The following is a 72,089-nucleotide window of genomic DNA, read 5'->3' as shown; positions in this document are numbered from 1 at the left end:
GAATAACTAAACCTTATGTAATTACTTATCGAATATGATGATGGAGTTTTACTTCTCATGATCACTGGATTACTATAAGATTATTAAATGCTTCTCTTTCAAAGTTGGTATCATGAATACTGGAACTGTTGGATGTAATGTTTTTATATGATTTTAAAACTGGAAAAAACTTAAATGAAGTTCTTTAGATGCTTTTTAGTTCTGTTTTCTAATCAAAATTGGAGTTTCACACTGGTAACTCGCACAACAGAAGTGGACATTTAAAGTTGGCATTGAATAATGAGTTGGGCTCCTATTTTGATTAGAGAACAACGCTAAAAACATCTGAAAAACTCCTCCTAAGTTTTGTCCTTTAAAATTTTCGTTTTGCTAGTTTTAGCAGACGCAACTATAAGCGTGCTGTATGAGACTTAAACATGCATCAAAGGCTTGCTATGGGGGAATGCATGATGAAGAGATTTTCCTTCTGATAAACTATGTTATTCATATAATTTCTGCTGAACAGACTTAAGCTTTTTGTTAAGGATGTAATTTTTTATTAAGTCCCATCCCACAACATACACGCACGCAAAAGAAATGGATAAGGACTGTAGCTTTCTCTGTCTAATGTTTGCTGGTTACCTTATGTGCCGCAGAAAAAAAGAAGCAGAAACTTTCTGACATAAAAGCTGGATTAGATGATGCTGAAACATTGGTATAATCGAACTTATCTTCTCTTTCTCCTCCTGATGTTTTGCTCAATTATAATTCTTGCTTGAATATTTTCAGATTCGGAAAATGGACCTTGAGGCTAGGAGTTTACAGCCTAGTATGAAGGCAACTCTTCTTGCCAAGTTAAGGGAATACAAAACTGATTTAACCAATTTGAAGACCGAAGTTAAGAGAGTTACTACATCTAATGTCAGTTTCGCTGCTAGAGATGACTTGTTGGAATCAGGAAGTTCTGATACACTGGCGGTATCTCTCTTATACATCCCTTCCTTAGATATTAATAGGTGTCAATGTAACTAATTTTGAACTGGGAGATTTGAGACTAGATTTGGCTGGTAATTTTCGTTGTTAGAAATGGCTTTTTGGAAGTTAAAAGTCGTGAATTGCCTTCAAGCCAAAGTTGGCCAAGTATTGAAGTATGTATGGGCCTCCAAGCCGTAATACCCACATTTATATAGCACTAAATTACTGAAGTCTTGTGTGTATTCTAGGGTTGGAGAGAGCCAGAAACATTGCATGATGTGTAGATATTTTGAATCTCAACTTCCGGATTCTTTGACATCTGGCAATTTCTTTCACCTCCATCTCAGTGCTACGTTTCTTATGCACTACAGTGCAACGATAGATGATACATTACCTTCTTTTCATTTATTTTGCATTCTAATAGCTACTTATGGATGCTAGGACAGGTATCAAATGATCAAAAGGGAAGACTTCTAATGTCTACTGAAAGACTTAATCAATCCTCTGATAGAATAAAGGATAGCAGAAAAACAATGCTGGAGACAGAGGAGCTTGGTGTCTCTATCCTCCAAGATTTGCATCTACAACGACAATCCCTACTCCATGCCCATAAGACAGTAAGTTCCACCACTGGGAGTTTTTAATTGCCCCCTTTCATCTAGATGATTTAGCATTTGATGCTCAAGCTCAACTAGCAGATGCACTTATAAGTTATAAGCACTTCACTGGTTAAAATGGTTTCCCAAAACCTTACTCCTGATAAGTTGTCACGAGTAGAATAGTAATCGTTTCTGGTTTCAGCTCCATGGGGTGGATGATAACATCAGCAAGAGCAAGAAGATTTTGTCAGCCATGTCAAGAAGGATGAACAGGAACAAATGGATTGTAGGCTCCTTATTGACAGCTATGGTCGTTGCAGTTATAATCATTTTATATTTCAAGCTGACTCGTTAGCCTGCTATCTTAGCTTCTCATATGGCTAACTATAAGTTGCCTAACAATGTCAGTTTTTTCAAGAGCTGTTTGAGCAACGGTTCTTAAAATTTCTTATTACATGAAAAATTCTTTCATTTGAGAAAATGACAATGGTACCATTACACTTTCCTGTGATGCATCATTATTGATACTTCAGATTGGCGTATACAAAGAAAATAGAAGTATCGTCACTATACCAAAGATAAAAACAACAGAAATGGCACATGTCCTTTATAGCCAAATCCTTTTCCTGTTTATTATATCTCAATTCCATCCTACCAAACATTTTCATTACATGCTACCTATTCAAGATAAGGATGAATGACTCAAATTTTTAGGAGGAATCAATATTCTCTAATAAAGCTCTGGTTAAATATTTAGTTATAAATAAGTATTTGACATTTTCTTAATTTAAAAATGAAGGTTTTTTTTTTCTATGACAATGGCTTCATGTACCATTCTATTTTTCAAATGTAATCACAAAATTGACTTTTTAAAAGTTGCTATACCTTTCGGAAGATACAATTATTCATTGAATGATGGATTATAGAATCCCAAAATAATTTGGAAAAATATATCTCTGGATAGTATCTAAAACTAACTTTTAACTAGTTCAATTTAATTATTCTGTAACATTCTATAGAACAAATTTTAATTACGAAATAAAATTCTGAAATCATTTAAAATATATGTCTACAAGTTAGAACTTACTAAAATATTTTATTCATAATGCTTTTTAAAACCTTTCATAAGGCTTGTTTGGGTAAGTCATTCATATTATCCAAGAGAAAGTGATGGGTGTGCTTACAGATGAGCTTGTCTGCTCAATTTTTCCTTTTCCTGGTTCAGTGGTCTTATTGTCTTAGAGTTGTCATGTTCAAGCTCATTAATTAATATTTGTGATAATTAATTACTAATTGGCCTCGGAGAAAAGAGTGGTAGGATTTGAAGCCATGTGCTACAACAATCACAAACACATATTCCTTCACTCGTTCTCACGTTTTTTGATTTGGTAGTGAGCACTGCAAACTGTGTAGTGGCTCGGCGTAGCTGTGTTGCACTCATCCCATCATAAGCTTTCAGCAGGTTTGAAAAAACTTTTCGAATAAAATATTTTAAATGATTGAATGATTAATACGAATATAACTTAAAATTCTTATTTTGAAGTATATTGTTTTAAATGATTTTGGAACGTGTATTTAACAATGATTGAATGATATGTTTTTTAATTTATTTTGTAGATAAGAATTTCAAAGCACATTTTCATCGTTATAAGATATGTGAATGTAAAAGAATTTAATGGTATGTACCTGTAATGTAAAATTATTTTACACCGTTGCCTAATCTCAAATTACTGTTCATATGAATTTTAGGATACAAAGGTTGGTCTCTAACAACATGCAAATATGGTTCAAATCTCTCTTTCACAACAGGTTCACATTAAATATCTGACAACCTCAAATATGATTAACTTCAAAGAATGATACAAGTGAAAAAGAAAAAATAAAAAATAAAAGTTCAAATATATTAATAATTTAAAAAATTAATTAAAGTATTTACTGCATATATTATTATACAATTATAAATTACTAATTTGATATCTGCAAATAATTTATAATATATTCTAACAACTATATTCAAATTAATATATAAAGTTTGATTTTATATAAAATCATGCGAAAGAATTACTGTTATTTAATTTATAAGGCATCGTAACCTTTAGAAATTAAAATTAAAAGTGGATACAAATTTATTTATTTTAAAAATGGGTTCATTTTAAAATGTGTACTTAATAGAAACCATATAATATAAATACATAACACACAAACATAAAGAATTTTACATATAAATGCAATAAAAATACGATTATACGATAATTAATTATATTCTTTTCTCATGTCACTTACTATCTAACTCAATTGAGTGTCCCTTTAACTATCGGTTGTCCAAAGAATTTCTAAAAATGACATAATAAAAAATAACTATATTACATGTAATAAACATTTGTCAATATATATATATATATATATATATATATATATATATATATAATTTGTTATTTATATATAAATAATGGTAATTTCAACATTGGATCGATATAATCCTTCACTAATGCTTTTAAAAATCCCCACAAAATATAAAATATTGCCGATGTTATTTTACGTTGAAAAAATCACTCAAATTTTAAAAGTTAAAGTTGAATGACTCAAATAGCTTCTTTAAAAGATAGAAAATCTGGATAAAATTTAAAAATAGGATAAAAGACCAAAAGTAACTAAAATTTTGCCATGGCGGAAAATTGATTTATCATCCCCCGAGAACAAAAAAATGTACAACAAAGTTTAGGAGGTGAAGTGTTTTGTATGCTCGTGAATTATAAAAGTAAAATGTTAAACAAATAACTCATTTCTGAGGTCAACCTTTTAAAATGTCATGACATTTCTCCATAAAATAAGCAGAAACAAGCTGCTTGTAACTGTTTGAATAAAAAGTAAGCATGATACTCTCAGCCGCAGTGGACATAACCTTCAGAAATAGCTCAGAAGGATGGATCATTCATTGAGCTTGTTTCAACTGTAAAAGATGAGGGTACATATTGGAAGAGCACCCCAGATACATGAGAACACATGCACATGCACATGCTCATGCTAATAATTTGATGCTTTGGTCAGAACTTTCCAAAAGAAGTAAGGAATCCTTTTGACAGGACAATATCAGTGAAGGAAGAAATAGATTGACCCTTCATTTTGTGAAGTAAAAGTAGCAATTTTGACATGCTCAAGCATCCTCAGGAGAAGAATCTCTAGCTCCCTGCTCATCTTCATCCTCTTCATCGTCTTCATCATAGTCAATTGATGCAGGCTGTCCATTGAGATCAACATTGGAATTGTTTAATTTTCTGACAAACTGTCCCCTCACCCGAGGCCGTCTTTCGGCGAGTCGTTTCCGGTTAACATACCTAATTTTCTTATCAAAGCAGCGCTCTTTCCTTTTCTGTCTGAACTTCATCAGTGCTGCTTCTCTCCTGTCAACTTTACTTAATTTTGCTTCTGATGAACTTGAGCTGCCAAATGATGGCCATGAATGGGGTTGAGGAACCTGACCAGGTTGTAAGCATATACTCATTGGGTAGTATGGGAAAGATGTCATCCCTGGTCCGTGAGGACCACCTTGGGGAAGATGACTGTACTGGGCAATCATAGCTGCACTAGGATGATTCTGTAGGTCCTGCATATTCTTCTGGTGATACATTTGTGCAGATGAAGGCATCATGACATGATTAACAACTCCTGAAATATAATATGGATAAGTATGTTGGGAAGCCATGCCAGACACTTCATGCTCAGAACAATGAGTTCCATTTCTTGGATGCATCACACCCTGATGGAAATTTTCTTCCTTGTGCTTTTGCGGGGAAACTTCCATTGATGCAGGTGGAGTACAAGACCTTTCCATAGAGAGAGAATCAGGTATACTACTGCTGCTGGGTAAGTCATCTTGCGATTGACTTTCACAGGTCTCTCCATTTTCACGTGTTTGAAGGTCATTAACCCCTTGTTGACCACATGCTTGATGCATAACTTCCATCCTCACATGTGCAGCACCATTGTTGTCTACGTTAACAACCCCTTCAAAGTTGCTCTTCAGTATAGATGCTTTGACATACGTGAAAAAGGCTGATGACTCACCTATCCTTAGTTCACTCTTCTTCGGACCAGATGAAAAATGTGCTACAAAATTACAAAATATCAGAGAAAACAGTAAACTGAAATGGGTAGGTGCTACAAAAAATTCCAACCACAGGAACTCAAATTTCAATTCAGATTAAACCGTTCAGATATTAAAAAGTACGGAGCTATAAAAGGCAGGTAAAGAACAAGTGATTTTAAAACAAGTTCCTACAATCATACTTAGAAGTAGTTGGTGCTACACTACGTAACTTTTTATAGCAAAAAATCAATAAATAATTTATGGCTATTGAAAAAAGATCAAACGAAGAAAAGAAGCACACCTGTTCGATGATCATTAAATCCATTGACTTCAGGCCCGTGTTCTGATGCATGAGCATCTAGAGGTTTCTCGGCAGCAGCCGCAATTGCAATAGTAGACTGAAAAAGTAAATTATATGCATAAATGACCACATACTACAATACTTGTGATTTGAAGTTATTAGTAGCTACATAATAATGTCTAATCATGGCTTAAACACCCATATAATGATGTCAGCTTATACCTGACCGATAAAAGGTAATAGAGAATGCTACATCTAAACCCATTTACACTTGCAGATAACTAGTATCCTTTTCTGCACTACAGGAGTAACTTTCGATCTGTGTGGAGGAGACACGCAAACACAAATACTAAATGTCAAGGAATAACCACTGAAAAAAAATTAGATAGTTTGGTAAAGACTGGATTTTAAATTACATCTCTCGCATGACCCCCCTCAATACAAGATGGCAACAGTGGTTCAGGCTTGAGGCGTGAATAATAAACAATCCACCTACAACTTTCTTTTAGAAAAATGAGTCTGGTATATCAAGATGCAAAGGCTAAAATAGTCAGAAAGGTATGGTCAACCCAAAGGTTAATAAAGGTAAAAAAGGCCCAAAAGCTCTCAGGTCCATTATAACCTATATAAACAGTTATAATACTGAGGTAAATCGCACTGTTCGTTTTCTAGCATACCTTTTGCAGGTAGCCACCCCCCTTTTCACTTGAGTCCTGACATTACACTGAGCGGAGAGAGGAGGAAGGCATCAAATGTCAGGAGAGGGAATTTGTACTTATTTGCAAGTACAGATGACACGGATCCAAGTCTACCCCACTTTACATATTATGAACTATCCAAAAGATTAAAGTTAAACTATTAAGACACAAGAATGATTTCACATCAACTCTAAACAAATTCCACATGTAATAATGGCTATAAAGATAGTTGTGACTTTTTATATCTTCAATTCCTATGAAAATAATACTTTTCAAAGTATCACTTCACAAACTTCCAGGCTTTGTTTATGATTTCCAATGGCGATGCTACTTAAAATTGGTTTTAGGGAATTAATTTATTTATAACTTGAATCTGATTCATTGTTTGAGTTCCTATGAACACAGTCATTGCCTTTGCTCCACAATCAATAATTTATTTTACCTATGCTTTCCGGTTTATAATTCAATCTCTATAGTGGCATCAGACTTGATGTTACCCCTTCATGGATAAACTTAATTTCAAAGTTTACAATTTATTGATTGGTGACCATGTTGGTTGAGTTGTTGCATTATTTAAATACTTCTCACCTCTTGCTCTTGTTGGACTGACAATCCCACCTCTGGATTGTTGCTTCTCTTGGACTTGTCATCTGTGTCATCAGAGAACAAGGTGGTACTGTTTGTATTGGCATCACTGGGGTCTGATGCTACAAGATCAAACTCATAACTCAAGATGTTCTTCTCTACAAGTCCAAGCTGCAAGCAAAGATATAAAACTTCAATTTCAAATTGGGTAGGTCTAAGCATGAATTGGAAAATCAAGAGAAAAGTTCCAGCATGCAAAGAGCAGAATCAGGCTAGGTAAAGTGGAGGCACAGGCCTAACGTTCTATATCCCATGCATATTGTATAGTTAATTCAACATCTATGTAAATTGTTTCTATATGAAGCCTCCTATTAACTCAAGGTCCGTTAATTCTTTCCAAAATCTAATTTATCTGACAAATTCAACGTATATAACATAATGCAATGCAAAAACGAAATTATCAATTATAATTGATATCTGTGTGATGGTAGTAGACATAAAGTTGTTTGGCTTTGCCCATAAACTGTTGCACAGATGAGGTAGCCCAATAATTGGTATGCAATGTGGCTTCTACAAAGCTTAAGCATATCCTCTAATAGTTCCATATAAAATTAGACAAATCGTTTTGTCATAAAAAGTAATGCAAACTGACTGACTAAAACTTAGAAAACTTTTGGTAGAACTTAGATTGGCAAGATCAGCCTCAAAACTTAAAAAAAAAAAAATAAAAAGTCAAAACTTCTAATATATCTTACTCATCTAATATGTCAAAAAAGTATGTATTATATCGTATCATTCAAACCATGGTTCATCTGCGGCTTAAATCTTGACAACCTAATTTTCTAAAACTAGTGACTATAATATGATGGTAAAAGTTGACAGCACAAAACAGTGGTGAGTCAAATCTGCATCAATTTTACAGACAACAGGTTGAAAACTAATAAAACGAAAAATAAAAAATGGGGAGCATCCATAAATATGAAGTTGACCAATACGAACCATGCGCCTCCGTCTCCACATGTGCGTCCACAAATTTAATAGTTCATTAGTACGTAAGGGCTTTACTAGATAGTCAGCTGCTCCAAGTCTCAAGCATTTAACAACAACGGATACCTCATCTTGTGCGGACATCACTTATCAAAACAAGATATTCAAAATATTGATGAGCATAACATAATTTGCTTAAATTCAAGAGTTTGACTAATTTCTTAGCAATATAAAGAACCAGAGCTTACTTATAACTGGGATTCTGCGAAACTCTTTATCCCGTGCTATGTACTTCAACATCTTCATGCCCTTCTTTGTTGGAAGGTCAAGTTCAGCCAGTATGATATCTATATGTTGCCCCTCTGCATTCAGCGCGTCAATTACCTGTCTCGGCGACTTTACTAAAGTCACTGTGTAGCACAGAGAATCAAGAGGTTTATATATATAAAATCTCAGGGTGAAATTGCACTTATCTTTGACATATATACATCTTCAACAAATGAGTATCAAAACAGAAATAGCAAAACTGATTATTCCAAATACTCATTGAAATCCAACACTAGCACAAAGAACACCAGCCGAGTTTCAAAAGGAACTATAGTCAAACTTGGCTTAATGAAATTCAAGTTTGACTAACACGTCCTTTCAAAGTGCTGCAGACTGGCCAACAAAATCCGATTCCAAAGTACTCTTTTTTCTAGAAACATATTCAAATTAATACTTTTCATAAGACACCGCAAAAAAAAAAACATTTTTTTCCTTTGGAATTTGAAAGATGACATAAACAAAACCACAGCAAGCAAATATAGCACACAAGAAGAAAAAACAACTAAGTAGAAAAAAGGGAGCAAAGAAAAAAACAAAGCAATTATAAAAGGGGTTGAGTTGAGTCTCCGTACATACCTTGATAAGAACACCTCAAAAGAAGCGTGAAAACCTCTTGAGAATTCTTGGAATCGTTATCGCACAACAAAATCCGCACCTTACTCCTATCAATGAACCCATCACCACTCTTCCCATTATTTCCACCACCACTTTCTATATTCAAATTAATCTCCTCACCAGACTCCATCTCCAACTCAAAAAATCAATTTTTTCAAAAAACAAAAATCACACACTCACCTACCCATTACCCCTGACATAAAAACGACGACGCTAAAGAACTCTCACAACAAGACCCCCCATTTCCACAACGTAACCCGCCAACCAAAACCATCGTCAAATCAAAAGCTCCCTCACTCACCCAGCGAATCCGGAACTCCCTCAATCCAATAAAGCTGAGGAAGATCAAGGAGCACCGTTCAGACGGCGCACGTTAGCAAAGGGGGCAAAAGAGTGGGTGAGAGGAGTCGGCGAAACGAAGCATGGTAACCTGAGTTTTCTTTATTTGGAGAAAAGCGATTAGAAAAGGGTGTGACTAATATGCGCCGGATTGGGTTAAGGTAGAGGGGCAGTGCGCACGGGGCGTGGCGTAGCGGAGAAAGGGACGTGGAAAGGGACGAAGAAAAGCGCAAGAGCATGGAAGAGAGAGAGAGTGGATAGTTGGGTAGAGATAGAGAGAAGGCCACGTCACCCTCAGATCTTTCTCATTCAACTAAATTCAACAATGGCCAGTGCCTGTCCCCAAAATATCCCATCACAACTATCAACCAAATCTATACACACTCAAATTTCATATTTTCATGTGCTAATATATTTCTAAATATTTTATTCTAATAATAGTTATATGTTAAATATTGAGTAGAAAATAGAAAATATAATTATAAATAAAAGTCACAATTATAAATTAAGAATTTTTTTTTTAATTTACTTGTATATAAAAGATTCACCTTGTTCATATTTTTCAATTTTATTCTTTAATAAATAATTATTTTTTTTAATTAAAATACTTAGCTTATCAATTTTATTTTTTAAGTAACATTTTTTCAATTTAATTATTATCACTAATATCATAAATTCTACCTTTCATTTTTTTTTATTAACTTATAAGATACTTTAATCTCTCTATCCCATATTTTTCAATCATAACATTTTCATATAATTTTTACATCAAATCAAAATTTTAACAATATAATGAAATATTTCACTTTGTTAAACACATATTCACCATTTTATTTTAGGAAATTTATTGTATAAGAAATCAGAAATTTATGCCCTTCTTCCACTAATATATTTGAAGATTCATACAATAATATGTAACTCAAGAAATATAACTTAACTTAAATACATCACTTAAATTCTTAAATATAAGCGTGACATCAGATATAGTCCTGTTAGCATTGAAATCTATTCTAATATAGTAATACAATGTATAAGAAAAATTACTTTACTAACCCCATTTAAGTGTTCAAATTTTCATTGTTTGCCCATAGCTTAGTGATCAACACGTGGTAGTGCTCTTATTTGGTTTAATGCACTGATAGAGTGAAGATGCAGATGGCGCCAACACTGTAGCTCAGTGTGATGGTTTCTTTCAAATCTTCTATGCATATTGTCATTTAAAATTAGTTTTCTGCTTTTCCTTTTTTTCATCAGTTGCTCCATCTCAGTTTTCATTTCTGCTTCTACTTCTTCTTTTTCTCCTTCTTCCATGTACTACATTTTTTTGTCCAAGGTGAGTGATTTTGGTCGTGGGATTTTGTATGTTTTATAGTTGATTTCTTAGACGGTGGTTGTGTTTCAGTGCTTTTGTGAAATTTGTTTCCATTTGGTTGTGGGTTTGCAAGAATTTGTGGTTATGCTTTTGGTGATGTTTGTGATTTCGTGTTTGGATTGAGGGATGTGGGTTGTGGATTCTATTTTTTGTTGTTGCTTATTTTTTGTTTTGCATTTGTTTATTTACACTCTTTATTTACACTTGATTCGCAGTTGCTTCAAATGTTCTACTATAAGTTTGCTTTTTATTCTCTTTCATTTTCGTAGTGTATATTCAAACGGGTATGGTTTTTTGGTTTGGATTTCTGTTTGGTTGGAATGTGTACTGTCTTTCCAATTTTATTTGTTTTGGTAAAGTTTTTTTATTTTGGTTCTCGATCTCGACTTTCCTATGGAAAAAAATTTGTCTTTGTGAATGGGTATTTTATTTTTTTACTTTTGGTTTTGGAGTGTTGTTTGGTTAGAAGAAATTTTAGTATTCGTAAATGGGTATGGTTGGAATGTGTGTTTTAACGTTTGGATTGTGAATCTGCGTTGTGTTAGGGTTTTAGCGTTTAGCATTCAATTTTTGTGGTTTGATGTTTTAGCATTTACCATATGGTTTATGGGGGTTTTAGATGGTTTGGTGTTGCTTTTTTTTCTTTAAGCGCATAACCGCATTTGGGAGGGTTGTTATGTTCCATTTTACTTTAGTTGATTTTTTTGGTATTCAAACCCTTTGTATTTGTTTTCATCTAGCAAAATGGTTAAATTTTGGGATTCTTTTGTGTAGTTATGTTCATCTTGGAATTGAGTATGTGGTTATCTTTCATTTTATGATTGTGTTAATGTTTGTGTGCAGTTATGTTTTATCATTGTAATGACTTTGGTGATTTAATTAGGAGTTAGTGTGTCTAATTATTGAATGTGATTTTGTAATTTGTAACTATTATTTCAGAAATGTGATTGCTCGAGAAGTTGCATAATTTGTTCATTTGTTTGGATTTGAAAAAATTTCATTTGAAACCACTTGAGTTTTATATAAGCTAATGATTTGGCTCTAATGTTTTAATTGAATTTAAGGCTTCATTTGGTTTAATTAAAACTTGGTTGGATGGCAAATTCAGAGGGTTTTTCAAGATTAGTTGTACAGTTCTAAGTAGAAACTGATATTGGAGGAAGCACGGGATGTGTTCGAATAAAGTAAGAACCGAGCTTAACAAGAAATAAGTAGTTTTGTTGGTTTCGTATGAATAAGTTGTGGCGCATTTTCTCACTGACTTTGTATAGTAGTATATCAGTCATATGAATATGACATTTTAGAAATGGTTCCTTATACATCTCAATATCTTTGCTATGGTATTGATCTTTCTTTTTCTAATTAGGTGGGTGAATCTAAGTATATATTTGAAGCCAAAACAATTCAGAGAATGAAGCTTTTTGTTCTGAACACATTGAAATGGAGAATGCATGTAAGTACAGCAATTCAAAGATTGCTTGGTAGTTAATTTAAGGAATGGGAATCCAATGCATGAATTAACTTCATAGAGTTCAGACCCTCATAGATTGCAGCAGTGGCAATATCACATTTTAGTAATGGTTCCTTATACATCTCAATATCTTTGCGATATCTAATGGTTCCTTATATATCTTTTTATACATCTCAATTGCTCTCCAGTTTGTTAATAATAGGGCTATGATGGTGCAACATCAAATGCATGGTCATGTGGTGTTTAGAAACTCTACTAAAATCCCAATGGAAGAACTAGTTGAAAGTTGGCAATTCTGCATCATTTGTTAGCAAGTTTCAGAGGAAATGATGATATTATACTTCAATTCCATGTGTTAGTTTAATGCAAGGGTATTAGTGGGCATGAACTTACTTTAAATATTGACCTTTTCACTATAACAACATCATTATATTTTAATATTGAAATGTTGTTGGCTTTGTGTGTTGGTTGTACTACTACTTCGTTTAGTGCTTTTAATGTAGTGTATTCCTACGAAAGTGATCATTTGAGATATCTAAAATACTACAAGCATTTGGTACTACTCATGGACTATAATTTGGCTTATTGTTAGTTTTACAAGCCAAAAGCTATGCATAGGTTTTATGCATTTGGTACTACTTCTGTTGTGTTTATGTTTCTAATCAGTTGTAACTAATTATTACAATTTCAACTTATTCTAGAAGTATATATAAACTCTTGACAAGCTCTCAGTGGTTAGATATCAAAATGCCAAAGATTCCTCAATACTCTCAACTTTCTATCACTTTCTCATGAAATTTAACATTTAGTATTAGTTTGAATATTTTGGAAAGTCTTTTGTACTTAAAATTGGCCTTATGATTCATTAGAGACATTGATTCAAAATCTTCTCTCTTCAATGCCATTTATTTCTATAGTTGTTGGAATGCTTGGCTATTATCACTTTTGTTGAATGATCAAGAGGAAACAGAGAAATCAATGGCATATTGTGGGAGTGATTCATCCCAAATTAGGTTCCAATGTAGGCATATTTTTCAAATATACTGTTAGTTTTATTTCTATTTTGCTTATTAATCCAAAGTTTTATGCACCTCTATTACTGATTGTTTTATTTTCAATTGTTATCGCACTTTTTTCTATATTTGCGCTCCTAACATTTCTACCTTAAATTTAGTCTTACTGTGCGTTAATTCGGGCTTTTCTACCTCTGGTAATGATTAGTGTTTTTCAGTTTGTGCATTATGTGGGGGTTAAAGTAAACCAATTTGTTCATTATTTTTGTGGTGCATCATAGTTTCTGTCAAATGAGTTCTTCTCATAATGACTAAAGGTTGGTTATTTCTAATATAGTTTCTATCAAAAGAGTTTTTCTTATCATGACTAAAGGTTGGTCATTTCTATAGTGCAGATTGTAGTGCGAGGAAAGGATGATGGTGTTGTGCATCTTCATCTGGCAGTCATACAACCTCTATTGCAACTGGAAAAAATGGAATTCCAATGAAGATATATAGACATGAATTCAGGAAAGCAAGTTGGATGCCTCCATGTTCTAGGTGAGGAATGACGTCTCCCCAATTGATCACTTTTTAATTAAAACCGAGAACTAACTTGATGCTTTTTCTCTTCATGATTGTTGTGAATAAAGCACTTTATAGACTTTTTGAAGGCTTTAATTCTCTTGCCTTTTTCCTTTTCACCCTTTTATGTGTTTAAGTTACAATTGTTCTATTTTGTGATTCTTGCTTCATAGAAGTAATGTAAAACTCTAAATTATAGAGTACTCAAATTTTAGCTTATGTTTTTTGGTGCAAGAAATATTGGAAGGGGTAGCTGACATTGACTTGGCAATCAATCTGAAGCTCCAAGAAGATGTTCAACATGATAAATGCCTTGATAGGAGAATTTGGAATAAGTGTGGATGGTAATTGAATGAAGTCAATTAAGGGTATGTTTCTCAAACAACCTCTGTAGGGCCTATTGTTATTGAATGGCATGACTTTTGTCACCTTTTTTTAATGTATTTTGGTTGGTGTACTTTCAAATGACATGGATTAAAATTTGTTAATTATGTTTAAGAATAAAGACACAAGCTACCTTATGTTTGTAATTATATATTAGTCAGAAGTACATATCAAATTTGTTTGTGGTCAATAAAAACCCTAATCTAAAGCACTTTTAACAATGTTAGTCATTCTCACATCTCATGATGCATGTGAGAGAACATTTGTTTATTAATGGCATTCTTTTTAAATGCTAACTAGGGATGGCAAAACGGGCCAACCCGACCAGTTTAGGCCCAATTTGTCTCTGGTTCGTTAAAATCAAGTTGGGTCGGGCTAACCTGTGTAAGACCCGGGAAAATTAAATAATTAAATAAATAATTATTTAATAAATGCGGGTAGTAGAAGTCTTTATGGTATTTAATGTTAATTGTTGTGATGTGGAAAAGTAGTAGCTCAAATGGTTGAGAGTATTTTGATTGTGTGAAAGGACTTGGGTTTGAGTCCTATGTATGTCATGTATGTGTTATTTGATTTATTATTAATTTTAATAATATGCATGATTATGTTGGTTGATAACGTAATTATAGAATTAGAGGAATTAACACAAACGTGACTTGGTTGAATTGGTTGTGCCTTGACATTGGAATTGCAAGGGTGTGTGTTCAATTCCTGTTCAGAATGAAATTGATTTCTTTATTTTTGCTAATATAATAGTGGTCTGAATGTAAAAGGGTGGGAAAACCCTAGAGGCCTTGGCAGCCAAGGGAGTTGGGAAAAATAACCCATAATGGTCCTACTTAAAATCAAAGGGCAAAACCAAGCAATTAGGAGGTTTTTTGGAGTCGAAAACCTAAAGGGTGGTAAGGAGCACGAGTTTGGGAGTGAAGGGTGTGTAAGAGGGAATCAAGAGAGCTGGAATTAGAGGGCACCAAAAGAAGTTAATTTTTGGGCAAGAAGAACCATCATCTTTCCTTGTTTTTAAGCATAAGAAACCAAGTAAGGGGAGCTATTTTCGTTTATGTAGTTTTGCGCATGTGTGACAGCCATAATCTCATAAATTGATGCTATATTGACATGGAATTTTCGTGCATGTATGATTTTATGTGTGAATTGAAGTTTTGACATTGTTGAGAAAGCCTCTTGTACATTTGGGTATGAATATGATTGGGGTAATTGTATTATAGGGTTGTTGTGGTTCAATCTCGAATTGTGGTGGTTCAATTAGGTCTAAGCATATCCATGAGAATTATTGTTGCTTAAGGAATGCGTGATAATGTTTGTTTGGGGTTTTGGTTTGGAAATTATGCGTTGTGCGTGCGTGAACAGGGATACCATTTGCTAATCTCGCTCAGGCGAGCCTAGGCGAGAGTTGCAGAGTCTTGATCTTATTTCTGCTCGAGCTACTCGCTTAGGCGAAGTGCTCAGGTTTTTGGGCTACCTGTTATCTTGCTCAAGTGAGTACCTCTCGCCTAAGCGAGAAATCGAGGGGTGTGAGACTTTGTTTTGGGCACCTCGCATAGTCGAGGAGGTCAATTTTTGGGCGACAAGGCTTTTCGCCCAGGCGAGAGGTTCTCGCTTAAGCGAGACCTCGTGCTTAACTTTGTGTTTTGCTTAACTCGCCGCCTAGGCGAGAGTTTTTGGTGTTAGGCGAAGGGTGATCTCGCCCAGGCGAGGAGAGACTTGCTTAAGCGAGACTTCGCAGATAAACCAGGTTAGCACGCTCTCTTAGGCAAGAAAGCTTAGCCTAAGCGAGACAGGCCTGGTCGCTTAAGCTAAGGCTTCTAGCCCAAGTGAGTTTAGTGCAGTTTGTACGCATTGATACGAACGTGGATCAGGAGATGATGTGCCATGAGCGGGTAGGTTCATGGATGGTGGTTGACATGTGATGGTATGAGCGGGGAGGTTCATACTCAATTACTCTCCTGTGGGGATACGAGCGAGGTAGGTTCGTATGTTCTGTGCTCACAGTTGAGAGATGTTGCGTGCGAGGAGGTACGTAGCTAGAGAATCACATGTGTTGGATTACGAGCGGGGAGGTTCGTAGAGGCAGGACCACGAGCGGGCAGGTTCGTGTGAGCATCATGAATCCTAAGTCCATGGCTAACTTTGTTGTTAAATTGGAGGTTTAACTATGAGAATATAATTGGGTGTATTTAGATTATTTAATTGATATGTTTCTTATATTCTTTTGAGCTCACCCTTTATGTTGTGATTGGCGATGATCGTGTAATTCGTTACACGGGAGCAGATGTTGATACAGGTGATGCTGAAGGTGCTCAGGCGACGGAGTGAGGGCTAGCTGGGATTAGAGCTAGGGATATTTCTACTATGTTTTCATTATGTTTTGAAATTTTGGAATTGTATCGACATTATGATTTGATTTCATATAAATTTTGGCGCGTATTTACACATTTTAAATTTTCCCGCTTTGGAAATAATAAAATTATGACTTTTGAATTTCATTTATATATTGGTGTATTTTAATTAAGTAATATTCTTTAGGGATATTACAATTTGAAGTCTAAAAACGGGTTGAGATGTTCAACTCGTCCCGCCAATAAGTAGGCTGGCGGGCCGGCCCGCCCCTCCCTTCTTTGCTTTCATAGTTCTGGAAATATGAAGAATGTTTGCTCAAAATTTATGCACACTCAAATCTCTTTCAATGTAGGAGCAAAAGTCCCTCCATTTTTGGGCTTTACTGCACGTCACAGAACCAAACCAATATCACCCTCAAGTTCCAATTTTTACCAATTCTTGTAACCACAAAATTCAAACCAAAATCCCTTATTCAAACTACAAAATCCCAATCCCCAAATCGAACCACTAAATCACAATCCCTAATTTGAACCAGAAAATCCCAATCTCCAAATCCAACCACTAAATCACAATCCCTAATTTGAACCAGAAAATCCCAATCTCCAAATCCAACCACAAAATCACAATCCCTAATTTGCCCAAATTCGAACAACAAAAAGAAGAGAATAGAAGAAGAAAAATGAAATTGAAAAACATAAATGAATTTGTTTCCCGTCGCTTCTGTGGGTGAGTTTCACAGGGCTAGCTCGTCGACAAGGTGGAGTGGTTGGTTGTGCTGGTAGGAGTGAGTGTTTGAGAGAAGAAAGAAACGAAACAAATGTGAAGGGAATGAGAGATGATGGATGAAGTGCAGGAGTCTAGGAGAGGAGACGAGAGAAGCGAAGGAGAGGAGACGAGAGAAATGAGTGTCTGAGAGTGAGAAATGAGAAAGTGTCTCAACTTGCACTGAACATGTTCCAAATTTTTTTAGTGACGTTGGGTCACGGGTTGGCTCGGTTTGAACTTTGGGCTAGCTCGACGGGTTCCCAGACTTGGCGGGCTGGGTTGCATCGAGTCTAATGGTTAAACACTTTGTCCCGACCCAATTCTTTTTTACGGGTTGGCGGGCTGGCCCGTCGGTCCTGACCCATTTTGCCAACCCTAATGCTAACTGAGATACACTAAAGTAATTATTGAAAGCTTTTCTCTGCATTTTTTTCCAAATTTCCTTACATTGTATGAGTAGGTGTCAATTGCACTCAAGGATGAAGTTGTGCTTGAGGGCATGTGTAGCGTTGTATATGTGTTCCTCTTGAAACTTATAGAAATAAAGAAAAGTGTGTCAAATGATACATGGATACGTTGACTCATGGCAACAAATATAAGTGTCCATAGAACCCTCTACCTATTTAGTAGCATTTAAGTTTTTCTTTTTCTTTCAAGTTATCAAATTTGAATGCACGAGTATATGGTTTGATATTGTTGAACTTAATAATCAAGTGATGATTAATTATCCAAGCAATATTCCTTTATATCTAAATATTATTTTAATAATAATAATATTTTTGATTTTATATGTTAATAATTTTTAATATTTTTTTCTTTTTATATTTACGTATGTTTTTATTTACCATATTTAACATCAATTTCAAATTTCGTGTTATTTTTATTTTTCACGGATCATGTGTTAATATACTTATATTTTATGATGACTACTGAGAAGTAATAATGTTTTAGAGTCATACTCAAATTGTAAGTTATCATGATTACCATGGGTAAAATCAAATGACTCATAATTAACAAAAACACCAATTCTTGCACAATAATTAACTTCATAACGAGATTATCCTAATAGTGAGTATTTTGAAAACAGTTCCTGAGATACAATAGTTTACTTGCAATCATGAAATCCAACAATACAATAGGTTATATATATTCGTCACACCATCAATACACCAAATTACCTTTTGATAGGTTATATATATTCATCATATATGGTTATGATTATAGTCATCGGGAGATTGTAGTTTCATATGGTTATATGACATTAGTTTTACACATATAAGATCTTAGACACCACTTTAACCCCAAAACCTTAAGGCAATGTTGTTATGGGTCTTTATTCTTATATAGTGTTTAACTTTGTCTTTTCTATCCAATGTGGGACTTTTTGACTCACATTGGGACTATTCCCAACATGTCCCTTCAAGGGTGAGTCCCTTATTTTTTTTTTCTTTTTTCATATGGTATATTTCCCTTTAGGTGTATGAGTGACCCCTTTGGTTGTGGTTATGCGGTCAGTCACTTCGGTGACCCCTTTTTGTTATGGTTATGGTTATGCGGTCAGTCACTCCGAACCATCGGCTCTGATACCACTTTTAGGTTATATATATTTTTCACATATATGGGTTATGGTTATAGTCATGGTTATAGTCATTGGGAGATTGTGGTTTCATATGGTTATATGACATTAGTCTTACACATATAAGACCTTAGACACCACTTTAACCCCAAAACCTTAAGGCAATGTTGTTATGGATCTTTATTCGTATATAGTGTTTAACTTTGTCTTTTCTATCCAATGTGAAACTTTTTGACTCACACTTGAACTATTCCCAACACCTTTTAATATATAACTAAAATAATATATAAAACCTAACAAAATAAGATGTTGTTTATTATTGTTATATCATAAAAAGTAAAATATAGCATAAACTAATATTATATGTTATGTCAGCTCCTGTTATTACGAAAACTAATATATTCTTATGTATATATTGCATTCGAATGAATAACTATAAATTATTTCACTTAATAAAAAAAACAAACACCCGTGCATATGCACGGGGTATAATATCTATATACTTTTTCCATAATGATTCGGAGTTATTTTTCTTTTGTTAGTTATACATTTTAATCATCCTTATACTATTATCAACAAATTTGGAAAATTTTGAATATACTTCCTCTTCTACCTTTATATTCTTTTTACTTTTTATGAATTAGTTTATAAAACTTTTCAGAATTTATATATATGTATTGATTTGAGTTTTATGTTCAATACGTGTGAGGAGAAATATCAAGCAGGATTCACTCTTCAGGATCAGCTTTAGGATGATGTATGATTACTTTAGTTAGGTTTTGTCATAGTCTTGAATGGGTTATTCCTTAAAATTATTAAAAGACTCAACTCAATAACTTAATTTTTTCTTTATTGTGTCTTTAAATCTATTGACATGTTTACATGATAAAATCGTTAATTACTTTTTTTTCAAATCTTGATTAGGTAGTTGCCACCATTGACAACATTGAAGAAAGTTGTCCAACCTTGCAAATCATGCCTTAGGATTGACAGCTTCCTTTGATGACTACTCATCAAATTGATAAGTGCACTAAAGGATGGTACTGTATTTATGTTGATAGTAATTACAACTCTTTATCATTATATATGTGCCAAAAGATAAAGAGTACCGAGTGCTTTGTATATTTAAACACAACCCTCTAATTATATTTCTACTAATTTATATTTACACACAACCTCTATAATTATACTGTATCTACACTCTCAGATTTTCAACTGAAATTGCAAAATGCAAATCCTTTTACATTCTAACCAATTCGAAAGTTCGTTATTTTGATTATATTCCACTTTTGCATACATGTAGAATTGTTTGGTTTTTCTCAGCTTTTTTTCTTGGTTGAACTTTGTTGGATTTTATGTAAATTAGTTTCAATTTTAATTGCTCTAATTCTTTATAGTAGTAGTTAGCAGTGAGTTTACAAAATTTTAAGCAAATAAATCGACTTTAACATCAACGTGATGAAGGCTAAGATTATACTGAGTTCTTGCGGCCAGAATGGATCCTTTTCCGCCATTGGAGTTAAGCCCTGGATATGAAAACTATCATGTGATTCATATGGAAGTTGCAGAAATTGATGAAACCCCGAGAATGATACGTTAACCTCATCATTTTGAATCTATATATATATATATATATATATATATATATATATATATATATATATATATATATATATATATATATATATATATATTAATTATATGTTTGTTTAATTAGATCATAAATAATTATTTAATTATAAAAAAAAATGTGTGTTTTACCATTTAAATTCTGGAATAAATAAAAAATATGTGAATGAGAAAAGGTTAAAGAAACTGTAATGTAAGTAGGCAACCAAAAGCCAAATTATCAATGAAGAGATAGGTTAATGTTTAGTTTGATTAGATGATAAATAATTATTTCATTTAAAAGCAAGCAAGAGTTCCAATATTTTTAACCAATTTATTTTTAATTATTTTCCTTTATTGATAACAATGTGTAAACTAATTAAATATTAGGTGAAATATAAGGGTATAAATGAAAAAGAAAAGATTAATTACGTTGTGTTGAACTTTGTGGAATTTTGAACTTGATAGTTTATAAAAAATAAACTTTTTTAAGAAATGAAATATTTGAAAGTAAACGGAGGAAGTTGTTGTTATAAAAAAAAAAATTACTTTGACATCACTATTTACAAATAACTCTCACTTGAGACCAGCTTTTCTTAATAAAATATTATTATCTAAATAAAATATTAATTTATTTGAATGTCAAGTGGAAGTAACAGTTGTCAAAATACCACCGTCAGACAAACATTACATGACTCTTGATTAAATAGAAGTTGTGAAGAGAACATGGTTAAGACGGTAAATTTGAATTCAACTACCATTGAGTTGGCTTAAAATGGTGAATTTGAACACATTCATTTATTTGTTATTAAAAGAAAACGAAATTTGACAGAAGCTATATATTAATTATTGTAAGATTTATAGTTTATTAAGTAGTGGATGGTTGTATTTTCTAGAAAAGATATCATTGGTTTTTATTTATAGTTTATTCTTATAAATTTACAACTTATTTTTATATAATGTAGATAAAGACGTATGCACTTGAATTTAGAAAGCTAAGTTTAGTTACTTTACAACAATAGAGATCTCAAATGTCACTTGGAATAATTGTACGATATTATATGTCAAGCAGAATCTATAGAAATTTTTATGTACATAAATGCTTAATGTTTAAATTGGAAAGTATTCAACAGGAGAGCAATTGTTCCGCCAAAGTATTACATAGGTTTCTATTTGAAAATATTAACATCAATTTTATGTTATATTTATTTTGTACGGGACAATACTACATAATATTTTATATTTTACTTAATAAGGGTCCGTACATATATATATTTCATCCTAATATAACATTCAAATGTTTATATGTACATGAGTTTTTATTTAAAAATTTTAACATCAATCTCATGTTATATTTAATTTATACGGGACCATATTATGTTTATATTTTACTTTAACAACAACCCGTTGATACGTATTTTATTTTAATATGTGTTTATATCTACATGTGTTTGTATTTAAAAATTTTAATATCAATTTCAGTTTGTATAATATTTTGTACAGGACCATATTACACCATATATACCTACATTTTACTTATTTGATAAGGACTCTGCATACGCATCTCATCTTAATATAATATGTGTTTATATCTACGTTGTTTCTATTTAAACATTTCAGGTCATATAATATTTTGTAAAGCACCATATTATATAATACACCTATATTTTAATATATCAATGAGATGCGCATACCAGTTATACTTAATTAAATCAATAATATATTTAAATATTAAAATTAATCATTATATATAATTAAATCAATAATAATAATCATTCAAATAATTGATTTATATATAATAACAATAAAAATTGTTTTAAAAATTACAAAGTATAAAACAAAAAGAACACGATCGGGTCTCCTACGAATTTTTCTTTACATCCCCATTGTATAAAATTAAACTTCATATTCTTAACTATCTTAACTGTTTAATATATCCAATAATTCCATGTAACAATGTTCAAATTTTATTATGATTTCATATAACTATGTTTAGAAAAATTACAAAATATAAAACAAAAAGAACATGATCGGGTCTCGTACTAATTTCTCTTTACATCCTTACTATATCAAATTAAACTTCATATTCTTAACTATCTTAACTGTTTAATATATCCAATAATTTTATGTAACAATGTTTAAATTTTATTATGATTTCATATAACTATGCTTAAAAATATTAATACATTATAATTACTGTATTAAATTAATATATCAAATGATATTTATTATATTTTGTTCTTATCATCTAAATTCATCATACAAATTAAATTTGTAAATATAATAATTCCAATTACTATATATTACAACATCAATTACAAGAAATAAATATAATAAGAATCCCTTTATTTCATATTTTCTTAATACTCACATTTCAATATTTTAATACATATAAAAAAACAAGTTTGTTAATTATTTAACTTCATTTTTATATTATCAATTTTTTCATTTAAATATTATTATATAAATAAAAAATTTATAATAATATAATAATAATTAAATTAACTATCATGAAAAAAAAACAAATTTTGTAATCACAATTAAATGGGATGTAAGAATTTTAACTTCTAACCAGTTTTTTAATGATTTGCATATTCCTTACTAGTAGTGTATGTTTTGATGCCAATAAGGAGAAAATAATAAGAAGAAGAACTATGGTTGTATATTGTGATTGATAAATTACTAGTACATATCAAGTGTTTTTTTTCATATAAATTTGTTATACTAACTACAATATATGTCAAGTTTTTAAATCTAAGACCGATTTACGTTGTTGTACTAGCTCGGATACATTATATTTTATCTTTCATTCATTATTTTTTAAATTTCGCAATATCTGAGGGATTATTGTTGAAATAGAAAACTGTAAAAGGTACATTCTTCTATGTGTGTTGCTATAGAAGCCATGATGAATCTATGCAGTGAATCCTCCGCTCAAGGTGTGAGAGTGAGATCCTCTCCTAAAGTTGTTAATCTACTTCGCAATGTGCTCTACAAATCCATTGTAAGGATCACACTAGACGTTGGCTTCTTCTTCCACAAGTTTTGGTACGGATTTCACTCTTCATGGGTTCTTGTGAATCTTTCTCCATGGATAAGGGGACGTTGTGGCTTGTGACTATGCAAAACAAGCTTTCCCTCAAAAAACATAGATTCATTCACTCTTCTTCTTCTCTCGAGGTCTCTTTTCTCTTCTCTTATTCTTCTAATATATTCAGTTTATTACTCTGAGTTTTCTTGCTAAATTCTGATTTATTGGAAATATTTGATAAATTCTTGTTATGTCTTGAAGGACTTGCGCAATAGAGTAATCCTTAAAAGTAATGAATTGGTATCTGAGAAACTAAAGTTGAAAGAGTGCTTAAAGAAAAAATTTATGTACAATTGATTCGGTTCAGATATTAGTATTTAAAAGTTAAAAATCAATATTTGTATGTGTGTGAAAAATGAAAAAGAACATAAATTCATATGAACGGAATTCATAAAAATTGTCATTTTTACATATAAAAATGATAATTTTCTATCTTTAGTGGAATAAAGGATGATCTTTTATAGTTAGAAATCATGATTGCTAACCATCACGAGTCCATGTTCTAAAAAATAACAAATTTTGAAATATATTATTCTTTTATACAATTGTGTTTAGAAGATAAGAGCTAATGTGTTGTTCTTTTGTAAATTTTTTAATTTGGTACTGAAGTAAATGATTTAAATAATGACTTTTTCGGTAAAAAATTTACTTTTAATGTCAGTTCTCATCTCTCTTATTTTTTTTATAAATTAGTTAAATATCACATTGAAAACTTTGATTTCTACTAATTTATTTTTAAAATTTCAAATTTTGAAAAGGTTAAATTTTACTACTTTATGAAAACATACTTTTATATAAATTTTGAGAAAGTTAATTTTTTCTTCCATTAAGCATGTCCGCGTATGTATGTTTGTTTTTCATTCCGTTGAACTGAATCTCACCAATTTCTTATTTTCTTCTTAGTTTCTATAATGTAAAGTGGAAACAAAAAATTGAAGGTATATCTCACTCCTTGTTTCTTTCTTCTATGTTTGTGCATTGGAAGTTAAAAGGATTCATTTCACGAAATTTGAACAAAAGTTCATTAATATGAAATGAGTGGAGTGTTATAAGGATAATGAATTATACACATAAGTGCATAACATGGCAGAACTGAACCTGTGATATTGATGTCACACTTGAAATGGTTCAACTCTTTGCTTGGAAGCAGTGCGAACCGGTTGGTTCGTGTTTCCATGTCCACCTACAGTCACAAAGTTGAGTTCCCCATTAGCCTCAAACCACCAAAACCCAACCAAACCCTTAGGAAGCACCTTGAATGCAATAGGCACACCAAAGTGTTTCTACTCTTCAGATCCTTGTTAAGAAAAAGACCAACTTTCAACGCCATTGACAGCTTTTCTCTGCTTTATGCCCTCAAAGCCTGCAACAGCAAACACTCCTCCACCCAAGGAAAACAACTGCATACCCTCATCGTAAAATTTGGGTACCAAGCCATAGTTCAACTCCAGACATCCCTTTTAAAAGTCTATGCCCAGTGTGGCAACCTCCGTGATGCACACCAAGTGTTCGTTCAAATACCCTCAAAGAATATCATATGCTGGACCTCTTTGATTTCTGCCTATGTTGACAACCACAAGCCTGGGAGGGCTTTGCAACTGTTCAGAGAGATGCAGAGGAACAATGTGGAACCTGATCAAGTCACTGTGACCGTTGCCCTCTCTGCCTGTGCTGAGACCGGGGCACTGGAAATGGGTGAATGGATCCATGCTTTCGTGAGGTGTAAAACAGGGCTGAACAGAGATTTGTGTTTGGATAATGCTCTTATAAACATGTATGCAAAATGTGGGGATGTTGTCACGGCTAGGAAGGTGTTTGATGGCATGAGAAAGAAAGATGTCACAACTTGGACTTCCATGATCGTGGGGCATGCAGTCCATGGGCAAGCAAGTGAGGCTCTTCAACTTTTTTCAGAAATGAGCTCAAGTAGAGACAAGGGAGATTGTGTCATGACCCCAAATGACGTAACGTTCATTGGGGTTTTAATGGCTTGCAGCCATGCAGGGTTGGTTGAGGAAGGGAAATGGCATTTCAGAAGCATGAGTGAAGTTTATGGTATAGAGCCCAGAGAGGCTCACTTTGGCTGTATGGTGGATCTCTTATGCAGAAGTGGGCATCTGAGAGAAGCCCGTGACTTCATTATGCAGATAACAATGCCGCCAAATGTGATTTTCTGGCGAACTTTGTTGGGAGCTTGCAGTGTTCATGGTGAATTAGAGCTAGCTGTCGAAGTTAGGCACAAACTACTCCAGTTGGATCCTGGCTATGTTGGTGACAGTGTTGCTATGTCTAATATTTATGCAAATAAAGGCTTGTGGAACAACAAGATACTAGTGAGGAATCAGATAAAAAAGTCTAGAGCTCCTGGTTGTAGCTCAATTGAGGTGGAAAGTGGGGTTGGTGAATTTCTGATCGTTGATGGCGATCATGCTTTATGACAGATAAGGGGTGATGTTCCATGGAAGCTTATGGTTGATCATGTGACTTTGGAAGCTTCATGATATACACTATTGAAATCTCTTCCCAAACTTTCTCTAGGACTGGAATATGCTGTAGGAGTGCAGCTGGGAACAATGTTTGTTATGTGTGCCACTGAAGTATGTCACACTTAAAAAGAAATCCGTAACACTTTTCTTCATTCCCTTCCAATAAAAGTTTCCAGCCAACCTCTTGTATGTTTATGTGAACCCATAACTCTTGTAATAATAGAGGAATCAACAATGAACTTTTAGATAATAACTTCCCTTCATTGAAAAGTATTCCATCCTTCGACTTGGAAAAATCCAACCAGCATGGACTCATACACATGGTTCCTAATTCAATAGTATAATATCTTATTGACAAACATTTGCAACTTTGTTTTCACAACTAAGTTTATACAAAACATCAAATTAGTACTCCGAAACTTATGTAACTAATATTGTTGAAAGTAGTGGTAATTCTGTGATTGAGTAATTGCTTCGAGCTCTTATGATAGGTAAAAAGCATAGAAACTTCTTCCCTGAGGCAATACATACAACACAAGTGTCGTAATTTTTTTTATACATAGATTTAGATAGAGATCAAGTATGTTCTTAATTTCTTACACGTAAAATTAGAATTTGTCTCTTTCAAAAAGTTTGTATAAAACTATTTTCATACTTTAGTAATACATGAAATACATTTTTTTCATTGAACAACATTAAGTTTTTTTTTAAATGCGTAACGACAATGTTGAGGAGATTAAAAAGTCTAGACATATGGTTGATACATGATTGATATAATTTTAAAAAAAGAAGTCTGGGCATGTGGTTGACACATGATTGATATAATTTAAAAAAAAAAATATCTATTTTATTTTATCAAAGATGGTAGGATAGTAATAAACTTTGAGGTCCAAGGTTGTTTGTTCTTCTTATGAGAGATAATGATGAAATTTAGTTGGACTTGTGCATGAATGGTTAAAGATCGATTCTAATTTTTATTCATAATTATGACTTTTTTAGTAACCATTAATATTTTATTTTATAATTTGATGTTTAAATTGGTCATTAAAGTAACTAACAACTTTTAATCACTAAAATTAATTGTTAATTAAACATTTTCGTGCAATGTAACCACCTTTACAAATCTTAAAATAATAACTAACTTTTATCCATTTCTCAAATCAAAATAAAAAGTTAGGATCAAATAAAAAGATAGGATTATTCTGCTTATGCTCTACTATAATACTTTGACATTTATAATTATATACTCTTAACTTTTAAAAAAATAAAAATAACATAAAAAACCACATGATATAAACATAAATGGATGATGTGACAATAACGTGTTGATGTGTTATAATATTAACACAGAAAATTTAGGATCAAATGTATAATAGTATGAAAATACAGTAAACAAAAGTGTAATAGTATGAAAATATGAGACAAACGTATAGCATTATAAAACTAAGAGGATAAAATGTGAGAAATATTAATATTAAAAAAAAATAAACTATTGTTTATTATCTTTGAGTCTTCCTTCCACAATATACACACTAACTTGTACTAATTATTAGGGTGAAATAGATCCTCATTATTAGTGTGATAATGAGTACATTTTCAATAGAACTTACATTATTTTTTAAAAGTATATTATGAAATGCCAATAACATCAATATTTATGACAAATTGTAATTATATTGAAATATACAAAATCTTTCGCAAATGAAAGAGAGAAACAATTAAGAATTATAACATGTAACAAAATAGAAGATGGTTGAGTGGATATGTGACCAATCAAACTCATAATAAGAATGAATATGTATAAACAAACAAAAATAGTTTAGAGAAGTGAAAACTTACTAACATTTCTAAAATAAAAATTCTTTATCATTTTTTTATTCCTATTTGTATTTTGTCCTCATATTTTCTCAATAATGCACATTTGCCTTCATATTTTTATAATGATGTAGATTTGTTCTTATATATTTACAATGCTGCACATCTGTACTTATCTTTTTTTAGTGTTGTACATTTTTTTTAGTAACATTTTATTAGTATCATGAGTTAACCATGTCAAATAATGAAGTGTTGTGTTAGGTATCAACATTGTTATGTAATAGTTGACCAAATAAGATTGATAGTTGTGAACAAAATACTAAAATCCTTATATTTTTTTAGGAAGAAAAAAAAAATGTGTCAAAATTAAGTATAAGAAAAAATTCACCAGAAAAAGTAATAAATTGGAGAAAAAATACATTTATTATAATTATGACTATATAAGTTTTTTATTTAACTGGTTGGTTGTCATGTAGAGTAAAACATATATATATATATATATATATATATATATATATATATATATAATAGTTAAGAAGAGTTTTTATTGTAGTATTTATTTACACAAATATTTTTTTTTTATTTTACCTCTAATTATAATTTTAAGTAACTAACCTTTATAATATATTTTGCTATTCCAATTATAAGTAAAAACAATTCAACCTGAATATCTCTATCAATACACAAATAAAAAAAGATAAATAAATGAACCGAAAATAAGGCATATTATTAAGTATATGTGTGTGAAAAAGACAAACAACCACACATTCTCTATAAAGTAATTCACTATTTTACTATATATCTTATAATAGTAAGTATACTTCATTTTAAAAATATATAAAATTAAATTAATATAATGTTTGAGTAGAGTCTCCTCCATAAATATACAATTCAGTTTTGGGTAAATAAATAATTAAGTTTTTATAAAATAAGAGTAAAACTGGTTTAGTCAAAACTTGAGTTGTGGCATGATGAGTGGTGTTTATGGCTATGGAAGGGATCTCCAACTCCAAAGCGGTGTAAGAGTAACTAACACATGACAGTGCCGTGTTTGGGTGTGAGTGAAGAAGCAGAGCATAACTGATAACTGAGGTCGAATCCAACCCATACTGCACATGAAGAGGCATTGGCGCAACACCGGCCACGACGAAGAAAGCCTCCCAGGTTCCGATTCAGACACGCGCTCCACCCGGAAATTCCCTCTCACGCGCCTCATGGCGCTCTCTCTCTTTTGTCTCTTCATCTTCTCCCTCACGTTCCTTCTCCCGCGCCCTCCCGTCCAATCATCTCCAACTATAAAAGCTCTGCTCCAACTCAAACAAACCCAAACTCAACAAGGTTTTTCTTCTTCTTCTTCTCTTCTTCTTTAGTTTATGATTTGGTCTTCGTTTCTATTTCAACTTGGTAGACACGTGAGAAATTTGGATCTTACAGTTATGCGGCATTTGTTTTCGTTTTGTGTAATGTGCTGCTGTATTGGATTTATAACCTTATTTATAAGTCTTTTTCTAGTTTTCTCTACATTTTTGCTTGGTCAAATGTATGCTGTGCAAAAGCTAATGATTGTTGGAGATCCAACATTCACTGTTGATAACGCTAGAATACTGTATGTGAATGTCGACTTGTGACTTAACTTTTGGAATTGAGTTAGGTACAAATTCAAAATTTTGAGATGGCATCTAAGCCTGTTGGATCATCTTTAAATATTTAGTCTTAGCGAATTTCGTGTTATTGAATTTCTGTTCTTGACATTGACATGAAGTAGTATTATTGCTGATGGAACAACCGTTACACGAAAAAACTTATTGGATTGAGTTAGAATCAAACTCAATTTTAAGGAAGCAGTCATGAATATGATTAGAGAGAGAATTTGATGTTTTGCATATATTTTTGTTTTGCATATATTTTAGGTATGCTCAAAAGCACTTTGTGATACATGTACCTGATTTAACCTAGAGGAATATGACTTTTGTTGTTGTTGCTATTATTGTAGTGACCTGATTTTCCCATTTCCAGTTTTTTTAGATATTTGATTTACTTCTTATGTACATGAATGAACATTCTGGTTTAATAATGGAATTCTTCTTTTTTGACTTGTAGGTGACGTCTCTGATTTTGTCATGTTGAAAAAGGATAAACTACTTGGTGGCCTTTTAGCAGGTGGTTTCGATGAGAGATCCTGCTTCAGCAGGTACCATTCTGCCTGGTATGGGAAAGGACTATCAGGAAATCCTTCACCTTACCTTATTTCTAGATTGAGAACATATGAAACCCTTCACAAGGAATGTGGACCTTACACTGAATCCTATAATAAAACGGTGAAGGATCTCAGGTCTGGTCATGTGAGTGATTCCCCCGCGTGTAAATATGTGGTATGGATTTCATATAGTGGGCTAGGGAATAGGATATTGACCTTAGCTTCTGCATTTCTATACGCCCTCCTCACGAATCGTGTTCTATTGGTTGATCCTGGAGTTGATATGGTTGATCTTTTTTGTGAACCGTTTCCACATGTTTCCTGGTTTCTCCCTCCTGATTTCCCTCTCAACAGTCATTTTTCCAAATTTGATCAGAAATCTGATCAATGTTACGGGAAAATGCTGAAAAATAAAGCAACTACAAAATCCACGGTGCCTTCTTTTGTCTATCTTCATCTTGCACATGACTATGATGATCAAGACAAACTTTTCTTTTGTGATGAAGACCAAACTTTTCTCCAGAAAGTACCATGGTTAGTGGTGAGAACAAATAATTACTTTGTCCCATCTCTATTCTTAATGCCATCGTTTGAGCAGCAACTGAGTGATCTCTTTCCGAACAAGGAAACAATTTTTCATTTCTTGGGTAGATATCTTTTCCACCCCACCAACAAAGTATGGGGACTTGTGAGTAGATACTATCAAGCTTATTTAGCTAATGCTGATGAAAAATTAGGCATCCAGATAAGAGTGTTTGACACAGGAACTGGCCCATTTCAACATGTGTTGGATCAGATATTAGCTTGCACCTTGAAGGAGAATCTTTTGCCTGATGTTAATCGAAAGGGTGATTTTGTTAAGTCACCAGGAAAGCCGAAATCAAAAGCTGTACTGATGACATCGTTGAGCTCTGGTTATTTTGAGAAAGTGAGAGACATGTATTGGGAACATCCTACTGCGACAGGAGAAATTATTGGCATTTACCAGCCAAGCCATGAAGGTTTTCAACAAACAGAGAAGAAGATGCACAATCAAAAAGCTTGGGCAGAAATGTACTTGTTGAGCTTGAGCGACGCGTTGGTCACGAGCTCGTGGTCTACTTTTGGCTATGTGGCACAGGGGCTTGGAGGTTTGAAACCATGGATACTGTACAAGCCAGAGAATGGAACAGCCCCTGATCCTGGTTGTCAACGTGCCATGTCAATGGAGCCATGCTTCCATGCTCCTCCCTTCTATGATTGTAAGGCTAAGAGAGGAACTGATACTGGTGCACTTGTTCCACATGTACGCCACTGTGAGGATATGAGCTGGGGTCTTAAGGTTGTAGACAGCTCTAGTTCGCAATAAGTTGCTATGTCATGAATGCCTTCATGACTGTCATAACTCATAAGTTTTGCAAATTTTGTTGTACTATAGAATTGGTTATTGGTTCAAAAATTTTATCATTTCCTATAGAAATCATGAAATAGAAAATTTTCTCCGTCATTACTATGTTTCGGTTGAGTGTATAATGTATTAGCATCATTTGGAATGGCTTCAATAACAGGAGCATGTGACTTGCGTATATTTGGATGCACTTGCGTAGAGTATTGATGAGTGTATAATGTATTAGCATCAATATTTAAGACAAATTGTAATTATATTGAAATATACAAAATCTTTTGCAAATGAAAGAGAGAAACAATTAAGAATTATAACATGTAACAAAATAGAAGATGGTTGAGTGGAAATGTGACCAATCAAACTCATAATAAGAATGAATATCTATAAACAAATAAAAATAGTTTAGAGAAGTGAAAACTTACTAACATTTCTAAAATTAAAAATTCTTTATCATTTTTTTATTCCTATTTGTATTTTGTCCTCATATTTTCTCAATAATGCACATTTGCCTTCATATTTTTATAATGATGTAGATTTGTTCTTATATATTTACAATGCTACACATCTGTACTTATGTTTTTTTAGTGTTGTACATTTTTTTTAGTAACATTTTATTAGCACATCAATCCATGTTAGTATCATGAGTTAACCATGTCAAATAATGAAGTGTTGTGTTAGGTATCAACATTGTTATGTAATAGTTGACCAAATAAGATTGATAGTTGTGAACAAAATAATAAAATCCTTATATTTTTTTAAGAAGCAAAAACAAAATGTGTCAAAATTAAGTATAAGAAAAAATTCACCAGAAAAAGTAATAAATTGGAGAAAAAATACATTTATTATAATTATGACTATATAAGTTTTTTATTTAACTGGTTGGTTGTCATGTACAGTAAAACATATATATATATATATATATATATATATATATATATATAATAGTTAAGAAGAGTTTTTATTGTAGTATTTATTTACACAAATATATTTTTTTTATTTTACCTCTAATTATAATTTTAAGTAACTAACCTTTATAATATATTTTGCTATTCCAATTATACGTAAAAACAATTCAACCTTAATATCTTTGTCAATACACAAATGAAAAAAGATAAATAAATGAACCGAAAATAAGGCATATTATTAAATATATGTGTGTGAAAAAGACAAATAACCACACATTCTCTATAAAATAATTCACTATTTTACAACCTATCCTGACATCGGATCTAGGTTGGCTTGTTTCAACCTTTGATCCAAGCCAGTCACTCACGATTTCATCCTAGGCAAGCCCATCACGACATTGGGCCAAATTGAATTATCTCGAATTTTGAATTGAGTCGACCCGTCTCACCTTTCGTCTTGGTCGACACATCTCAACCTTTTGCCCAAGTCGATCCGTCTTGAATTTCGACACAGGTCGGCATGTCTCGAACATAGACCCGAGCCGACTCAACTCAACTTTCAGCTCAACTCGACCTATCTCTCCTTTCGGTCCATCGGCCCGTCTTGACGTTTCGTCTAAATAAGTTGTCTTCAGTCAAACTGGCCAAGGTTTACCTTCAACCCAAGCCAACCAAGGTCGTCTCGTAAAAATTTGGCCAAACTTTTATTAAGGCTAATTTGACTGACCATCAACCTGGAATGACCCTTTTCGACCTTCGACCCGCACCAGCCTATGTCAACCTTCAAAATATAATAATTTAATATCATTGTCATGAATCTTCTTTATCATCATCCAACATATATTGAAGTTTAGAAAATGGAAAATCTATATTAAATTTCATTTATTATTGGATTAATTTTAGTTTTTTGTGTCATTTTATTAAAATGGTGTATTATCTTTCTTTATTAGTGTATAAAAAAATAGTTTTCATTAGAATTTAAATGGGAGTGGAGAGAAGTTTAAAATATTTTTAAATTTGAATATCAATTTTTTCTTTTGTAATCTTTCTAAAATATTTTTAAATTTTATTAATTTTGTTTCATTAATGTTTACAAATTTAATAAATATTTTAATTTTCATGAAATTTTATTCGGTATTCTAATTTGAAATATTTAAAATTATAATTTCTTCTTAACTATTTCATATCGAAGAAATGAGAATACGTTTTTTTTATACTAAATATTTAATGATATTATGTTTCATTTTGATTTTTTTTTATAATTTTCGAAATCCTAATTAATTAATATTAAAATCTTAAGAAAACAAATATGGGTACGGACACGTACAAGGCTATACCCATTATATAATGGAGATGTGGATGAGACAAAAGTTTTATACCCGTTGAGTTTGGGTATGAGAATGTGATGAATTATTTTCTTTGGAGATGGGTATGTAATAGGAAAACTTGTTCCCGTCTCAGTTGGCATCCCTAGATGTGTTTTTCTTTTTCTTCATGTTAATTCCTTTAAAGAGTCTGGAAAGATTTTTCTATCTCATTATTGTTGTATTCTTTTAAGTATTTATTATGTGGTAAGTAGGTCTCTGCAGAGTTATTTTTATTTGGGTCATGCTAACCTAAGTGCACTAGTTAAGAAAAATAAATAAACATTGAATCGTATAAAAGTTCATGTTTATTTGTGACATTAAATTAATTTTGACCTAAACAATTTTACTTTATATAAAAGACAAAAGTGTACATAATTGTTATTTAGTTCTAATTGATAATTTATTTGATGCACACCAAAATTATCATTCATGCATAGAGATGGCAAAAATAACCGTACTCGTGGATATCTACGGATAAAATCGGTAACGGATAGTTATTACCTGCAGGTATTTATTACCCGCGGGTATTAAAATATTTGTTACTCGCTACCCGCTTATAAATAGGTCAGGTACGAGTATCATACTATCTGTACCCGCAGGTATATGTTACCCTTAAAAAGTAAAAATAAAAATTTAATTTATATTTTATTAAGTTAAATTTAATTAAAATTAAAATTAATAGTATATTTTATTATGTCAAATTTAATTTAATTTATATTTTATTTTTATAATTTTATATTAAAAAATTATAATATATATATATATATATATTTTAAATATTTGTGGGTATCGGGTATCCACGGGTACCCGCGGGTTTTAAAAATATCCGCGAATATTTTTTAAGCGGATATCCAACCGGTAAATGGACAGATAGCAGGCAGATTTTATTTTGCGGGTCAAGTTGCGAATAGGCATTATCCGTGCCCAACCCAACCTGTTGCCATCCCTATTCATGCATAGTCAAAACAAATAGGGAAATTAATTTGAAAGAGTGACAAAAAGCAATTGAAAGAAAGAGAAAATTTGTCCATGAAAAAATGCAATCTATCCGTAACAAAGGAATTTGGAAAAGACTACAATTTTCAAAAAGATTTTGTTTTTTTCAAAAATTAAAGATTGTATCTTTCAAACATTTCAAACCTTTACCTTTCAAATTTTTACTGATAGACGATCCTCAAGTATCAAAAATATTTTTTCTTATTTTTTGGTTAAGACATTAGAAATTTCAAAATATTTATTTTATGTTTTCAAAACAATTGTAGAAATAAAAGACGAAAACAATAATTTTTCTTTAGAAAATCTATTTCAATCTATAGAGTTATACCTTAAAGAGTATTCTATTTTAGTCAGTGGTTAATTATTTCATATTTCAACATAAATGTAGTGAAATCAATAATTATTAATTATACCTCATAGTGTCCTTAAAAAACTCGTTAAGATTTCCTTTTTTTATTTTAACATTTCTTCTATTCGTTAAATCTTTACAATGCATTTTCTATAGAAATAAAATCGATTATAATTGTACGTTACAGTAAAAACTAATACTTATAACAACAAATGTATAGTTGATGTATATTTATAAAAAAGGTTATTATAAATTTCCTTTTTAATTTTCAATTTTTTATTTGTCTTCAATCAAATATATATATATATATATATATATATATATATATATATATATATATATATATATTTCTCTTCTTACTTTTTTTTTCTTTTCTCACCTACTACTTTCCTCTCATCTTTCTCGTTCCACTAAACCGTGAGCGAACGATTTTCTAGAATTTTTGGTTTGATTCTTGTATAATATTTTTTCAGGTGAACAAAATCAACTTGTTGTAAATTTTTTGTTAGGAGGATAAGCAAATAATTGTTTTATCTAAATTAATATTTTAATTCAGATTCCACAATTAACACAAAATTGATATGTAATATGTTTGTATTGTGGATTAATTTCAAAAATGGTGAGAATAGAGATGAAATGTAGAGAACAAAAATAAAGAAGATGAAAATGTATTGAAGTGAAAGTATTTGAGAAACCGTAAATGTAAAGTGCTAGAAATGTAAATATAGGAAAACAAATTATCAAGGATACAACATGAACTTGTAAAATAAATCTGAGTGCACTAATCCAAATTGCAACAAACATTATCACTGAATTAGTCATTATTCTCTTTGCAGCCTTATCAGAATATTTGTGTTGTAAATATAATGTCACCTCATTTTTTTCATATGAACAACCTATTTATATTTTCGCTTTTTTCTGGCACTTAAGTCAAAATAAAATAAATGAAAATTATATAATTTGCAATAACCATAAAACAAAAATCCTCCACATTGTGTTAGTTATGTTTACTACGCCCATGTTTTGCACCAGTTATCATATGCCTCAACTTTCTTTTTTATCTTGCGTAGTCCATCTTTCAATTCTGGCAATTGAACATCTTTCTCGATACACTTCTTATTTCTCTATCATTCTTCAATTTTCACTCCTATGTTGGCCTTATTTTGATTTCCTATGTAACCATTATTTTCTTAATCTTGTCCTTAACATCTTTTTTTTTTTTTATGTGTTTACCTTATTCTTTTCGATGCATTTGCCTCAGTATATTCTTCAATCTCTCGATTTTGGTACCCTCAATGGTGCGATTACCATGTTTTTGTTCCATTTTAACTAATTAACTTTTATAAGACTCATGAGTCTTAATCCACCTTTTCCCTTTCCTTCTTTTCTTTTTCTTTATTCTTTATTTCTTCCTTTTTCATCATTTCTCTAACCTTACTCTCTCAGTTTTAACCTAAATGTGCGTGGGAAGCTTGCATGAAAAGTTGTTGACAAAGTGACCTGAAGCTTGTTGTACTAGTGGAAACAACCTGCTATCAGCTGGAAGGAACTTCAATGGACAGATTCTCAAGCTCGCACTAACCTCATACACGTTCCATACACTCATACATGATTTTCATGCATTAGAATTCAATTTAGGAAATCAAACCATTGCATTCATAGTTGTAGAAAATGCATTCTATACAGTTTTGGTCATTACTTTAGATATAGTTCATTCATTATTTGTATAGCATTTTAGGACCATTTTTTGTGTAGTTTAAAGTATTGGATTGTATCCCCCACTGTTACAAACACAATTCAAATTCCACATGCCTAAATCACTCATAACTTTGTCTCTATTTGGATTGATACCTTAGTTGATCCTTACACTACTTTAGGGGCAAAATTAAGATTTTTGTAAATCTCTGAGACTAGGAACTTAACAAATAGTGATATCCAATCTTCTCTGCTGGCCTATGTCGCATTCCCTCGTTCATTTCACCCTTGCCCTGTATCATGCCCGTAGATGCCCCAAACAGCGGTCATATAAGTCTTTCACAAAGATGAAATTGGGGTCTACATGAATGGTATTAAAGCAGTAATACGTCACAAAAGAGGTAAAAGCATCCACATTCACATATATTCTCTGAATTATCAAAAGTATTAGAAAGCAAAATCAATACACATACTAGAATCTGTCGATTTCTATTCTCAACCACAATCACAAAAGGAGAGGAAGCAGATAATTATATCAGAAAATTAAGTACTCTGATGCCCTTGAAGTTCAGCTTCGTTCTTAATCAGGGATCAGTTCTTTCTTCCTTCACTTAAGATAATATGGTAGCCATGCCTGCAACATCATCCAAGTAAACATTAGCAAGTCTGGCTAAATAGTAAAGAGAAGGTGCACAGTTGCTAATCAGAATAATTAAAGTTAGAGTGCAAGAGAATACGTTGATTTGAAAGGAGCACTAGTTGCGCCAACAGGTGTGCTGAAGGCAACATCCTGAAATGGCCCAGCCATCTTTCCTCTGGGAAACCATCCAAGGTCTCCACCCTTCTTTCCCGAAGGACATTCAGAATACTCTTGAGCTATCTGTGAAATAAGTGAAATATTTTTTATAATAATTGACCAAAATATTTGCTCTAATTAAATTTCAAATGAACAGATTCATATTTCTACTTTTCAATTTACAGACATTCATCAAACTTCACATTACTAACAACAGATAGTGGAAGCAGAAAACAATTTTGTTATTAAGGTAAGCTCCCTTATAAACAGAAAACCAAAATAAGGATTTGAAAAATGAAACAAGAATGAAATTCATTGTATGACCTCTAAAAGAAAAATACCTTTGCAAACTCAGCTGGCGGGACCTTATCTCCGTTGCTGAGCCAACCATCCTGCAGCTTCTTGTAGGCTTCATTGATCTTACCTTGTTTCTCACATAAGATATGCCTAGCTGAACGGAATAAAAGGCCAAAAATGAAATCATAGTAAAACAAACTATGAAAAGAACTAATGATGGATACAATTGTATCTTGGAATTTTGTCTACCTTTCACGTAAGTGCAAGTACCGAGCCCATCTCCACCTTTCCCACCTTTTCCTTTTCCCTTAGAAGCATTCTCATCACTTCCACTTGCAGCCTGCTTCCCCTTGCCCTTCCCTCCAGACTCCTTTGGCTTAGAGTCTTTTCCCATGTTTATCACAACTTAAATAATTTCCACTGAATAAGCAGATCAAGCATTTGACGATTGCAAATGTAAATCAGTAAGAGTGAAGTAACAAAGGGATACTAACTATAAACAGATTAACGGTAATACAAGCAAATAAAATGCAATAATGCATATAACTCTAACAACTTCAACAGAAATACAGAATGTACCATATGCTTAATGGATTTCCCTGTTGGATATAAAAGTAATAAACATATCAAGAGGAGGGCACAGAAAATTTAAACCATCCACAAAAGAAGAAATGATAGAAGAGAAAAATGGGTGGCGAAAAAACAGGCAACCGCCCTCAATCTCCCAATTGAAAAGAAAAAAAGAAAAAAGAGAATTCATCTACTCCACCCAACACTGAACTCCTAGGAAACAACTCCAATCTATTTGACAGAGATACTCGGGGTGGATTATTCTGAACAAAATCACTGGAATTGACCTTCGTCGGTCCAAGAAAACTATAACTAAACCCAATAAAATGAGCTCATTAGCCACAAATTTTCAGCCTTTTTTTCTAACCCAAGACAAACCCATTGTTCCCAACAACAGGCTTAACAAAATTGAATCTATGCTTCTATATCTATCAAAATAACGAACACAGGCAATCAATCTATCTAAACTCTAAACTTCAAACCTTCTTAGTTCCAGTTAAAATCGTTCAACAAAGGTTCGGTAAAGGCTCTCAAAACTTCTGGTACAAGGAAAAAGAAAGGCACAGACACAATTAAAGTTAAAAAAGAAAACATAAGGGTTGAGGTGTATGAAACAATTAATGCATACAAAAACACAATCCGAACCAAACCATGAGCATAAGCCATGTGATTAAATCAGGGGCAATATGGAAATGGATATGGAAATTGATGTCGGGTTTCGTGAAAGTGTTACGGCACGGATGTGTCGAAGCGCATAGCATAAGCAATAGAAACCTTATGCACAATCAAAGAGAAAGTGGAGAATTGAACAAACAAGTATATAAATATCTGGAACATTTTCAGCTAAAAGAACAAATGAAAAAGAAAAATACCCAAGTCGGAGACTGAGAAATTATGAAGGGCGATGAAGATGATGGTAACGAGTCACCACACTGGTACTGGAGAAATAAGAATCTCTTTCCATTTCGCTTTTTTCGTTTTTACGCATTCAATTGCACCAATTGGGCCAGGCCCAAGTTAAAAACTAGACCTCTTCTTCCGCACCCCTAAAATCGTATATTCCAATTTTATCCTCGTAAATTTATAATAAAATATATAAAAAGTTAACTTTCTCATGTTTTTCGTTGAACCTAGGAATGTCAAAAACAATTGTATCTGTGGGTATCTATTACAAATTAAGAAAAAAAGATACCACCAAAATTATTATATTATTCATTTTCTTTTTTTATTGACAAGTGTCATAAAATTTAGTTTTTTCGTCATTTTAAAAATGTGTAACAAAAGGATTCGGGTTCAAATCCAACAAAAACCTATTTGTTTTTATTTTTTCATTTATTTATGATTTCAACTATAATATTAATTATAAGTAATCTTATTATTATTTGTAATATTTTTATAAGTATTATTATTTGTAATTATTAATAATATTATTATTTGTAATGTTTTGATAAGTATTATTATTATTTATAATTATTAATAATATTATTATTATAAATATTATTTGTAGTGATAGTAATAAAATTATAACCAATATTAATATAATAATAATAATTATTATTATTATTATATGTTATTATTATATATTATTATTATTATTAGTAAATAAGTAATTAGAAAAATTATTAACTATAATATGCCAAAATTAATACTTAAATTAGTAGTGAAATTATTAGTATTATTATTAGTATTATTACTATTATATTTTGTTATTATAAAAATTATTAACATTATTGGTAATAGTAAAATTATTGTTGTTGTTATTATTATTATTATTAGTATTATTAATAATATTAACACATAATATATTAATATTATGATTATATATGATTGTTGTTATTATTAAATTTATTGATAATATTAGTAGTAGTAAAAATATTAGGATAGTATTACTTATAATATCAATATAATAATAATAATAATAATTCAACCCTAACCGCCAAACATGCACCGAAAATAATAATAATAATATACTCCACGTTTACCATATACCGAATTATAAAACAACGACTAGAAGTACCAAACCGCCAAAATTATCCTCATTATATAAATGAAGCAAATTAACCAATATTAGTTCCAATGTATATAAAAAAAAAGAACTCTGCATATAGTCATCCATGAAAAATGCATTTAGCCCAAGGCAACAATAACCACCGGACCTTAAATACTTTAATTTACTTTCCCATCATCAAACACAACAATTTCAATCTGTAAAAGTTTCCAGAGTCTTACAAATTATAACTATAAATTTATTAAACTACCCAAACATAATAATTTAACAAAATACCAAACCTCCAACTCCGATCACCAAAAGCCTTTTTATCTTTATCTCAATGCACTAATTCCTAAATAAAAAAATATTGGACCTGTAATTAACAAGAACATCACGTAATGATTATTTCCACACCGCAAAACTCTTAATCTAACTTTTTATACCTTATAAAATTACCAACGCAATGAAAATGTCGTAATGCTTATAATGTATCTTAAACCTTATATAATATTAAAAAAATACCGTAGCCATATATACGTATAACAAGACCAAACAATCACCTTGGCAACTTTTTATGGAAACTATAAAGATATATAAACCCCTATTGCCATTTTTTTCTTAACATAATATATGAATCCTTCACTAAAAATGATTGCCTTTAATAAAATAAAGAAACCCAAATATCAGTGAAATCAGTTTGAATTATAACAAATAAAAGGGACTTAGCTCCCAGTACACAAAAAACGTAATCCAAAATGGTATTTCACAATTTCACCATGGATTCATCCCTGAAGAACTTAGAGATCATATTAAAATCATCCATAAAACTCACTTTATCCTTCTATAATTCAACTTACAATTATTGTTCTGCACATAATCAAACAATACTAAGGAAAAGAAGAAAAAAGGTTAGCTCCCCTTACCTGGTGTTTTAGCTTCAAACAATTCTAAATGAATTCTTTCTTGTTTTCCAAAGCTCCCCTTCTTGCCTCCACTCCAATTCTCGCTCTGGATTGCAATTCTCAGCCCGACACACACTATGACACTTTGTTTTCCCCACTCACTCTTCTCTCTCTCCCCAAATTCAGCCCAAAATAAATAATACAAATAATAAAAACGAAATTAATTTAAATTCAAGATTTTATGACCATTATTTTTTATTACTGCACCCTCTCAAACACATGCACACCAACAAACTATCACATTATTCCTATCAATTCACACATTCATACAAGGTTAAACCATGTTTCCGCATTCATAATATTTTGGTAATATAAAACACAATTAAAATCACACTAATGCCACACACTAGACTTGAATCCAAGTACTCTCAATATAATCAAGTACTCTCAATATAATCAAGTACTCTTAACCACTTAACTAAAATTATTCCTTACCTAAGATTTGTCAATAAATTCTCTTAGAATACTTTCAACCCACATTTGTTTCTAATTTATTTATTATTCTTTATTCCAATTTCCCGGGTCTTACATTATTAATATTAATATAATAATAATAATAATTATTATTATTATTATTTGTATTTTATTTTAAATAATATTAGTGTTATTATTATCATATTAATATCAATCTTAGTGTTATTATTTGAATTATAGTATTTAGATACACATTTTACTTTTATCTATTACGGATTATATATTAATTACTCGTATTTTTATTTGTTTTGTTGTTGATTTATCTTTACATCTGAGTAATTAGCTGAATTAAAAAAAGTAGTTACTAAAATTATTAAAATAATAGAACTAAAGACTAATTTTTTATTTATCAATAATAATTTAAATTTAAAAAATAATAATTAAGAGAATATAATTGTAAAAACAAAATAGGAGACCATGTATCTCTATATATGTAGTTGTGTATTATTATTTTTATTTTTATCAATACGGGATATTATTATTATAGTTAGACATCCATTTTATTTATATTTACAACATGATCATGTTCCAATTAATTGCACTTTTTTATTTCTTTTTTTGTTAATTTATCATTACATCAAAATAATTAATTAAAAAAATCGTTACTACTACTATTATTATTATTATGAGTAAAGAAATAATTAGAAAAATTATTAACTATAATATACGAAAATTAATATTTAAATTAGTAGTTAAATTATTAGTATTATTATTATTATATTTTGTTATTGTAAAAATTACTAACATTATTAGTAATAGTAAAATTATTACTATATTATTATTGTTATTATTATTAGTATTATTAACAATATTAATATATAATATATTAATATTATGATTATATATGATTGTTGTTATTATTAAATTTATTGATAATATTAGTAGTAGTAAAAATATTAATATAGTATTACTTTTAAATATTTATTTAATCAAAATTGATAATATTTATTTTTATTTTATTTAAATATTTATATCATAATGACTATAAACTATAAATATTATATTAAATTTATAAAACTATAATATCATATTTTTATGAGATAATTTTATATTATATTTAAATAAAAAAGGTTTGTATAAGTTACTATTAAAAAATGTATATTTTTTATTTGTTTTCTCTTACAAAAATTTATTCAAAATTTAATTACACATTTTATATGAATAATAAATATAATATTAATTATATTATTTAAAAAAAACAAAAACAAAAAAAAAAACTCGTGCATATGCACGGGTCAAGAACTAGTTTACGGATAAAATCCATAACGGATAGAAATGGAAATTCGTGGATAATGGGTAAGGGTATTTTTTTATATTTGCATGTTAACGAGGTGGGTACGGGTATCATAGTATCCACACTCGTAAATATCTGTATCCGCTATACTCTAATTTAAATTAAAAAAATTAAAAGAATAATTAAAATATTAACATATTGATTTTGAATGAGTTATTTTTTATCAATTGGTTTTAAAAAATCTTCATTTCTTTGTAAATCATCATTAAACACTATTTAAATAGGTTATTTGGACTTTGTTTGAAATTTATGTATGTTATATATTGTATTTTATTTGAATGTATAGCTAAAGTATGTTGTTAAATATTGTAAACTTTTTTTGTAAATACCCGCGGGTACCCATAGATATCCGTGGATATTAAAAAAATATGTGAGTAAGATACGGGGAGCTATTACACGTGCCCTATCCGTCCCGTTGATACCCCTAGTTGAACACCTGACCCAAACCTCTTTTCTTCACCTTCGTTCATTTTATTCTAACAAACATTCCTTATGAGAAATTGAGAATCCAACATCAATAAGTGAAGATATTAGAATTTGTTTCTTGCAAAGTCCATATGGTCATGTAAACAATCTAGCTTCCAATATTTTTCTTCTTCGTATAACTTAACACCTTTTATAAGAAGAATGTATTGTAGGTAGCATGAACTCCTTCATTGGTTCAAAGATTCTTTGTGATATGATACGAAAATGATATTCAGACATTGATTTTGAACTCAAATTTGACATGGATGACGTGGCACGATAGTTTTAATTTTTACATTAATTTTCATTTAATGAAAAAAACCGATGCCCGTGCGAGAGTTAGAGAAGATGTAAAGGTAGAGAGAGAAAACTGTTGGTGTTAGAGAAGCAAAGAAGCACTATGTTTTAGTTACAGGAGACACCGACGACGATACTCGACGGTAACGATTCCACCGGAAGCCACTTGCATTGTTCCTTACGAGCATTCATCCACACAATTTTATTGTAAGTTTGTTGTGATTCTGTCATACCTCTTTCCCCCACCGTCTTCGTTCACCATTAATGTTTTTTTTGTGTAAAGTTTTGAGCTTTAGGGGAAAAACTTGTTTTTCTTTTCATTTTTGATGGAAGTTTGTTTAACTGATTTGGTCGTCTTGTCCCCAATGTTGTGTGCATTTGTAGTGGCCATAGTTGTAGTTTGCTATTGTGGTGTTGTATGCTTGTAGGGCTTTGGGCAACAAAATTTTTTTCAACCGAACACATTTGAGGATTTTCGAATTTTGGTGCTTCTGTGTTGTTGTTTTTATTCAAAATTTTTGGTCATTTAGTTGATGGTTGATGAATTTGGGGGGTTTAGGAGAAGGACAAGTGCAATTTATGGTGTTTCACGAGAAGGGTGTTGGTGTTTGATTGGTTACAATTTGGTGGTGTTATTGTGTGTTTTGTTAAAAATTTTCTTTGCTTTGTGTTAGTATTTTGTACAATGATATTGAAGGCTAATTTTTTGCAGTTGTCTCATACGAAAACATTATGGCTGGTAAATTACGATGTAATGAGAAAGCATTTGCATGGTGTTATTTGAATATTGTTTTGGGAATATTTGTGTTAAAAGCTAAATGAAGTATTAATTTTTGTCATTTCATTGATTGTTAGTCTCGGTTGCATACATTTTGTTACACAAAGTGCATTGCCGAAATGAATGGATTGATCTTGGACAACCATTGTGCAAGGATTGAGGATACACCATTTAAAATGTGTTTGCACATAGCAAAACCATTACAGATATGTAACCCCATTTTGCTGGAGATGTTGAAGCATTGGTTACCTGCTTACGAATCGTTTCGTGTGATGCAATGGTCTATTCCATTCAGTTGTGCTGACATTTGCATGTGCTTAGCATTGAGTATTATTGATGTAGATGTCGAATTTGATAAAAATGTTTGTGAGGTGGTGGATTCACTTATGAAAGACAAATTAATAACAATTGAAAATGTTATTGATATGATTAAGAGTGTGGTACATAGTGACTTTGATGACGTTGATAATGTATGTCGTTTGTATATTTTTGTTTGTTTTATGGTCCTTTACTTTCTTAGGAATTCAAAAATTGTTAGTAATATTCATTGTAATGTTTTAGACCATATATACAGGTTGTCAAGGTACAATTGGGGTAAAACAGTTCATAGTTATTTGGTTAAGAGTTTAAGTTGTGCGTTTTTGGCACTCGGGCTGACGGAGATTTGCCTAAGCGGGTCAACATCAGTTTTGCAGGTACATAGTACTTTATGTAATGATTATTTGTTATTTGTGCTATATTTTAAATGATGTAATTTACAATGTTGTTTGGTGTAGTTATGGGTTATAGAAAGACTTTGTTTATATGGGTCAGATATAAAGTTAATGTTTCCAAGAATATTGGCATGACCGAATGTTCACTTAAAGTCAAGACGTATTGAGAAGTTGTTCCAAGAGAGCCAAATATAAGTCGCTACAATTTATGCTTTATAAAAATGTTAACTATTTTTTAACAATAAGTTGTTATGTGTTGTGTTCATTTAGATATTTTGGGAATGGAGGTTGAGAGAAAAAGATAATGAAAATGAAATGATTCGAGAAGCGTTGCAAGTTGGAGAGGAACCAAAATCCAAAAAAACGCATGTCGATGTAAAGTTTGCATCGACGCAAGATTTGTTAAAGAAGTTGAGAAATCATGGAAGATGCCTATGGAAGATGAAAAAGCACATGACGGTATTGCGTGAGAAAATATTGTCTTAATGTCATGTTGGGGATGAAGAAGGTGGGGAAGATGTACATGAAGAAGGAGGTGTTGAGGTTGAAGTTGAAATTGGTGACCATGACGATGAAATTCGTCACGAGCCTCCAATTGTTGTTGAAAGAATGAATCGAGACGAGGTTGAGAAAGCTTTTGATTTGAACTCAAAATTCTATGTTGGTCATTGTGGGGACGTTTCAACGCTTCAACTCCTAGTTCCATATGTTCCAAAACAGCCATCAATTGATGCATTAGAAGTTGACTTCATGAAGTTGTATAAGACTGTTACTTATTTCGATGTACCTTACATGTATTACTAATGTTCTATTTATTAATGTTATGAAATGATTAAATAAACAACTATATTTGTAACTAACATACTTAAATTGTAGGGTGATGGCCAATATAAATGGGCAGATTTTGGGTACCTCTGAATGTTGGGGTTGGTCCTGGAAAGAAGGTTAACAATATGGTAAGAAGTCTTTTAAGATATATTTAATGTTTAAAGTTTTTGTTAGCATTATTTGTAAATCATTTTTTGTAGACTGTTCTGTTTGGTGGAAGCACAATGATATACTTTGAATGACGAAAATATGGTCATGTGAAGAGAATAGCTTTCAATCCGTTATATACGTTATAAAGAATATTTGCTTATGAATGACTTAGCTTTAGCTTACTTACAAATAACTAATGTCCGTTATGAATGTAGACTCATGTTTTGCACGACTTAGCTTTAGCTTTAACTTATTTACAAATTTGTATCATCAAATTAATATTGTTATCTACAACTCCACATACAAAAATACATTGGAATGCTATGCCAAAATAACAATGACCATACCATAAATTCTATCCATAAATTTCATTCATAAAAAACAGAACAAAAAATAAGAATTATTTCCTAGATGTACTTATCACTTCCTAACAACATCAACCCATTGTTAGTAATTTCAACTTCTTCTTTCCATAAACAGAAAATGGTGTTCTTATGGCACAACTCTTGTATCGCCTTTGAGGTTGGGCCTTCATACGGTCATACATATTGTTATGTTCTCCATCATCATCATTTTCAACATTCGTTACATCATCAACCGACTCAATGCTTGGCTCATTCACCATTTCGTCATCAACAAAACCGTCATCACCAACATCATCTGGGACCTCATCCTTTTGTCGTTCACCCTTCCGTTTTGCAACCAATTCTTCCAATTCAGAGATAGAATGTTCCAGATCAACTATCTCGCCTTCATGATCATGTAGCAAATGCTCAACCTCTTCCTTCTCCTTCACATATTAGTTTTTGTAGGCAATGCCAAATTCTTCAAATGCTTCTTTTACAATAGCATGATCAAGTTCTTCCTTTGACACGACCACATCAACAATAGCCTATACAAAAAAACACATAATTACAAAGGCAAAGTCGTTACAAACTTCAAACATAACTAATATTATTAAGCATGTTTGCACCATGTCATTATCAAACGAACTCTTTATCACAGTGTCACCCACGCTCACATTCATCCAATGCAACAATTGCGGGAAGTTGTTCATCCGACACTTGAACTTTGAGTTGCAAACAAGCACATGATCAAATGACCATAACTGCAAAAATAAATAAATGTTAAAATCAATTTATGCAAAATGAAAACCATCACTTAAGAACATTAAGAAACATTAATCAATTTACCTGAAGCAAATACGCACATCCTACCACATGGAAATCAAATCGACTTGGTTCATTCTTCAATGCCAACGAAGCACTACATAGGCTACACACCAAATACTCGTACACTAATGTACCTCAATTATATTTTCTAATACTTTCCACATCATCTACTATCTTAAAAATCATGGGAAAAACACTACCCTTTTAATTTGACAGTAAGAACTCTGATATTCCTAACAAAATATATAGCTTGCAAAATAATTCTACATCACCAACATCATCATCAAATTTCACCAATAAATCATAAATCAACTTAACATTAACTCTTTCACGCCCAAAAATATTCCAAGTGTCACTCTCCACGCCTTTCTCATTTAAAGCAATTTTTTCTCCCACCACCCTCAACCCTAACCCTAAACAAACGTCTAATAAATTAAATTCCACCACTAGACCACCAACATCAAAACCACTCATTCTTTCAACTCATTTAAAACATAATTGAGATAAAACATTCCTACTTATCTTCACTGATTCCTTTAACATGGGTAAACACCAAAACGGGGTGCCTGTAGTATACTTCTTTTGTTGTACACTTAATTTATCATTCAAAACACCAATGTACTTCGCTTTACAGGAGTGACGGAAATACATTTGTGTAACAAATTATACTTTTAGGAATTTAAGAAAAATTTAAAATATAAAATCAACACAACGGTGGAAAATAACACACCTATTCTCCTCACCGCAATAAACAAATTCAACACCAAAATTGCCCTCTTTGTACTCCTTAACCAAAAAACATACCCTAAAAACTCCCACATCATCCATACCGAAATGGAAAATAAACTTTAGTGAAGCAACCATTTAATACAAAATTACCTGATTCTACAACCCTCGCAATCATTCAAACCACCCAAAAATCTAACCTTTTTCTGCTAAACAATGGGTTATCAAAACCATGAAGGATGAACAAACATAATATGTGTAATACAATAAGAGGATACTTACAACATAATAGTTTGTTCCCGTCGTCGTCCTTGTGTGGAGGTGTTCCCGTTGAGGATTTCTGCAAGCCCTTGTCTCCAAAACCCACGTCTCAATGCTTCTTTGATTCTCTTTGCAAACACTTCCAAACACACCTTTCCCTTGCAACCCAAAATTGATGGAATTGTCATCGTCGATGACTTCTCCTCGCCGTAGTGTCCTCTAACCCACCGTCAAGTGCTTCCTTGGCTTCTCTCCGTCAAGCACTACTTCTTTCTCTGTCTCTGTCTCGTTTGCTTTTGCCAAAAAAGTTATCTAACTCCCGCACGTGCAACGGTTTCTTTCATTAAACGAAAATTCATTTAAAAATTAAAACAACTATGACATGTCATCTATTTCAAATTTGAGTTCAAAAACAATGTCTGAATATCATTTTCAGATGTTATATTTTTCTCATTTTAATTATCATAATGATTCTGTTTTGTGATCTAGTACTGGTTACTTTTTATACATAGGTTTGTAGAATCCCACATGATAAATACAAATGTTTTATATGACAATTATTCTCATAAATAATAATAAAGTTAATTGAGCGTCTTTATAAAAGATCTAATAAAATATTTATATATAATATATAAATATACCTTATTGCTTTCTTATTCCCCTATTATTATAGTATATTATCACAATATTATATAAATGATAAACAAAACAACACGTGGCGTTCAATTTGCTTAGTCAATTTGATGAATTCTTTGTATTTTACTTAGAAGTTATATATTTTAATAAACCATTAATACTTTCTTGATAAGTATAAAAGCATAATTTTGAGCAAGAATGTCTAATATGTTTACAATTAAACTGTGTCCATACATTGTTGATAAATTTTGATCAATGGACCATGATAATTTGAGTCTAAGGTTTTTTTTCCTTTACTTGTTGACAATTCACAAGTAAGTCAAACTTAAGTGAATTCACAACTCATAACTATTTGTTTGCTTGTTGAAAGAATAACATTGAATCGTGATTTATTATGCATGACAAATGCTTCATAGCTATTTCACATCAAAAGGCATAAATTAAGATGAAATGATATTGATCTAGGGTTAATTTCAGGAGCAACTTTTGCGTCATTTCAAAAATTGGCCAAAGAAACTCACTTAGACATTGTTGAGCCAAGTGATGATTTCAATGTTTTGAGAAATTTTGAGCCTTTTTTTAATTAACTCTTAATCACAAAAAAAAAAATCAAATCGATACAATGAGTTTACAATTGAAAGAAGTGTTAAAGCAATATGATATCAATTGATAAGTATTATGGGAGTACCACACCATAAAAGTCTCAACGGTTTGTGCAAATTTTGGTACAAGGCTTGTTCTAATCATGCTTAGGGATATGAATTATGATTAGTATCATTCATGATTATAGTCTCAATCAAAAGTGCAAGGGTGGTTTTATTTCTAACCAAAATTTTTGGGACAAATTAAATTAGAGCTTGAATACAAACGAATCAACCACACTTGGCTTATAGAAGAATGCCCTATAACTAGGTTGATGGGATATTTCCTTTAAGCTTATGTTTAATGTATTGAATAATTGGTTGTTTAAATATCCTACGTACGAAGTTGATAATTAAATGCTTGTGAAATTGAGCAATAACATTCCTGTAATAACGTTTTTATAGTTATTTTGTTTCTTCGTTACATTTGTTTAGGTAGATCTTAATCATAGAAAAAATTGTCAAATTGATGCAATGAGTTTACAATTAAAATACATGTTGAAGAAATCTTAGATTCAATGATAAGAAGTTTGATATCAATTAATAACAAGTATGGGCGTGCCACACCATAAAAGCAAGCATGTTTAGCCAGGGAGTCCAAGGCTTTGTAAACCTCACATTTGAATCTTATACTTCCAATATGGGACTCAAGTCCCATACCTTAAAATTGGATATCATCACTTTGTTAACTTTTCAATTTTGATATTTTTGTTCTTTATATCTTTGCATCTTGACCGATAAGTTATCTTTGTAAACAAATTGTCTTAGGTACTAAGAGGTTCCAATATTAAAGTTCTATTTTAGGAGGCAAAAGAACCAATGTGATGTAGTGGGTAGTTAGGAGGGCCTCTTTGTTGGTTAGGGGAATTAAGAGAAGGATTTATAAATATCATTGTATGTTGTATAAGGGTAACAATTTTGTAATTAATCTTAACTGTTTTCATGGGAGTTTCTCTTGGTAGAGCAAAATTATAAACATTATCTTTGCTAACTAGTGCACCCACCACCTTTAAATGATACTAAATGTTCACAAATTTGTAGGAAGGCAAAAAGACCTTACCTAATAGACTTGTTATTTCTCCTTAGGGATTCTTTATTAGAAGGTGAAACTCTTTTAATGTGAAAACAATTACTAAGGAATGGGTATCCCTTATTTAATATTTTTTGTTATTCGCTCATTTAAGACTTTTTATGTGATCCTGTATTGAGATTACCGTGACAACCTAGAAAATTATGTTTTAAGAGCGCAATGTTTTGAAATAGTGAGACCCTATTATTTTAATATTAAAAAGCTTAAGTGTAAATAGAAATTTCATAAAAGATTTCATTACTTAAAAACACTTTATCTCTTTAAAAATTTCTTTCTAAGAATTCTCTTCATTCTCTCTAAGTCTTCTCACCATCTACTAGTCTTTTTGAAGATCAGAGACCGTAGGAGTGCTCCTTGCGATGATTGATCAAGATCAACTGATCAATTTCTTCATTTGGGGTAAGTTAGATTTTCGCCTATTCTTGTTTTTGTTTGATGTGGCTTGCATGTGACTATCTCATGTTTGCATGTGAGGTTTTAGTCTTCTTCTTAATTCTTTGTTGATCAATGATCATAATGTTATGTTTGATCATGTTTGTGATGTTTTTATGTATAGATAGACTATCATGTGAGTTGAAGGGTGTTTGTTGTTCTAGAACTTTGGGGATGATCTGTCAAAGTAAGGGAAGCCAGTGGTTTTTAGTGTGCCTGAGATTTATGTTGCAGTTTGTGGTTGACTATTTTTTATGATTAAACTGAGTTGTTCTGGTGATTCTATTTGGTGTGTATGATTATGGTAGTTTGGATGGTTTGATAAATTGTGAAATGTTGTTGTTTCAACTTGTGGTAATTAGGAGAAAGTGGAATTTGGTTCATTGATCAAATTGGTACCAGCCACTATGTGTTTAAAAATTATTTTTAGACCAATATTTATAAAAGAAGTACCAATTTGAGCTATGAAACAAGTCTATATTGCCTAAAAACCACAAAATGCATTTTTGTCACCTGATATGGTGTCGAGTGTCATTCTCCACCGTTAAACGCCAATTTTTGCTAGTTGATTAGCGTTGAGTGTCATGCAAGCAGCATTGAGCGTCAACTCCTCTATAGGTTTATGAGTAGCTTGTCCTTAGGGCGCTAAGCGCCAATTTTTGCGAGGCAAATGGAGTTGAGTGTTAGATGCCCTATTTTGTCTAATTTTCCATTTTGGATGTTCTGTGGTTGATGTGAAGCTTATTTTATAGTTTTCATTGTTATAAATTGAAGTGAATATATTGTGGTGAGTGTGTATGATGGTGTTGAAGGAATTTCAAAGAGAAAATTTGTGTGGTGATAATTGTATTGTATGCATTGACATATGGATTCAATATGGAGGTATCATATACTCTAAAAACTATTCACACTCAAGTAAAGCATAATAGGTTATGTGGTGAGAGTCGTAGGAATTTCTAGTCACTGAACTTGTTTGGTCCTAGGCGCGACGGGGATTTACCTTTTGTGTGGTTGGGTGATGACCCCTTGAGGCCAAACTATATAGAGTTTGGGAACCACCACATGTGCACACCACTAATGAGTTCAATGTCAAATGCATGTATCGAAATAATTGAGTTTAATGCCAACTACTTGTGTGATTATAAGCTTAGATATGTTAAATACCATGTTTTATGGGTTTTTGGCATGCTTAAATTATTTATAAATGTTTCTTTTACACTAGCTTACCCTGTTGCTTTTTTTGTCTGGTTGATGTCTTGTTTGTCTCTTTTGCAATGATCACTTAACTGTTTAAGCAAAGGAGGATGCATGTGAGTATGCTCCTCTAGGGTCAACAATGAGACTACTGAGCAGCGTTGAGGGTTCTTGAGGTTGTATAAATGTAGTTTCTTTTTGAAAAACTCTTGATATCTTCAGTTGCTTTGTATATGTTTTATATTATTATAGTTATTGTTGGATAACTATGTTAATATCTTATATATGCCTATAACTATTTGTTTTGCCTTATCAATATTTAAGGTTTTATTTAGTAGTTTTATACTATTAAATGATATGTTACAATTAAGACTTTTGGTTATGAATTAAAAATACATTAGATGTGTATGTGATGTTTCTAAAATTTTAATATAATTTGTCTTTCTTCTTTTACATTAGTCTTAAATAGGAATGATAACGACTCAACTCACTGCGGTGTGTAACATCCCGTCAGGATATTATGATTTTAAATAATAAAATAAAATAAGAAAAATAAAAACTCATTAATTATAAATTCATTTCCCAAAAACGCGGGAAATTTCAAAACTTTATTTACTTCAATAATAATTCCAAAATCCTTGAATATAATTACTATTACCATTAACAAATAGTCCAGTAATATTAATAATTACAACTGATTTGAAATCATAAAGACAATGTAAAAACTCTGAGAAAATTGCCCCAAGACTAGCCCCGCTCCGGCTCTATGCCTCATCAGATCCACATGCAACACCATCTGCTCACGTATACCGCATATACGATCATTGCCAAACACAAGTAGATAGGGTGAACTAACAGAATAAACATATAAATATAAACACATTTATATATATTTCACACAAACACACCAAAGGAATCCCTTCCCTTGATTCCACACCACATGGCCACAACCATGTCAATCATGTTCTATGTCTTCTAGTGAGTACCCCAAGGTGTCTTGCTGCCATACCTATCGGCCACAACCGATAGAACACGTGCGAGAAACCATTGCTACGAATCATACACCATAACGCCAGGTAGAGTTCCCAAATACGAACATAGTTGGTAACGTCCCAATACTACCAAACTTGTCAGCTAACTACTGAGGAGGGCAATCTATCTTGACCCATCCGTACTAGCCATAACCAGCACACTCACACCGGCAACACTCGCCAACCCGAGCTCAACTCAAGGGTTCCTCGTGTTCATTCGCAATCCCAAGCTCAACTCGAGGGATGTCATTCCGAGCTCAACTCGAGGAATGCCACGTGCTTAACCCCTATCCCGAGATCAACTCAAGGAATACGTTTCGAGCTCAACTCAAGAAACACCAACAAGCCGACCTTTAAGATATCATAGAAGCCTTGTAGATCACGCACATCATAGCAAGTATAACACCAATCTGATGCAGCAAAATCACCTGGCGGGAGACACGTACCGCCAGGCGCTGCCGCTTCCAGATCGTCTGGCGGGGGACACGTACCGCCAACCGCTAATCGCCTTAGTCTTTACTATCACTGCAACTATCGCCTGGCGGGACTTCCTGTGTTGCCAGGCGCAACATGCCTTAGTATTTACCAAACTATAGACTCTGCCTGATGCACCCTTCCTTACCGCCAGGCGCCACCGTGATCCAAAACCCCCTGTTTCTACGTTGTCGCTTGGCGAGTCGATCACCACCGCCAGGCGCTACACTAGTACTTGCGTAGTACTGGTTTTAGTTCAGATTTAAGCACACTTCACACAGGTTGCTCTCATTCTAGAGTACCCCTAATAAAAGGCATTGCCATCTATAATGTTCCAGGCCTTATAGCACCTCACATGTGCATTCATCCCTAGTCATATAGACCATCCCAAGCATGCTCAAACAAAATAGAAGCAGCAACACTCTAACAATTTTAAGCACATGATCTTATGCACCAATGCAATTTAATATTGACACCCATGCCTTCACCAAACCAATTCTCCACATGTGACTAACCCAAAGGAACATTCAAATTGATAGAGACTTACTGCATAACCCAATCATGTTTCATTAGAAGCTACTTGAACTTATCAAGAGCTTATTCATGTATTTTACAGACTCCAAAATCAGCAATATTAAGTAATGTATATCTCTAGATACTGACCTCCAAATCCAATATCCACCGTTCAAAATGAAGAACCACATGTTATGGACCAACTGTCAAAATTTCACCTAAATCTGACGGTAAACGAACTGAGAAATGCAGTTTTACAAAAACCAAAAAAAATGGTGGTGCCTAGCGCCCAGAAGTGAGGATATGGCACCTGGCGGGACTAAAATACCGCTCGGCAGTTCCTATGCGTGAAAAGTACGAAAAATAGCATTTTTCGTGAACAAAACACCACGTGCACCGCCTGGCGACAACCTTTCACCGCCAGGCTATTCTTAACAGAAAACCCAATAATTGGGTTGTGTCAACATGAGTCGCCCGGCGGCTCATGAACTGCCGCCAGGCGGTGCATACAATTCTGGAAAAATCCCAATTGGTTCTGCATTTGCGTAAACCCCAAAACCCCAAATCAACCCTTCCCACATTCGTCTTGAGATAATTATATGGTGCACACATCATATTTATTCAATTCAGATTATTTTTATGCATCATATCATCTCTTAATTTAAAAGCCCCAATTTTCCAAATGGTTCAAACCTAATACTCATATAATCAATATCTCACCCAATTACTTCCCGTTACCTCACGATTTGCCACTTATGAAATATTTACATTATAAACAATTCCTAAGACCACTTTTTTCTTAGCAGAACAACCTTGAATCACAAAAAGAAACACTATTACCGTGCCAAACTGACACGCATCGCCTGGCGGTAGTTCATCGTCCGCCAGGTGGTTCATAGTAGATGTGCACAAAAACTGGAAAAATGCATGAGTCGCCTGGCGGTAGTTCATCGTCCGCCAGGTGGTTTCTGAAAACATTCCAGAAACACGAAATTTAAGCAAAGACAGAGGATAATCATATATAATCATGTTATACAACATGGAGTTAATCTTAAACACAAAATTAACGAGTTCAACTCCCCTAACCTAGATTCCTCGCTTTAAAAAGGATGACTCTAGAGTTCTTCCTTGATCACCAATTTCCTCCCTTGGCTCCAACCCAATTCAGCTCCTTTGCTTACTCTTTAATCACTTTGTTTCCTTTGAATTTGTGTTCCTCACAACACTATAATTTTCCAGTCTCAAAAACCCTTCAAATTGTCTTAGTTTGCCTTTTTATTATGGTCCTTAATTGTGGTTAATAGCCAAAAACGAAAATGACATTAAAATGAATGTAATTGCCATTCAAATTCCATTATGAGCTGTTTTCACCCACTCCTTGCTTCCTATGCCCCTTCACCTTCATGCCACAAGGAACAAGGAATTTTGGCAAAAAAAAAGCTTAATATGGTTCTACCAAGGTTTGAACCCATGACCATTCCAATGCCAACTCAATATATAACCATTTAACCAAATTCATGTTTTGTGATGATTAATATAATTCTATGATTATATTATCACTCAACATGATCAAGTATATTATTAAAAATAATAATAGATCAAATAACACACAATTGACATACATAAGATTCAAACCCAAGTCTTTTAACACAATAAAGTACTCTCAATCACTTAAACTAATACTTTTCCACATTACAACAATCAATATTAAATCTTATAAAGGCTCTCACTACTCGCATTTATTAATTAATTATTTAATTAATTAAATTTTCCCCGGGTCTTACACGATGGATCTTGACTAATAATTTTTGGGAATCAAAATAATATACTCAAAATTTATATATTTTATTATAGTCATTAATACAATAAAAAGGAATACATCACACATATCTAAAGAATTGTTGTTGATAAATATTTGAATCAAAACTAAATTTAAGCTATTTATTTTTCAATAAAAATAACTATATTGCTAGCAAGAAATTCATTTTTCATTTTATTCTGTAATATACCTTAATTTTTGTTTTAAAAAAAGACTAAAAGTTAAGTTATCATAAACTAATCAAAAAATTGAAAAACGTAAATACTAAAAGAAAAATCTATGATAATTAAACCAAAATTAAAAATCGATTATAAAAAAATACATAATGCATTACTTTTTCTTCTATATTCATAAAAAATAAATATACAAAAGACTCATAAAAAATAATACTAGCTATTAAACTAATATTTTACTCAAGTGAAACAAAAAAAAATTACCTTATTTTTTCAATAATAAAAAAGAACATATGAAAAAAATGAGAATTAATAATTTTTTAATTTTTTATTATATTTGATTTTATGTTTTATTATTTATTAACTTAAATGTTATGTTTTATAAAAGAAATAAAAGATACTTAACTAAATTCCAATCCCATATTACGTATAATTTAAAACTTTCTAAGAAAATTGGGGAATTGGGGACATGACACTCATTGTCCTTCCTATAATCCGTCCTATGGAATCAGATATGAGTACTACTGAGTGTCTATATGTTATCTGAATCTTTTAAAAATTTCTTCGTGTTATCCACCTCGTTATTCATTGAATATTCATGAAAAAATACCCATAGTTTTTTATACTGACAAGTAATTATGGATATCTACAAATAATTATATATATATATATATATATATATATTTTTAAATTGAAATAAAATTGTTTAAAATTAAATCTTTAAAACAAAAATTCAGATAAAAAAATAATTTTTAAGTAAAATTCAAATTAAATTACTAAATAACATATTGATGTAAATTAATTTGATTTCTTAGAAAACAATTTTAAATGAATTGTATCAAAATATAAATTTTAAAAAATTAATCTTTACAAAATAATTTCAATTTTATAGATTTAAATAAAAAAATGTGAAATCAAAATTTAAATGATTATTTTATAACTAATATTTATTTCTTTACTAATTTTATTTTGGTTGATAATTTGAATAAAATAAATACTTACATAGAATTTATTAATAACTATTAGGTGATCAGTTACCATAATATTTGTATTCATCCTTAACAAACAGAAAATTAAATGTTGGTATATATATATATATATATATATATATATATATATATATGTATATATCATATATTTTGTGATTTAAATTTTAATATATTTATAGATAATTCTTTTTAATATGTGCATAAACTTTATATTGAAAAGAGTATTACATTAAGATTTAAAAGAATATCATAAAATTAAAATTTTATCCAACGCGTTCATATAAGGAAAAAAAAATGATAACACCAAAATAATATATCTCTTAGATTCTGTTTTGGTTCACTCAGAATTTTGTATCAAAATTTCCTTTTAGTAACTGTTTATTAATTATTTTATTTTTTTAAAATTGTATAATTATATTTTAAACTTTAATTAATTACTAAAATAAAATGTTAAAAATTATTTCATATATTATTTCTTTTAATAATTATGATAAAAATTATTTTTTTATTATTATAATAAAAAAATGTGGATACTCACATATTTATTATGAAGTGAATGGTTGGGATTGAGATTGTTCTCTTCAAATTTTGAATGTTTAAACTTTTGCAAAAGCTCATGGAACATAGGAGAGATAGATGAAAAGGCAAAGAGAAGACTTGACCAGGGAGCAAGAGTACTCTAGCTAGAACCTTAAACGTACAGAACAAAGTTTGTTCATTTAGAACTACACAAAGGAACACAGGCACCACCAAAGTAGCTTACAAATCTCACTCACTCACTGCAATCACAATCAAAACCAGGTTAGCGCTCCTGGTTCCGTAGCCATGTCAAGGGTTTCGGCCAATTCTTCTCCTTCACGCTCACTTTCTGTGGCTTCCACCTTCAGAGCCTACACGCTCCCTATTATTCTCTTCGCCGGAGCCATGTACTACCAGCTCTTCGTTATTCCCAATGCCTTCCCTCGTTCTCATTACGATGGTAATTCCTTCTTTATCAATCAATCTATCTATTTATTTATTGCAAAACTGATTTTTTATTTCTGTATGTTTGGTGATTGCAGTTTTGCAAATTGAGAGCTATAGTTCCGTTGAAAAAGTGCAAGAGGCTTACGAGAAGCTTGAATCTAAAATGTAATTCATTCATGTCTCGTTTGATTAGTTTATGGGATGATTTTATTGTATTTTAGCATTTGGCAGTGGTAACTGTGAATATACTCTAAATTTTACACATACCCTTTTTTTTCTGTTTTTTATTTTTTGCTAAAGGAATTTCAAGAAGCTAAAATAAAAGTGGTTATTTTCTCAATATAAAGTAACCTAAACGCACAATCGAACGTTTGCTGTGTGCATGGATTGGATTTGTGATGTGATTAAGGAGTATGCTTTTCCCATCCACAATTTGAAACTCCGGTTTATGTGTAAGGACTGTGGATGAACAGATATTCATAAAGGGAATTCTTACTCACTGCCTGATTTATTTTGAACATTTAGTCCTAAAAAGTGTGTATGGTGCAAGATGAAGGGATAGTTAAATGCTTGGTTTCTGCATTTTCTGTTTGAGATGAGTAGTGCCTAGGTTAGTGCCCAGTGCTCACTTTACCTAGCTTATTTACTGTAGCTTGGTTATTTTATTTTCTTACATTTTTCTATTAAGTTTATTTTTAGTTAGGGCACCTTAGATGTGTGTGTGTGTACTTTTCATTTTTTTTTTTTTTAAATTGGAGTTTTTATTCTATGTAAAAAATTGTTTAATTGCCATAATAGGGTAGCTAAGATTCTTTTAGCAAAATTTCAGATAAAGAATAGTCATTTTGTTTTTTCATGTAGTTTGTTGAATAGGTTTTCGGGTCTTAGTTTGTTGAGTGTGCTTAAACTTTTGTGGAGCATTCTGTGTGATAGGTTACATAACATGCTATTAATAATCTTATGACATTAGTTAAATTGTCTTTCAGGAATTCTGCTGACGAAGCTTTTGATATTCATGAGTTTTTAAAGGTAATTGAGAGGTCATTTATCAGCTATCTTGTCTATCAGTCAAATTACAGTATGATGCACAAAATTCTCCTAAGAACAACATTCTCCTAAGGTGATAGTGACTTTGGTATTATGGGGTGCTCAAATCCCACATCAAGTAATATGGGAGGTTCGGTGGAGTATCAAGTGCTTGGTTCTTCCCCCCTTAATAACTAGCTTTTGAGGGTGGATTCCCCAAGTACTTTGTGTTACTTATCATATGGCTTTAAGACCACCCTCATATGATAAGGATCATTACACTTGGTTTACACTTTGGCCAAATCTAGTTTTAACTTTTAAGTTTATTGTGTTGGTTTCATGATTCAATTTGTTTTCTTAGGACTAGTTTGATTCACATTATATAAATTATACTTAATACTTCCAAACAGAGACTGTTGAATTTATTTGAATGAATCCCATCATCATGGTTTTAAGGCTACAAATCTGCTTAATCAGAGATCAACACGTACTGCCTTGACGTTGGACTGCACCTGCCTTAATGCCTTAATATGGTCTTGCAAACACTCTCTTGGAATGATGTGAAGAGAGGAAAACTTTGTTTATATACGTGAGTTTCAAATGTATAGTTGAAGTATGGTCTTTCTATTGAAGTTAGCCTAGCGTGAATTGGTGCATACGAAGAACCAGGGCTTTTCAGTAAGATTTAATTCTGCATACAAAATTTGATTGTTCTTGTTGGTATTGGTTTGTTTGTAGAGACATAGGATAGAATAGCTTTGAATGAAATGGCACTACAAACACCCACATCCACACACTTCATGATACAATTTACAAGGATAAGTGACTGGGTACTATTTCCATGGCCTTGTTTCCAGTGAACACTGTTGTAAAGCATTCTTAATCGCAGGGAGCACTGGCCCTCTTAGGGGCCTGCCTTAATTATGGCCTCAAAGGTTGTGGTTTAGTTCCATATTGACTAGAAATATGACTTATATAGAGATATAATTAAGTCAGCCAATTTTTTTGATAGTACAAGAGCTTATCCTAGATCCATTATTTGGTCACGTGAATTTGCCACATTCCAAGCTGGTAAGGAGCAACGGAAAGTATAGTGAAAGTATTGTGAAACTAAGAATTCTGGAAGGTAAATCTGAAAAGTGTCTTAAAAAATATGAAAACATGATACTAAGTTACACACTCCTATATATAGTGTATAATATTACAAAAGTCATATAGGGACCATGGAGAAAACCCAATTAGTTGAGATATTGGTATCCTCTCCACAGTTTTGAGTTATTGGTAAGCCCAATATGTACTGGATCAAAGGATGATAGGTGAAAGAGGGCTTTAACAACCTTATTGGCCCAAAGTCACAAGGCCTAAGAATATTTGAGTGCCGGTAACAACTGTGATTCAAATAAGTATCTCTGATTAGAAAGAACAATGATTTGAGTTAGGTCCCAAGTCCTAATTCAGAGAAAAACTAAATTGTGATACGTGAACTACATGTGAGCGTGCAGTGTAGCTATTATGAAATTAATATGCAGAAACTGTTTTGGATATCATAACTCACGAACATGTTATAAAGAGGTGGGTATGCATTCATGAAATGAGACTGTAGTACTCTTACTGATAAATTGGTATTTCTTTTTTCCTATCATATGCCCTGGTACTTTAACACGGTTTTATGTATTACTCATGATTTTTGTTTGATTGCTGTTCACTACCACATTAGCATTGTGGATTTACTATGGTTTTATTCATGTGATTTGCAATGAGAGCATGCTTTACAGATTCGATATGCTTATGAGTTGCTGACAAATCCTTTATGGAAAAGAGACTATGACATATTTGGTATTGATGAACAACTTGTGAGTACTCTCTTTTCCATCGTTTTAAACTTGTGTCTGTTTTTAAGATCTCTCTTGTAAATGTTTGTATCATCCCTGATTACTATCATCTCCAAATGGTTTAATTAAATGATATAATTTTACAATGGTAGCATATTGTTGAGAGTGCCAGCAAGCAATATGCAGGGAAACATATTTCAGAATTGAACCTCCCTTTACTTCAGGCCCAATCTGGTTAGTCAAAGCATTCATTAGATGTGAAGTTTTTCAATGGATATGTGACATGGAAACTTTTTTATTGATGGATGCAAAATCTTTTACCTCTTAGGATCTGTGGATCATTCTTCTAAAGTCATTACAGCTAGTGACTTCCAGTATATATTTCCAGATGTTAAGCCATGGCTAATTCAGGTACATATGTTGATATGTTGTAACAAATGTGATCACCGTCTAACTTTCATGCTGAATTATTCTTGTTATTTTTAACTCATATTTTTATTTTGTATAACTAAATTAACTGTACTTTTACCACTATTGACCTCCATAACTACTGAATGAAATTAAAACTATTTTCAATTAAATTATATTATATTTAATTGAATGAAAATCTGAGTTTCTGAAACTGTATTGACTATAAATCTTGTACTTTTTTTTCCATGATGCCTTAAATATTGGTTTCTACACTTGCATCGGAGTATTTCACTTACTGAGATCCTAAAGTTTTGGATCAAATCAATTATCCCTAGTTAAACCTGGCAATATAACAAGGAAGAATAAAATCTGATTATACTAATTTGAAAGCGAGTTTAGGCCTAACTTAACTTACAAAACCATGTTTTTAGTAAGAATAATTCACAAGTTAAACAAAAGTAGCATAAATCATGTCTCCTTAGAAAAAAGTACTCTTTGCAGCCTCAACAGTCATTTTCCCTATTTCAATCTCAGACACAATGGAATCAATTTTAGCTTCAATGAGTATAGCCATTACCTAGCAAGAACACTGCTTGCATCACACACTAAATAGAAAGTCACGTCTCCTTAAGATGGTCTTTTCTAGTAGCCTTTGTTGCTACTTTCTCCGCTTCAATCTCACAACAACAATAATGGCATCTGTTTCAGCTTCCTCCAGTTGATGCAGGTCATGCCCTTTTATCACCACAACAACTTCTATGTTCTTCCCTCCACTCTCTACAGCTTCAAGCAATGCATGAATAGCTAATTTCACAATCTCCTTGCCAAAGTTCAATATGCCTGAGGAGTTTGTTCAGTATAGGGAGGGTGTGCTAGTGTAGGGATCAAACCCAGCCATGAGGATGGAAAGCCCCAAGGGGTGAACACCACCACTCTGCTTGTGCTTCTAATTAAGGCCCACAATGTAACAAGTGATTTATGCAATGGTAACGGGATCCTCAACCTTACGAGTAACGATAATGAGCAATATATAAGTGTACAAATCTCATTTTATTTTACAAGTCGATTTTATAGGGTTGAGTTAATCTTGAACAACCTTAAAAGAATAATAAACATTCCCTCTCAAGCTGAAATATAAATATCTCAAATAGTAGGGAGCATGTTACATATGTAGCCTATCGAAGGATCTTGTAAGGATTTAGTTTGTCTATCTGCAAGTTGTTCCTTAGAGCTTACAAAAGTAGTCTTGATGATGCCAAGGGAGATCTTCACTCCACTGTAATGAAAGGACAATTAACCTTTATATCTTGTGTAAGATAGGATTTGGAGAAATGTTGATTGAAGCAAGTTCTGTGAGACCTATCTTCAAAAATTTGAACAGCTGAAGCAAATGCTTTAACCACAAGATACTCTCTACTTCTGTACTTGATCTTGTACCTACAATTTGCTTCATATTTTTCTTTTTCCAAGAGATCAAGTTTCCACTAGTTAGAACACAGTAGCCTATCATGAATCGTCTATCACTAGCATTTCCTGCCCATTCCACCTTGGATGATTAGCGTCACCCCTATTCATTGATTTATCTTATTTGATCAACTGCATTCCTATGCCTATCACTTGGTGAATTGAGAAATTGATTGACAACCCTAATAGGAAATATGTTGTCCTGACTAGTCATTATGAGATAATTTAGCTTCCTATTTGTAATATACTAGCAACATAGTCACTGCATGTATCTTAGCCTTAGTCCTTCTTTAGCCCAGCTTAGTGGCACACCTGTGAGGAGAGTAGATTGCATGCCTTTTAGTCCTATGAAAAGTAGACCAAAAGGGACCCTTAGGAGGCATGAGTTAAGGGGATCTCAAGGTAAATAATATCTTTGAAGATTTAATCTTTAATTGGGCCAAATAGTGTTGGTGTTATCCATTGTAGTGGACCTCACATAGAGGGATAAGGCTCTTGTAATAAATAATAATACATTAAAGTCATGCCTTGGTTAAATGAATGAACCAAAATGGCATGTCTCATTGAAGTGGCTGCACCTTAATCAAGAGGTACTGACTCCTGTTCCCTGATTTTAGCACCTTAACCATCCCTTCTTGCACCTTTTGTTATACTGCTTCAAACATAGGAATTGGGAATGTCACGTGAACTTTCAAGATAGCATTATTTTTGATAATATTGGAACATTATTTTTCCAAAAGAAATGTGGTGGTATGTTTGAGACTATAACTATATGTTGGTAAATTATTTGCTTTTCATCATATTATTCCATGAAATGGAAAACTAGTCATATTTAATCCATTTTGTAAATTGGAAAGATATTCATCAGCTTTCTTTACTTTTTAGTAACATGATGTCTCTTGAAAGATATATTTGATCAATCTTTCTTGTAAAGATTGTATATCACCATTGTTGCCTGCTTCCATAATTTTTATCTATTTGATTCTTTTAAAAAATTAACTTGAATTTGATGTTGGATGTATTTGTATCAGTTGTATTCATCAGGGAGTGAAAATTGTGCTCAATTTTCCAAGTCCTGGAATAAAATTGGTAAGTTATTTAAACTTAACTCCTGGGATAAATTTTTTTCTTTATGCACGTGATATATTTCTGTGGAAATGTTACCCTTTTCTGACTAATAGCATTTAACTTTTCTTGAGTTAGTCACTTAGTCTTTAGGTTTTTGAATTATATTGCTAGAAAAGGGAGAGAAATTTCCTTGTCACAGTAAATTGAAGTTAAATGAGAAATATGCGAACTTGTTTCAGGTGTATCTTTCCCCTTATCTCTGTTTCTGTCTCTCTCTTTCTCTTGGAAGTTTCCACTTAGTCTGTTTTTTGGCAGTGTTTCCTTCCCTAAACAGTGATAAGTTTATGGCACTATTCTTTATATTTTACATGGATTTAATCTAATTGATATCCAAGCCCTTTGTTATTATTTTAGTCACCAGTTCAATGACCAGTTTATTCTGATGAATTTCTCTGCTTTTAGCTTCTTTATTGGATGTTGTTGCAAACATTGGTGTGGTGGAACTTGGTGAGAAGGAGCTTGCCATATACCTTGCAGATAGAAGATCAACTGGAAAACCATTTTTTAGAAATGGTATGTGCTGAATACAGTCAAATTTTTGTTTCTGCCCTTTTGTTTTTGTGGGATCCCTATAAAAAATGAATGTTCCCTTGTTTAAGTAGTTGTTTTGTTTGACCCTTCTGTTATATATTTATAAAACAGTCCAATATAAGGAGCATTCTATACAAAACGTGCAATTATTATTTGTAAATTCACTGTAAAGATTGTTCCATTTTATCCAAATCAGACTAGTTCAATGCGTGCTGTTTCCGAGTATGTTTCTTTTTGTGTATACTTAATACACACTTGTGTGTGAGACTTGTGAGTATTTCTTTATAACAATCGTGTTGCATCTATCCATGGATACCTGTGATAAAACAGATTTATTATTGGTGGTTTCCTTCTATGTTGATTAACTATAAATGATTAAATATAAATACAAAATGATGACCTTATAATCAAATTAAAATAATAGTATACTTTTTAGACAGAAAGCTGTGACTGGCCTAGATTTTTTTGTGTAATGGGAGAAAAACACAGTTATATAGATGATATTCCATAAGGTACCACACATCTGTATTTGGCTGCTCAATAACAGCAAATTTAATAGAGAATTACTAACTCTTCAGAAGGTACATCTTCCATTCAGTTTCAATATAATTTTCTTTCAATATGGTATTAGAGCATAGTGATCCATGGCCTAAAAGAATATTCCACAACGTTCCCCTCTGCTACCTGCGGTGACTTAGGCAATGTGGTTTCAAACTCACAGAACTGCAACTAGCAGTGGTTGTCATATTTATTCTGCTGCTAGATCCAATCACGTTTTCTCATAACTTCAGAGAAACTTGATGACAAAAATTCTTTGCTATGGTGATGACAAGTCAAGCACATAGGTTGCATAATTTAGTTTGACTATGAAAATTCCTCTTTATTTTCTTTCTGAACAAGATCTTTATCTTAATTATGTGACTCCAAATTATCTTGTTTGGAGACAACAAGATCAAATGTTTAGTCTGGTTACAATGGTCTCTTTCTAGTCCCACTCTTGCTCTCTTTATTCTCGCTCATGAACTGCGACAACATAATTATAAGAAGAGAACTATTTCAGACTGTTAGAATATAATCAGCGGTTACAAATTTCTAGAAAATCAACCGTTACATAATATCGTAAATTAGGGTGATTGATTCCATATTATTATGTGCCTTTATTGTAATTTGTTAAGATATCATTAATATCCTATTTTCTGTTTCTACTGTTATTAGTCTTCATATGTATTTTGGCCCATATTTTCTTTATTATAAATACAATCCCTATGTGTATTTTCTACACAAAGGAGATTATTCTCAAATCCTATTTTTTCTATATTCAACATAATTGATTCTATTCAATAGTATAAATACATATTGTGTGCTCTGCATTAGACACACAATACAATATAAATACATATTGTGTTCAGAACATATACAATTCTATGCATTCTCAGTCTTCCTTCAATGATGAGTCTGTTCAACTTGATAGCAATGTTATTGAAAAATGGTCATGGTGGAAAGCGACAGTGGATTTTCTGCTGCTCGCTACAACATAGACCTGAAATATGTAGGACAATAAATAATTATTTTATTAATTACAATCACACTAGTTACATTCTCGTAGTCTCTATTTGTAATATCAAAACCTTTGAGAAAAGAAAAAAAAATTATGCTGAAATGAATAAGAAGATTCTTAATATTTTTCCTAATTACTTTGAAGATATTGAGAATATTTTTTATCATGATAATATGCTATTTACAACACTCCCCCTCAAGTTTGTAAATAAATATTAGTGTTGTTACTAGAGATGCAATATTAGAAAAGGGGTTTAGCTTTATAAATTGCCATTACTTCTAATTTCTAGTTGACTTACAAATGCCTGTTTCTGTCTTCAATGGTAGATGTCTGTTTAAAGTTTTCCATGATAAAGATAGCATTTCCTTGTCTTGATGTATTGAAAACAATGGTCCAGGTGTTCCATCTCTTGTTGCCATTCCTGCAGGATGTCGTTCTCCTAAATGTATTAGGAGGTGAGTTTTATTATTTAACCAAGGGTTCATTTGAGATTAGAGAATAGGAGTTTTGATTTTTTTTAACTTTACTGACATGTTAATTCACATTTGGATAAGTAGGTCAATAATCATTATTATATCATGTTTGTAGTCTACTTGCACTAGTCATTTCTACTACATGGAGTTACTATAAATTATTTTCTTGTGTCAGGTTTAATGGTGAGCTTACGGTTGATAAGGTTACAAATTGGTTTGCAACAACTATACTGGCTTTACCTCAAATTAACTACTACTCAAGGGAAACTCTGGTAAACGTGTTAAAAATATGATTTAAATATGTTAAAAATATGAATTGATTATATTAAATATATATGATATTATTTGATAGGAAAATATATTATCAAATATTTCCCATTACATGGTATTGTTTTCTTCAGTATTATTGTATCTCTACTTCATTATCAAATATTTCCCATACTAAATAAACATGAAAGTGTTTCTCCTTCTTTCATCTGGCCTTTCTTAAATTTCATTACCAAATTATCCAGCATTAAACAATCACATATGTCCATGCCATACAAATTTAGCACTGTTTTTATGTTAGAAGTTGACTGCCTAACACAACCTCTACTTTTGTCTAGGCTCAGGATATGCTTTGTAAATATTTAAAACAATACACAGAAAAGGGTGGAGTTTATGAAATGATGCCTAAGTAACCAAAAACAAAGTGAATAAGTGATAACCAAATACATGATAATATTTTTTTATTTGGTCTTTAGCTTATAGAAATAGGTATAGCGTCGAAGATTGACCAATTCAGTTATTATTCTTAGAAAGGTTGCTTTTAAAATAATGAAAATAATATTTTTTTGGTAGAAGGACAATTGAACAAAGATTTTAAACAAGTTCATGGCATATCTAATTTGAAAACTAACTCCTATTGGGTTATCATGCTTTCATTGTTATTGTCCAATGTCCAACTAACTTGATTTGCTTTTGGAATATAAATTATCTATTGTGAGTTTTAATGGTTACTAAGGGTATTTGGAATGCCACTTCAAAATTTCAGGTGCCAAATTTTCTTGGTAAAACTAGTCATCATAAGGTACAATTACATTGCTCTTCTGTTAAAAAAATCTACATATTTTGCTCTCTGACTTTCTTAGCATAAATATCGTTCTTATATTTTCCACCTACTAGTCAACTTCTGTACTTTCATCACACATTTTTTTATTGAATAAAGTTTAATGTTTATTTAAGTTGTTAATTGTTTGAGGAAAATTATATTTAAGGAACCCTACCTGAAAATATTTCAAATTACAGAATGCCACACACTTCATAACACGATTTTCACATTATTGTGTGGATCTTTTACTGGATTTCTGGTGTAACTGATTGAGGTTACTGAGAAGTCAATTTTATCCAATATAATTAGGTTACAAATGGCTGTAATGCATCTGTAAACTGTTGCTCAGTTTCCTTGCTTAGTAATTTGTAACCTGTACAGTTTGCAATAGCTTAAAGATATGGCTGAAAAATAGTGGTCAGTCAATCTTTATTTAAAGAAAATGCTAAACTTCTTTTGTCCAGTGGTGTAATATTCTTTTTGAGCATGTCATCGGAAACACATTAGCCACTTTTCTTCTGTATCTTAAGTTTTCTGCCCTAATTCTAGCCAATGAGCAACAACTACTGTTACACTACCACATCTTGTCTTGTGGCAGCAATAATGCATTTAATATGTTCAGAAATCAGTCTTCTACCATAATATGCGTAAACAATAATTTTCGAGTCATGAATTGTGACATTCAGCTTGTGCTTGGTTGACCTGAAAATATGCTGGTAGAACATGGTGCTATGAAAGGTTTGAAATAACTATTACTTATATTTGGCTTTGATTAATCTTGGAGAAGAAAAATCCTTTTGGTTTCAAAAGTTCCATTTTTTACACGTTATACAACTTTTGTCCTCCTTTGCAATTAGCTTGTAGATGTTCAAAAAATAATTTTCCACCTCTGGGCCAAGTTTCAAGGTTAAGGAAATAGTAATTCATTTTTGTCATCTTTATGGTAGTCTTGCTAGAAAAAGAACAATTATTTCCTTGAAATAATATATTCCTAACACCCACTTAATCTTGTTTGGATGCCCTCTGATTGAGTAGATCTAGAATTTATCTGTTTTAAGGTTTATTTTCTGTGAATCATCGCATATAGGTAAAAGTCCTCTTTTTCTCAACATTTGGTGAGCGTGCTGCCCCATTTATACGACAAGCAGCTAAAGACTATTGGGCTTTTGCTTCATTTGCATTCATTCTCTGGCGGGAAGAGGAATCTTCCTATTGGTTGGGAGCGTAAGTGACAATTTTCAGAAAATATGAATCAGGAAAACAATATTCTGCATTACATTTTCTGTACAGAAGAGGATGGTGCTATGAATATTGTTATATTCACCAGCCTATTGGTTCATTGCTTGATCTGGCATTGAAGTGTTGAATTTATTTTGGTTTATCTGTTTTCAAATTTCAGATTTGGGGTGGAATCTGCACCGGCTATTGTATTTCTTAAAGACCCTGGTGTCAAACCTGTGGTTCACCATGGTCTGTTTCATCTTTCATCATATTACTCCATTACCATACGAATATACATCTGCCCTTCCAATCAACTGACTGTCTATGCATTGTGTATTGCAGGTTCTATCAACAATTCAATTTTTCTGAACTTGATGGAAAATAATAAACAGCAAGGTAGATGCAAATTCATTGTTCACATTCGCATGTTTGATAGCCATAATTTTTCCTAAATGAAAAATTACGTACCTGTAATTTTTAAAGGTAGGTTGGGAAAATTGGGTGGAGACTCTGCTGTGGGACTAGTGCACTAACTTCAATTGAGAGTTCAAAGATCTAATCCTGAAATAGATGGAATTACTTTCTACCTAGATTGGAATAAACCAAACGTTTTCAGAAAACAAATATGATAGTTTACTCCTGTATGACAATACATTATAAAACTTTAGTATCAAGTTCATTCATCTGAAGAGAAATGAAAATAAAAACTGGGATGCCCAATATCATGTAGGCAATGACTTTGACTAATTTTTGTTCTCAACACATGTGGCAAGGACCACAATATTAACCCAAAACTGTTTGTCTGTTTGCATACTATGTGCCTTTGGGCTTTTTCTTGTCAATTTCTTGTGACTAGGTACTAGGTAGTGATTACTATTTTTACTGCGTATAACAACAAATACTCCTTGAATGTATATATAAATAAATTAGTTTGTCCATCTGATGCATGTCTTATTCTATTCAAGGCATTATTAATATTAACTTTTGTTAATATAATGGTAAATTTTTGTTCACCCTTTTTGCTTCCAGAGCTTCGGCAACTAAGGAGTGTGACATCAATGGAGCTAGGTTGTGATCCTCATGGCTATTCTCGTGCTGGTTATGATACAATGATATGGTATTGTGCTATTGTAGTTGGAAGGCCAAGTCTGGAGCTGAACAGAATGCGTGAAGTATGTCTTCTTAGTCTCGTTTTTGGGCATAATTTGTTTATATCGAGAATTATGCTAATTTTAGTTCCTTATAAAAGTCAAATCACTGTTATAATAATTGATACTTTAAGTTTTGATAGGTTCCTAGTAAAGTAAACTTGAGGCTCTATTCTAGTTTTCATTTTTATTTTGGGTAAATAGCTGGTTCGAAACAACAAGTATGGCTATATTTTGTTTTTAGTACAGTGAGAACAAAACTTACAATCTTAGTAAAAAACTTTAATTCCATTAATATTGTTTGAACTCTGTAAATAGTTAAGGTAAGTCCACAAGTATGATCTTCAGTAATTGTCACTTGTGTTTATTAAGAGGAAAGTTAATGTTGACATGCAATTAACTTTGAAGAAACCACTAAGGGTTAAATTTATAAAGCAAAAGGCAAAGAGTCCTTCAAGGTTAATTACATATTAACATTAATTTTTCCTTTAATAAACACACATACCAATTACTAAAGACCAAAACACATATTCAATTACTTCAACCATTAACAGAGTTTAAATAAAATTAACAAATTAAAGTTTTTGTATTAAGAATGTAATTTTTTTTTTCTTGCTGTACTAAAAAAAATATCTCAATACTTATTGTGCTAAACCGACTATACCCTTTATTTTTACAGCTTCAAATTTGGTAGAGTTGTAATTTTGTTCCATAGACTATGTACAGGGTCCAAGAAACATTTTCTAAGTACAGCCAAGTGGATGCATCATCTGAAAATCAATCCTTAGCTCCAGCTGTGGATGCATTTAAGGGAAGGCGGTTGACATTTGCTTGGCTTGATGGTGAAAAGCAAAAGGTATTTTTTTTTTTCTTTCATTTGAATGATTTACTTTTTAGCTGGTGTTTCTAAGTGAATTACCCTTCTTTTTTATCAGAGTAAATCTCATAATGCTGATGCTTGACATCAGTGATTGATTTAACATTAGAGAACTTTTTTAAGAATACCAATTTCATTTGACAATGACCCATGGGCATCAAAGCAAAAATTTATTCTAAATTGCTGCTTTGACAGCATCTAATCTGCAAGATGATGGCTGTATTATACGTCACTTTGATGAACTAGTCACATGACCTAATTTCACTACTAAATCATTAGAATGCTTTATTATGCATATCCATCCAGATTTTACCACAGTATAATGTCCTATTTTACATATTCATCCAGGTGTTACTTATCTTTTTCGGATGATGCACTTGTTTTGTTAAATATAAAATGTATTATCTATTACATATGGACAGAGATGGTTTTGTTCACTAGCCTACAGTGGCTTGGAGTATTGGTTTTGCCCTTTTTAATGGAAATTATGGAAATAGGGGCATTTGAAAAGGCATAGGTTCTTATATTCATTGTAGATAATGTAAAAGGGTTCACATTACAGTTATGCCTCACCTATTACTTCTACTCATTTATTTCGTGACATTTATAGTACTATTGCTTTGGCCCACATCCCAGTGCTTCCATGCTAACACAAAACATTCGGAACTTGACCTTTTCATTTTGTTGAGAATCAATTTTGATTATTGTGTA

At 31.9% G+C, this 72,089-nt stretch overlaps 6 protein-coding genes across 10 annotated transcripts in view; 4 read left to right on the top strand and 2 right to left on the bottom strand.

Annotated features, from left to right (window-relative positions):
- The window catches only part of LOC114162207 (vesicle transport v-SNARE 11-like), a 3,195-nt gene extending 1,137 nt beyond the window's left edge, over nucleotides 1-2,058 (top strand). For all 3 annotated transcript variants that reach the window (XM_028046021.1, XM_028046022.1, XM_028046020.1), the window contains exons 3-6: nucleotides 636-694; nucleotides 769-957; nucleotides 1,401-1,571; nucleotides 1,756-2,058. In XM_028046021.1, coding sequence (XP_027901822.1) covers nucleotides 636-694; nucleotides 769-957; nucleotides 1,401-1,571; nucleotides 1,756-1,908 — 572 coding nt within the window. In that variant the 3' untranslated portion in view covers nucleotides 1,909-2,058. The remainder of the gene's footprint in view (nucleotides 1-635; nucleotides 695-768; nucleotides 958-1,400; nucleotides 1,572-1,755) is intronic.
- A 2,245-nt stretch (nucleotides 2,059-4,303) lies between these two features.
- On the bottom strand, nucleotides 4,304-9,806 carry LOC114163126 (two-component response regulator-like APRR1). The gene is made up of 6 exons (XM_028047227.1): nucleotides 9,115-9,806; nucleotides 8,460-8,621; nucleotides 8,224-8,357; nucleotides 7,228-7,395; nucleotides 5,942-6,038; nucleotides 4,304-5,660 (listed from the first exon to the last, which is right to left on the bottom strand). The coding sequence occupies exons 1-6, from the start codon at nucleotides 9,281-9,283 to the stop codon at nucleotides 4,708-4,710; spliced, it is 1,683 nt and encodes a 560-aa protein (XP_027903028.1). The 5' UTR covers nucleotides 9,284-9,806; the 3' UTR covers nucleotides 4,304-4,707.
- A 14,758-nt stretch (nucleotides 9,807-24,564) lies between these two features.
- On the top strand, nucleotides 24,565-26,498 carry LOC114162798 (putative pentatricopeptide repeat-containing protein At1g74400). Its single transcript, XM_028046773.1, has one exon. It carries the CDS (start codon nucleotides 24,804-24,806, stop codon nucleotides 26,130-26,132), a length of 1,329 nt encoding a protein of 442 aa, XP_027902574.1. The 5' UTR covers nucleotides 24,565-24,803; the 3' UTR covers nucleotides 26,133-26,498.
- Nucleotides 26,499-28,949: 2,451 nt separating this feature from the next.
- LOC114162492 (galactoside 2-alpha-L-fucosyltransferase-like) lies at nucleotides 28,950-31,740 on the top strand. Its single transcript, XM_028046404.1, has 2 exons — nucleotides 28,950-29,333; nucleotides 30,096-31,740. Exons 1-2 carry the CDS (start codon nucleotides 29,111-29,113, stop codon nucleotides 31,538-31,540), a joined length of 1,668 nt encoding a protein of 555 aa, XP_027902205.1. The 5' UTR covers nucleotides 28,950-29,110; the 3' UTR covers nucleotides 31,541-31,740.
- Nucleotides 31,741-37,241: 5,501 nt separating this feature from the next.
- LOC114196120 (peptidyl-prolyl cis-trans isomerase NIMA-interacting 4) lies at nucleotides 37,242-39,527 on the bottom strand. The gene is made up of 5 exons (XM_028086652.1): nucleotides 39,424-39,527; nucleotides 38,231-38,401; nucleotides 38,026-38,135; nucleotides 37,626-37,768; nucleotides 37,242-37,522 (listed from the first exon to the last, which is right to left on the bottom strand). Exons 2-5 carry the CDS (start codon nucleotides 38,373-38,375, stop codon nucleotides 37,480-37,482), a joined length of 441 nt encoding a protein of 146 aa, XP_027942453.1. The 5' UTR covers nucleotides 38,376-38,401; nucleotides 39,424-39,527; the 3' UTR covers nucleotides 37,242-37,479.
- Nucleotides 39,528-58,243: 18,716 nt separating this feature from the next.
- LOC114164227 overlaps nucleotides 58,244-72,089 on the top strand; it is a 15,936-nt gene continuing 2,090 nt past the window's right edge. For 2 of the 3 annotated variants that reach the window (XM_028048814.1, XM_028048813.1), the window contains exons 1-16: nucleotides 58,244-58,632; nucleotides 58,715-58,784; nucleotides 59,606-59,648; nucleotides 61,421-61,498; nucleotides 61,630-61,711; nucleotides 61,806-61,888; nucleotides 64,384-64,441; nucleotides 64,883-64,993; nucleotides 66,967-67,024; nucleotides 67,218-67,314; nucleotides 68,076-68,111; nucleotides 69,220-69,356; nucleotides 69,532-69,602; nucleotides 69,696-69,749; nucleotides 70,383-70,525; nucleotides 71,217-71,357. In XM_028048814.1, the coding sequence (XP_027904615.1) occupies nucleotides 58,479-58,632; nucleotides 58,715-58,784; nucleotides 59,606-59,648; nucleotides 61,421-61,498; nucleotides 61,630-61,711; nucleotides 61,806-61,888; nucleotides 64,384-64,441; nucleotides 64,883-64,993; nucleotides 66,967-67,024; nucleotides 67,218-67,314; nucleotides 68,076-68,111; nucleotides 69,220-69,356; nucleotides 69,532-69,602; nucleotides 69,696-69,749; nucleotides 70,383-70,525; nucleotides 71,217-71,357 (1,416 nt within the window). In that variant the 5' untranslated portion in view covers nucleotides 58,244-58,478. The remainder of the gene's footprint in view (nucleotides 58,633-58,714; nucleotides 58,785-59,605; nucleotides 59,649-61,420; nucleotides 61,499-61,629; nucleotides 61,712-61,805; nucleotides 61,889-64,383; nucleotides 64,442-64,882; nucleotides 64,994-66,966; nucleotides 67,025-67,217; nucleotides 67,315-68,075; nucleotides 68,112-69,219; nucleotides 69,357-69,531; nucleotides 69,603-69,695; nucleotides 69,750-70,382; nucleotides 70,526-71,216; nucleotides 71,358-72,089) is intronic. The other variant, XM_028048816.1, reaches the window with a different exon arrangement.

Source organism: Vigna unguiculata, chromosome 9 (genome assembly GCF_004118075.2).
Source record: "Vigna unguiculata cultivar IT97K-499-35 chromosome 9, ASM411807v1, whole genome shotgun sequence".
Lineage (NCBI taxonomy): Eukaryota > Viridiplantae > Streptophyta > Magnoliopsida > Fabales > Fabaceae > Vigna > Vigna unguiculata.
This window is presented reverse-complemented; position numbering and strand designations above follow the sequence as displayed.

What these genes read in the sequence shown, in the direction of transcription:
- LOC114196120 (XM_028086652.1), bottom strand. Translation starts at nt 38,375, where the DNA reads ATGGGAAAAGACTCTAAGCCAAAGGAGTCTGGAGGGAAGGGCAAGGGG. An exon ending in CGCCAGCTGAGTTTGCAAAG is followed by an intron (nt 37,769 to 38,025) that starts GTATTTTTCTTT and finishes CTTATTTCACAG; the next exon opens with ATAGCTCAAGAGTATTCTGA. An exon ending in AGTGCTCCTTTCAAATCAAC is followed by an intron (nt 37,523 to 37,625) that starts GTATTCTCTTGC and finishes ATGATGTTGCAG; the next exon opens with GCATGGCTACCATATTATCT.
- LOC114163126 (XM_028047227.1), bottom strand. Translation starts at nt 9,283, where the DNA reads ATGGAGTCTGGTGAGGAGATTAATTTGAATATAGAAAGTGGTGGTGGA. An exon ending in TTTGAGGTGTTCTTATCAAG is followed by an intron (nt 8,622 to 9,114) that starts GTATGTACGGAG and finishes TGTGCTACACAG; the next exon opens with TGACTTTAGTAAAGTCGCCG. An exon ending in ATTTAATGATCATCGAACAG is followed by an intron (nt 5,661 to 5,941) that starts GTGTGCTTCTTT and finishes GTAATTTTGTAG; the next exon opens with CACATTTTTCATCTGGTCCG.
- LOC114162798 (XM_028046773.1), top strand. Translation starts at nt 24,804, where the DNA reads ATGTCACACTTGAAATGGTTCAACTCTTTGCTTGGAAGCAGTGCGAAC.
- LOC114162492 (XM_028046404.1), top strand. Translation starts at nt 29,111, where the DNA reads ATGAAGAGGCATTGGCGCAACACCGGCCACGACGAAGAAAGCCTCCCA. An exon ending in ACAAACCCAAACTCAACAAG is followed by an intron (nt 29,334 to 30,095) that starts GTTTTTCTTCTT and finishes TTTGACTTGTAG; the next exon opens with GTGACGTCTCTGATTTTGTC.